A 72,089-nucleotide genomic window follows, 5' to 3' on the forward strand; every position below is an offset into this window, starting at 1 on the left:
TACAGAAAAAAATGTCGGCTATATAAAATATTCCCCTACTTCTCTGCTTTTCAAGTACGAAGTCAGATTTCAAATCGGGGCTTCCAATCTGTAACGAGAGTTATTTTCGTAAGACATCGCAGGTCTTTCTGGCTTCGGTAAAACATGTCAGAAGCTAGCAGATTAATTCAATTCAAAACAATTATCATTTTGACCACTAAACCAAAGAGTTTGACAAAAATATATTGGATGAAAACTTCCTCTACTTCTCTGCTTGTCAAATGCGGAGAAGGTTTATTCACTATGGAACTTACGTTACAGCAGTTTTACTAAATGCACTACCATGTGTTTTTTAAACTTTCACAAACAAATGTCGTTTTGACACTTTTCGAAACAGTTTACAGAAAAAAATGTCGGCTATATAAAATATTCCCCTACTTCTCTGCTTTTCAAGTACGAAGTCAGATTTCAAATCGGGGCTTCCAATCTGTAACTAGAGCTATTTCAGTAAGCCATCGCAGGTCTTTCTGGCTTCGGTAAAACATGTCAGAAGCTAGCAGATTCATTCAATTCAAAACAATTATCATTTTGACCACTAAACCAAAGAGTTTGACAAAAATATATTGGATGAAAACTTCCTCTACTTCTCTGCTTGTCAAATGCGGAGAAGGTTTATTCAGTATGGAAATTACGTTACAGCAGTTTTACTAAATGCACTACCATGTGTTTTTTAAACATTCCCAAACAAATGCCGTTTTGACCCTTTTCGCAACAGTTTACAGAAAAAAATGTTGGCTATATAAAATATTCCCCTACTTCTCTGCTTTTCAAGTACGAAGTCAGATTTCAAATCGGGGCTACCAATCTGTAACGAGAGTTATTTTTGTAAGCCCTCGCAGGTCTTTCTGGCTTCGGTAAAACATGTCAGAAGCTAGCAGATTCATTCAATTCAAAACAATTATCATTATGACCACTAAACCAAAGAGTTTGACAAAAATATATTGGATGAAAACTTCCTCTACTTCTCTCCTTGTCAAATGCGGAGAAGGTTTATTCAGTATGGAACTTACGTTACAGCAGTTTTACTAAATGCACTACCATGTGTTTTTTAAACTTTCCCAAACAAATGCCGTTTTGACCCCTTTCCCAACATTTTACAGAAGAAAATGTTGGCTATATAAAATCTTCCCCTACTTGTCTGCTTTTCAAGTACAAAGTCGGATTTCAAATCGGGACTACCAATCTGTAACTAGAGCTATTTTCGTAAGCCATCGCAGGTCTTTCTGGCTTCGGTAAAACATGTCAGAAGCTAGCAGATTCATTCAATTCAAAACAATTATCATTATGACCACTAGACCAAAGAGTTTGACAAAAATATATTGGAGTAAAACTTCCTCTACTTCTCTGCTTGTCATATGCGGAGAAGGTTTATTCAGTGTGGAACTTACGTTACAGCAGTTTTACTAAAGGCACTACCATGTTTTTTTTAAACATTCCCAAACAAAAGCCGTTTTGACCCCTTTCGCAACATTTTACAGAAAAAAATGTTGGCTATATAAAATCTTCCCCTACTTGTCTGCTTTTCAAGTACAAAGTCGGATTTCAAATCGGAACTACCAATCTGTAACTAGAGCTATTTTCGTAAGCCATCGCAGGTCTTTCTGGCTTCGGTAAAACATGTCAGAAGCTAGCAGATTCATTCAATTCAAAACAATTATCATTTTGACCACTAAACCAAAGAGTTTGACAAAAATATATTGGATGAAAACTTCCTCTACTTCTCTGCTTGTCAAATGCGGAGAAGGTTTATTCAGTATGGAACTTACGTTACAGCAGTTTTACTAAATGCACTACCATGTGTTTTTTAAACTTTCCCAAACAAATGTCGTTTTGACCCTTTTCGCAAGAGTTTACAGAAAAAAATGTCGGCTATATAAAATATTCCCCTACTTCTCTGCTTTTCAAGTACGAAGTCAGATTTCAAATCGGGGCTTCCAATCTGTAACTAGAGCTATTTTCGTAAGCCATCGCAGGTCTTTCTGGCTTCGGTAAAACATGTCAGAAGCTAGCAGATTAATTCAATTCAAAACAATTATCATTTTGACCACTAAACCAAAGAGTTTGACAAAAAATATATTGGATGAAAACTTCCTCTACTTCTCTGCTTGTCAAATTCGGAGAAGGTTTATTCAGTATGGAACTTACGTTACAGCAGTTTTACTAAATGCACTACCATGTGTTTTTTAAACTTTCCCAAACAAATGTCGTTTTGACCCTTTTCGCAACAGTTTACAGAAAAAAATGTCGGCTATATAAAATATTCCCCTACTTCTCTGCTTTTCAAGTACGAAGTCAGATTTCAAATCGGGGCTTCCAATCTGTAACGAGAGTTATTTTCGTAAGACATCGCAGGTCTTTCTGGCTTCGGTAAAACATGTCAGAAGCTAGCAGATTAATTCAATTCAAAACAATTATCATTTTGACCACTAAACCAAAGAGTTTGACAAAAATATATTGGATGAAAACTTCCTCTACTTCTCTGCTTGTCAAATGCGGAGAAGGTTTATTCACTATGGAACTTACGTTACAGCAGTTTTACTAAATGCACTACCATGTGTTTTTTAAACTTTCACAAACAAATGTCGTTTTGACACTTTTCGAAACAGTTTACAGAAAAAAATGTCGGCTATATAAAATATTCCCCTACTTCTCTGCTTTTCAAGTACGAAGTCAGATTTCAAATCGGGGCTTCCAATCTGTAACTAGAGCTATTTCAGTAAGCCATCGCAGGTCTTTCTGGCTTCGGTAAAACATGTCAGAAGCTAGCAGATTCATTCAATTCAAAACAATTATCATTTTGACCACTAAACCAAAGAGTTTGACAAAAATATATTGGATGAAAACTTCCTCTACTTCTCTGCTTGTCAAATGCGGAGAAGGTTTATTCAGTATGGAAATTACGTTACAGCAGTTTTACTAAATGCACTACCATGTGTTTTTTAAACATTCCCAAACAAATGCCGTTTTGACCCTTTTCGCAACAGTTTACAGAAAAAAATGTTGGCTATATAAAATATTCCCCTACTTCTCTGCTTTTCAAGTACGAAGTCAGATTTCAAATCGGGGCTTCCAATCTGTAACTAGAGCTATTTTCGTAAGCCATCGCAGGTCTTTCTGGCTTCGGTAAAACATGTCAGAAGTTAGCAGATTCATTCAATTCAAAACAACTATCATTTTGACCACTAAACCAAAGAGTTTGACAAAAATATATTGGATGAAAACTTCCTCTACTTCTCTGCTTGTCAAATGCGGAGAAGGTTTATTCAGTATGGAACTTACGTTACAGCAGTTTTACTAAATGCACTACCATGTGTTTTTTAAACTTTCCCAAACAAATGTCGTTTTGACCCTTTTCGCAAGAGTTTACAGAAAAAAATGTCGGCTATATAAAATATTCCCCTACTTCTCTGCTTTTCAAGTACGAAGTCAGATTTCAAATCGGGGCTTCCAATCTGTAACTAGAGCTATTTTCGTAAGCCATCGCAGGTCTTTCTGGCTTCGGTAAAACATGTCAGAAGCTAGCAGATTCATTCAATTCAAAACAATTATCATTTTGACCACTAAACCAAAGAGTTTGACAAAAAATATATTGGATGAAAACTTCCTCTACTTCTCTGCTTGTCAAATTCGGAGAAGGTTTATTCAGTATGGAACTTACGTTACAGCAGTTTTACTAAATGCACTACCATGTGTTTTTTAAACTTTCCCAAAGAAATGTCGTTTTGACCCTTTTCGCAACAGTTAACAGAAAAAAATGTCGGCTATATAAAATATTCCCCTACTTCTCTGCTTTTCAAGTACGAAGTCAGATTTCAAATCGGGGCTTCCAATCTGTAACGAGAGTTATTTTCGTAAGCCATCGCAGGTCTTTCTGGCTTCGGTAAAACATGTCAGAAGCTAGCAGATTAATTCAATTCAAAACAATTATCATTTTGACCACTAAACCAAAGAGTTTGACAAAAATATATTGGATGAAAACTTCCTCTACTTCTCTGCTTGTCAAATGCGGAGAAGGTTTATTCACTATGGAACTTACGTTACAGCAGTTTTACTAAATGCACTACCATGTGTTTTTTAAACTTTCACAAACAAATGTCGTTTTGACAGTTTTCGAAACAGTTTACAGAAAAAAATGTCGGCTATATAAAATATTCCCCTACTTCTCTGCTTTTCAAGTACGAAGTCAGATTTCAAATCGGGGCTTCCAATCTGTAACTAGAGCTATTTCAGTAAGCCATCGCAGGTCTTTCTGGCTTCGGTAAAACATGTCAGAAGCTAGCAGATTCATTCAATTCAAAACAATTATCATTTTGACCACTAAACCAAAGAGTTTGACAAAAATATATTGGATGAAAACTTCCTCTACTTCTCTGCTTGTCAAATGCGGAGAAGGTTTATTCAGTATGGAAATTACGTTACAGCAGTTTTACTAAATGCACTACCATGTGTTTTTTAAACATTCCCAAACAAATGCCGTTTTGACCCTTTTCGCAACAGTTTACAGAAAAAAATGTTGGCTATATAAAATATTCCCCTACTTCTCTGCTTTTCAAGTACGAAGTCAGATTTCAAATCGGGGCTACCAATCTGTAACGAGAGTTATTTTTGTAAGCCCTCGCAGGTCTTTCTGGCTTCGGTAAAACATGTCAGAAGCTAGCAGATTCATTCAATTCAAAACAATTATCATTATGACCACTAAACCAAAGAGTTTGACAAAAATATATTGGAGTAAAACTTCCTCTACTTCTCTGCTTGTCAAATGCGGAGAAGGTTTATTCAGTGTGGAACTTGAGTTACAGCAGTTTTACTAAATGCACTACCATGTTTTTTTTAAACATTCCCAAACAAAAGCCGTTTTGACCCCTTTCCCAACATTTTACAGAAAAAAATGTTGGCTATATAAAATCTTCCCCTACTTGTCTGCTTTTCAAGTACGAAGTCGGATTTCAAATCGGGACTACCAATCTGTAACTAGAGCTATTTTCATAACCCATCACATGTCTTTCTGGCTTTGGAAAAACATGTCAGAAGTTAGCAGATTCTTTCAATTCAAAACAACTATCATTTTGACCACTAAACCAAAGAGTTTGACAAAAATATATTGGATGAAAACTTCCTCTACTTCTCTGCTTGTCAAATGCGGAGAAGGTTTATTCAGTATGGAACTTACGTTACAGCAGTTTTACTAAATGCACTACCATGTGTTTTTTAAACTTTCCCAAACAAATGTCGTTTTGACCCTTTTCGCAAGAGTTTACAGAAAAAAATGTTGGCTATATAAAATATTCCCCTACTTCTCTATTTTTCAAGTACGAAGTCAGATTTCAAATCGGGGCTTCCAATCTGTAACTAGAGCTATTTTCGTAAGCCATCGCAGGTCTTTCTGGCTTCGGTAAAACATGTCAGAAGCTAGCAGATTCATTCAATTCAAAACAATTATCATTTTGACCACTAAACCAAAGAGTTTGACAAAAAATATATTGGATGAAAACTTCCTCTACTTCTCTGCTTGTCAAATTCGGAGAAGGTTTATTCAGTATGGAACTTACGTTACAGCAGTTTTACTAAATGCACTACCATGTGTTTTTTAAACTTTCCCAAACAAATGTCGTTTTGACCCTTTTCGCAACAGTTTACAGAAAAAAATGTCGGCTATATAAAATATTCCCCTACTTCTCTGCTTTTCAAGTACGAAGTCAGATTTCAAATCGGGGCTTCCAATCTGTAACGAGAGTTATTTTCGTAAGACATCGCAGGTCTTTCTGGCTTCGGTAAAACATGTCAGAAGCTAGCAGATTAATTCAATTCAAAACAATTATCATTTTGACCACTAAACCAAAGAGTTTGACAAAAATATATTGGATGAAAACTTCCTCTACTTCTCTGCTTGTCAAATGCGGAGAAGGTTTATTCACTATGGAACTTACGTTACAGCAGTTTTACTAAATGCACTACCATGTGTTTTTTAAACTTTCACAAACAAATGTCGTTTTGACACTTTTCGAAACAGTTTACAGAAAAAAATGTCGGCTATATAAAATATTCCCCTACTTCTCTGCTTTTCAAGTACGAAGTCAGATTTCAAATCGGGGCTTCCAATCTGTAACTAGAGCTATTTCAGTAAGCCATCGCAGGTCTTTCTGGCTTCGGTAAAACATGTCAGAAGCTAGCAGATTCATTCAATTCAAAACAATTATCATTTTGACCACTAAACCAAAGAGTTTGACAAAAATATATTGGATGAAAACTTCCTCTACTTCTCTGCTTGTCAAATGCGGAGAAGGTTTATTCAGTATGGAAATTACGTTACAGCAGTTTTACTAAATGCACTACCATGTGTTTTTTAAACATTCCCAAACAAATGCCGTTTTGACCCTTTTCGCAACAGTTTACAGAAAAAAATGTTGGCTATATAAAATATTCCCCTACTTCTCTGCTTTTCAAGTACGAAGTCAGATTTCAAATCGGGGCTACCAATCTGTAACGAGAGTTATTTTTGTAAGCCCTCGCAGGTCTTTCTGGCTTCGGTAAAACATGTCAGAAGCTAGCAGATTCATTCAATTCAAAACAATTATCATTATGACCACTAAACCAAAGAGTTTGACAAAAATATATTGGATGAAAACTTCCTCTACTTCTCTCCTTGTCAAATGCGGAGAAGGTTTATTCAGTATGGAACTTACGTTACAGCAGTTTTACTAAATGCACTACCATGTGTTTTTTAAACTTTCCCAAACAAATGCCGTTTTGACCCCTTTCCCAACATTTTACAGAAGAAAATGTTGGCTATATAAAATCTTCCCCTACTTGTCTGCTTTTCAAGTACAAAGTCGGATTTCAAATCGGGACTACCAATCTGTAACTAGAGCTATTTTCGTAAGCCATCGCAGGTCTTTCTGGCTTCGGTAAAACATGTCAGAAGCTAGCAGATTCATTCAATTCAAAACAATTATCATTATGACCACTAGACCAAAGAGTTTGACAAAAATATATTGGAGTAAAACTTCCTCTACTTCTCTGCTTGTCATATGCGGAGAAGGTTTATTCAGTGTGGAACTTACGTTACAGCAGTTTTACTAAAGGCACTACCATGTTTTTTTTAAACATTCCCAAACAAAAGCCGTTTTGACCCCTTTCGCAACATTTTACAGAAAAAAATGTTGGCTATATAAAATCTTCCCCTACTTGTCTGCTTTTCAAGTACAAAGTCGGATTTCAAATCGGAACTACCAATCTGTAACTAGAGCTATTTTCGTAAGCCATCGCAGGTCTTTCTGGCTTCGGTAAAACATGTCAGAAGCTAGCAGATTCATTCAATTCAAAACAATTATCATTTTGACCACTAAACCAAAGAGTTTGACAAAAATATATTGGATGAAAACTTCCTCTACTTCTCTGCTTGTCAAATGCGGAGAAGGTTTATTCAGTATGGAACTTACGTTACAGCAGTTTTACTAAATGCACTACCATGTGTTTTTTAAACTTTCCCAAACAAATGTCGTTTTGACCCTTTTCGCAAGAGTTTACAGAAAAAAATGTCGGCTATATAAAATATTCCCCTACTTCTCTGCTTTTCAAGTACGAAGTCAGATTTCAAATCGGGGCTTCCAATCTGTAACTAGAGCTATTTTCGTAAGCCATCGCAGGTCTTTCTGGCTTCGGTAAAACATGTCAGAAGCTAGCAGATTAATTCAATTCAAAACAATTATCATTTTGACCACTAAACCAAAGAGTTTGACAAAAAATATATTGGATGAAAACTTCCTCTACTTCTCTGCTTGTCAAATTCGGAGAAGGTTTATTCAGTATGGAACTTACGTTACAGCAGTTTTACTAAATGCACTACCATGTGTTTTTTAAACTTTCCCAAACAAATGTCGTTTTGACCCTTTTCGCAACAGTTTACAGAAAAAAATGTCGGCTATATAAAATATTCCCCTACTTCTCTGCTTTTCAAGTACGAAGTCAGATTTCAAATCGGGGCTTCCAATCTGTAACGAGAGTTATTTTCGTAAGACATCGCAGGTCTTTCTGGCTTCGGTAAAACATGTCAGAAGCTAGCAGATTAATTCAATTCAAAACAATTATCATTTTGACCACTAAACCAAAGAGTTTGACAAAAATATATTGGATGAAAACTTCCTCTACTTCTCTGCTTGTCAAATGCGGAGAAGGTTTATTCACTATGGAACTTACGTTACAGCAGTTTTACTAAATGCACTACCATGTGTTTTTTAAACTTTCACAAACAAATGTCGTTTTGACACTTTTCGAAACAGTTTACAGAAAAAAATGTCGGCTATATAAAATATTCCCCTACTTCTCTGCTTTTCAAGTACGAAGTCAGATTTCAAATCGGGGCTTCCAATCTGTAACTAGAGCTATTTCAGTAAGCCATCGCAGGTCTTTCTGGCTTCGGTAAAACATGTCAGAAGCTAGCAGATTCATTCAATTCAAAACAATTATCATTTTGACCACTAAACCAAAGAGTTTGACAAAAATATATTGGATGAAAACTTCCTCTACTTCTCTGCTTGTCAAATGCGGAGAAGGTTTATTCAGTATGGAAATTACGTTACAGCAGTTTTACTAAATGCACTACCATGTGTTTTTTAAACATTCCCAAACAAATGCCGTTTTGACCCTTTTCGCAACAGTTTACAGAAAAAAATGTTGGCTATATAAAATATTCCCCTACTTCTCTGCTTTTCAAGTACGAAGTCAGATTTCAAATCGGGGCTACCAATCTGTAACGAGAGTTATTTTTGTAAGCCCTCGCAGGTCTTTCTGGCTTCGGTAAAACATGTCAGAAGCTAGCAGATTCATTCAATTCAAAACAATTATCATTATGACCACTAAACCAAAGAGTTTGACAAAAATATATTGGAGTAAAACTTCCTCTACTTCTCTGCTTGTCAAATGCGGAGAAGGTTTATTCAGTGTGGAACTTGAGTTACAGCAGTTTTACTAAATGCACTACCATGTTTTTTTTAAACATTCCCAAACAAAAGCCGTTTTGACCCCTTTCCCAACATTTTACAGAAAAAAATGTTGGCTATATAAAATCTTCCCCTACTTGTCTGCTTTTCAAGTACGAAGTCGGATTTCAAATCGGGACTACCAATCTGTAACTAGAGCTATTTTCATAACCCATCGCATGTCTTTCTGGCTTCGGAAAAACATGTCAGAAGTTAGCAGATTCATTCAATTCAAAACAACTATCATTTTGACCACTAAACCAAAGAGTTTGACAAAAATATATTGGATGAAAACTTCCTCTACTTCTCTCCTTGTCAAATGCGGAGAAGGTTTATTCAGTATGGAACTTACGTTACAGCAGTTTTACTAAATGCACTACCATGTGTTTTTTAAACTTTCCCAAACAAATGCCGTTTTGACCCCTTTCCCAACATTTTACAGAAGAAAATGTTGGCTATATAAAATCTTCCCCTACTTGTCTGCTTTTCAAGTACAAAGTCGGATTTCAAATCGGGACTACCAATCTGTAACTAGAGCTATTTTCGTAAGCCATCGCAGGTCTTTCTGGCTTCGGTAAAACATGTCAGAAGCTAGCAGATTCATTCAATTCAAAACAATTATCATTATGACCACTAGACCAAAGAGTTTGACAAAAATATATTGGAGTAAAACTTCCTCTACTTCTCTGCTTGTCATATGCGGAGAAGGTTTATTCAGTGTGGAACTTACGTTACAGCAGTTTTACTAAAGGCACTACCATGTTTTTTTTAAACATTCCCAAACAAAAGCCGTTTTGACCCCTTTCGCAACATTTTACAGAAAAAAATGTTGGCTATATAAAATCTTCCCCTACTTGTCTGCTTTTCAAGTACAAAGTCGGATTTCAAATCGGGACTACCAATCTGTAACTAGAGCTATTTTCGTAAGCCATCGCAGGTCTTTCTGGCTTCGGTAAAACATGTCAGAAGCTAGCAGATTCATTCAATTCAAAACAATTATCATTATGACCACTAGACCAAAGAGTTTGACAAAAATATATTGGAGTAAAACTTCCTCTACTTCTCTGCTTGTCATATGCGGAGAAGGTTTATTCAGTGTGGAACTTACGTTACAGCAGTTTTACTAAAGGCACTACCATGTTTTTTTTAAACATTCCCAAACAAAAGCCGTTTTGACCCCTTTCGCAACATTTTACAGAAAAAAATGTTGGCTATATAAAAACTTCCCCTACTTCTCTGCTTTTCAAGTATGAAGTCGGATTTCAAATCGGGACTACCAATCTGTAACTAGAGCTATTTTCATAACCCATCACATGTCTTTCTGGCTTCGGTAAAACATGTCAGAAGTTAGCAGATTCTTTCAATTCAAAACAACTATCATTTTGACCACTAAACCAAAGAGTTTGACAAAAATATATTGGATGAAAACTTCCTCTACTTCTCTGCTTGTCAAATGCGGAGAAGGTTTATTCAGTATGGAACTTACGTTACAGCAGTTTTACTAAATGCACTACCATGTGTTTTTTAAACTTTCCCAAACAAATGTCGTTTTGACCCTTTTCGCAAGAGTTTACAGAAAAAAATGTCGGCTATATAAAATATTCCCCTACTTCTCTGCTTTTCAAGTACGAAGTCAGATTTCAAATCGGGGCTTCCAATCTGTAACTAGAGCTATTTTCGTAAGCCATCGCAGGTCTTTCTGGCTTCGGTAAAACATGTCAGAAGCTAGCAGATTCATTCAATTCAAAACAATTATCATTTTGACCACTAAACCAAAGAGTTTGACAAAAATATATTGGATGAAAACTTCCTCTACTTCTCTGCTTGTCAAATTCGGAGAAGGTTTATTCAGTATGGAACTTACGTTACAGCAGTTTTACTAAATGCACTACCATGTGTTTTTTAAACTTTCCCAAACAAATGTCGTTTTGACCCTTTTCGCAACAGTTTACAGAAAAAAATGTCGGCTATATAAAATATTCCCCTACTTCTCTGCTTTTCAAGTACGAAGTCAGATTTCAAATCGGGGCTTCCAATCTGTAACTAGAGCTATTTCCGTAAGCCATCGCAGGTCTTTCTGGCTTCGGTAAAACATGTCAGAAGCTAGCAGATTCATTCAATTCAAAACAATTATCATTTTGACCACTAAACCAAAGAGTTTGACAAAAATATATTGGATGAAAACTTCCTCTACTTCTCTGCTTGTCAAATGCGGAGAAGGTTTATTCAGTATGGAACTTACGTTACAGCAGTTTTACTAAATGCACTACCATGTGTTTTTTAAACATTCCCAAACAAATGCCGTTTTGACCCTTTTCGCAACAGTTTACAGAAAAAAATGTTGGCTATATAAAATATTCCCCTACTTCTCTGCTTTTCAAGTACGAAGTCAGATTTCAAATCGGGGCTACCAATCTGTAACGAGAGTTATTTTTGTAAGCCCTCGCAGGTCTTTCTGGCTTCGGTAAAACATGTCAGAAGCTAGCAGATTCATTCAATTCAAAACAATTATCATTATGACCACTAAACCAAAGAGTTTGACAAAAATATATTGGAGTAAAACTTCCTCTACTTCTCTGCTTGTCAAATGCGGAGAAGGTTTATTCAGTGTGGAACTTGAGTTACAGCAGTTTTACTAAATTCACTACCATGTTTTTTTTTAAACATTCCCAAACAAATGCCGTTTTGACCCCTTTCCCAACATTTTACAGAAGAAAATGTTGGCTATATAAAATCTTCCCCTACTTGTCTGCTTTTCAAGTACAAAGTCGGATTTCAAATCGGGACTACCAATCTGTAACTAGAGCTATTTTCGTAAGCCATCGCAGGTCTTTCTGGCTTCGGTAAAACATGTCAGAAGCTAGCAGATTCATTCAATTCAAAACAATTATCATTATGACCACTGGACCAAAGAGTTTGACAAAAATATATTGGAGTAAAACTTCCTCTACTTCTCTGCTTGTCATATGCGGAGAAGGTTTATTCAGTGTGGAACTTACGTTACAGCAGTTTTACTAAAGGCACTACCATGTTTTTTTTAAACATTCCCAAACAAATGCCGTTTTGACCCCTTTCGCAACATTTTACAGAAAAAAATGTTGGCTATATAAAATCTTCCCCTACTTCTCTGCTTTTCAAGTATGAAGTCGGATTTCAAATCGGGACTACCAATCTGTAACTAGAGCTATTTTCATAACCCATCACATGTCTTTCTGGCCTTGGAAAAACATGTCAGAAGTTAGCAGATTCTTTCAATTCAAAACAACTATCATTTTGACCACTAAACCAAAGAGTTTGACAAAAATATATTGGATGAAAACTTCCTCTACTTCTCTGCTTGTCAAATGCGGAGAAGGTTTATTCAGTATGAAACTTACGTTACAGCAGTTTTACTAAATGCACTACCATGTGTTTTTTAAACTTTCCCAAACAAATGTCGTTTTGACCCTTTTCGCAAGAGTTTACAGAAAAAAATGTCGGCTATATAAAATATTCCCCTACTTCTCTGCTTTTCAAGTACGAAGTCAGATTTCAAATCGGGGCTTCCAATCTGTAACTAGAGCTATTTTCGTAAGCCATTGCAGGTCTTTCTGGCTTCGGTAAAACATGTCAGAAGCTAGGAGATTCATTCAATTCAAAACAATTATCATTTTGACCACTAAACCAAAGAGTTTGACAAAAATATATTGGATGAAAACTTCCTCTACTTCTCTGCTTGTCAAATGCGGAGAAGGTTTATTCAGTATGGAACTTACGTTACAGCAGTTTTACTAAATGCACTACCATGTGTTTTTTAAACTTTCCCAAACAAATGTCGTTTTGACCCTTTTCGCAACAGTTTACAGAAAAAAATGTCGGCTATATAAAATATTCCCCTACTTCTCTGCGTTTCAAGTACGAAGTCAGATTTCAAATCGGGGCTTCCAATCTGTAACTAGAGCTATTTTCGTAAGCCATTGCAGGTCTTTCTGGCTTCGGTAAAACATGTCAGAAGCTAGGAGATTCAGTCAATTCAAAACAATTATCATTTTGACCACTAAACCAAAGAGTTTGACAAAAATATATTGGATGAAAACTTCCTCTACTTCTCTGCTTGTCAAATGCGGAGAAGGTTTATTCAGTATGGAACTTACGTTACAGCAGTTTTACTAAATGCACTACCATGTGTTTTTTAAACTTTCCCAAACAAATGTCGTTTTGACCCTTTTCGCAACAGTTTACAGAAAAAAATGTCGGCTATATAAAATATTCCCCTACTTCTCTGCTTTTCAAGTACGAAGTCAGATTTCAAATCGGGGCTTCCAATCTGTAACGAGAGTTATTTTCGTAAGCCATCGCAGGTCTTTCTGGCTTCGGTAAAACATGTCAGAAGCTAGCAGATTAATTCAATTCAAAACAATTATCATTTTGACCACTAAACCAAAGAGTTTGACAAAAATATATTGGATGAAAACTTCCTCTACTTCTCTGCTTGTCAAATGCGGAGAAGGTTTATTCAGTGTTGATCTTACGTTACAGCAGTTTTACTAAATGCACTACCATGTTTTTTTTTAAACATTCCCAAACAAAAGCCGTTTTGACCCCTTTCGCAACATTTTACAGAAATTTTTTTTGGCTATATAAAATCTTCCCCTACTTCTCTGTTTTTCAAGTACGAAGTCGGATTTCAAATCGGGACTACCAATCTGTAACTAGAGTTATTTTTGTAAGCCATCGCAGGTCTTTCTGACTTCGGTAAACATGTCACAAGCTAGCAGATTCATTCAATTCAAAACAATTATAATTTTGACCAATAAACCAAAGAGTTTGACAAAAATATATTGGATGAAAACTTCCTCTAGTTCTCTGCTTGTCAAATGCGGAGAAGGTTTTTTCAGTATGGAGCTTACGTTACAGCAGTTTTATTAAATGCACTACCATGTGTTTTTTAAACTAGATGATCGGAACACTGTGGACAATTTTCAACAAGTTGCAACCATGAAATACAGTTACAAACAGTGTTCCATAAACAAGTCTAAATCATGTTTAATGAATTCTGTAAGAAAAACTCTTGTGAAGTACTGTTTAAACTAGATGATAGGAATACCGTGGACAAATTTCAGCAAGTTGCAACCATGAAATACAGTTACAAACAGTTTTCCATAAACAAGGTCTAACTCATGTTCGATGCACTCTGTAAGTAAATTGTTTTACAGTACTGTTTAAACTAGATGATAGGAAGACTGTGGATAATTTTCAGCAAGTTGCAACCATGAAATACAGCTTTAAACAGTTTTCCATAAACAAGCCTAAATCATGTTTTATGCACTCTGCAGGCAAAACCTTTTTGCAGTATTGTTCAAACTAGTTGATAGGAACCCCTCTGGACAATTTTCAGCAAGTTGCAACCATGAAATACAGTTATAAACCGTTTTCCATAAACAAGGTCTAAATCATGTTTGATGCTCTCTGTAAGTAAAATGTTTGCTGTAATGTTTAAACTAGATGATATGGAACTCCTCTGGACAATTTTCAGCAAGTTGCAAAAATGAAAAACAGTTATAAACAGTTTTCCATAAACAAGGTCTAAATCATGTTTGATACACTCTGTAAGTAACAATTTTGGCAGTACTGTTTAACCTAGAAGATATGAACACCTTGGATAATTTTCAACAAGTTGCAACCATGAAATACAGTTATAAACCGTTTTCCATAAACAAGGTCTAAATCATGGTTGATGCTCTCTGTAAGTAAAATGTTTGCTGTAATGTTTAAACTAGATGATATGGAACTCCTCGGGAAAATTTTCTTCAAGTTGCAACCATGAAATACAGTTATAAACCGTTTTCATAAACAGGGTCTAAATCATGTTTGATGCACTCTGTAAGCACAACGTTTTTTGCAGTATTGTTTAAACTAGATGCTATGGAACTCCTCTGGACAATTTTCAGCAAGTTGCAACCATGAAATACAGTTACAAAAAGGTTTCCATGAACAAAGTCTAAATCATGTTCGATGCACTCTGTAAGTATTATTTTTGCAGTACTGTTTAAACTAGATGATATGACCATTGTGGACAATTTTCAGCAAGTTGCAACAATGAAAAACAGTTATAAACAGTTTTCCATAAACAAGGTCTAAATCATGTTTGATACACTCTGTAAGTAAATTGTTTGCAGTAATGCTTAAACTAGATGATAGGAACACTGTGGACAATTTTCAGCAAGTTGCAACCATGAAATACGGTTACAAACAGTTTTCCATAAACAAGGTCTACATCATGTTCGATGCACTCTGTAAGTAAATTGTTTGCAGTACTGTTTAAACTAGATGATAGGAACACTGTGGACATTTTTCAGCAAGTTGCAACAATGAAATACAGTTACAAACAGTTTTCCATAAACAAGGTCTAAATCATGTTTGATGCACTCTGTAAGCAAAACCTTTTTGCAGTATTGTTCAAACTAGATGATAGGAACCCCTCTGGATAATTTTCATCAAGTTGCAACCATGAAATACAGTTATAAACCGTTTTCCATAAACAAGGTCTAAATCATGTTTGATGCTCTCTGTAAGTAAAATGTTTGCTGTAATGTTTAAACTAGATGATATGGAACTCCTCGGGAAAATTTTCTTCAAGTTGCAACCATGAAATACAGTTATAAACCGTTTTCATAAACAGGGTCTAAATCATGTTTGATGCACTCTGTAGGCACAACGTTTTTTTGCAGTATTGTTTAACCTGTCTGATATCACAAATGTAGGCGATATGACGAAATAAAATCCCATTCAGACACACACACACACACACACACACACACACACACACACACACACACACACACACACACACACACACACACACACACACACACACACACACACACACACACACACACACACACACACACACACACACACACACAGACAAATGCATGAAAGCAATTGATTTATTATCGATAACATCTCACATTCTCTTGTACTTTTGATTTACGCCGTAAAAGAAGGGTTGTAATTCCACCATGGAAAACACAGGGCCATCAGACACCAGTCCAGGTCCACTCCTCACCAGCATTATTTCCTTTGATCATTTGAACAGGGCGAGGGAGCACAAAGCACACACAAGCTGCATTCAGTAACAATATTCTTATTTGTCTTATGCATAAAAGGCAGTTGCTCCCTGACAACACAAGGAACTTTGATTGTATTAAAAGGGCAGGGGAGACTAGCCCATAGAAGCGGCATTTAGTCAATTCAGCATTAAATGCTTACTACAAGGCAGTGTTTCTGATGAAATAATGCCAGAGCACACCCTAGTGGACAAAATGCTTACAGCACCTGGTATTCCCAGGCAGTCTCCCATCCAAGTACTAACCAGGCCCGACCCTGCTTAGCTTCCGAGTTCAGACGAGATCGGGCGTATTTTTTTTATTTTTTATCTTTTATTATGAAAAAACACATAATATTTACAACATTCAATCAATAATAAAAAAGGATGAACAATTCATCCTTTTACAAAATAAAAAAATAAAAAATAAATAAAATAAAACCTATTAAAAAACACAATAATCCACTAAATCCACTTAATAATGAAATACAAGTTTCCCATTTGACAGAATTTCAATAAGAGTACTCCCCCACACAAACAATATTTCAAAATTTCCTCCACCGTATCTATATATTATCTCTATATCTCTCTCTAATATGCTCCTAAAAAAACCTTCCACACTCACAATTTTCCCTTCATAATGACCTAAATTCCTTCTTAATCTTATCGCATATCTAGCATGACTTATTACAAAATTCACCAAATTAATATTTAAAACTTTACTTTTCCCATTTAAACCAAAAAGAAACAACCTCCTCCACTCCACCTCAGTAAAAATCTCTTCTCCCCAATGTTTTACTAAAAGTCCTTTTAAAAACTCGTGAAAATCTTTCAACCTACTACATTCAATAAAAAAGTGCATCAAATTTTCCACCCCCGTACCACAAATATCACATTCTCTTTTAATATCCCTATTTATTTGATGCAAAACCACATTTGTAAAAATCCTATTATGTTTCAATTTAAAATCATTGTCTTCACATTCTATAAAATTATATTTTACATTTACATTCTTCCATATTGATTTTACATCCATGTTTGGAAACACCCTAGACCACACTTTCTCCGCAGCAGGACTTTTTATCTCTTTTAAAATACATTTTCTATAAACCATTTTAACTTTTAGACCTGATAAATCATGTTTCTCCCCATTACTTTCATAATGTAAAACTGGTAAAGCCCTAGATCTTTTGACCACCTCTTTGTTTATTAAAATCACCCACTCCCCGGGAATACATCCTAATATTTTCTTGTACATATTCTCCACAGTAGTTTTACTTATTTCTTCATCTACTTCAACCACATTGTCATATATAGCCTGAAATGGAAGAAACCCAGGAATTACCTCGTATGCTATGTCACCTATCTGCCTCATCCCAGCCCTCATAAAATATTTACAAAACAACATCATATTATTGCACTTTATCTTTGGATTTAAAAATATCGTCTGATTTAAAATATTTTCTAAACTGGTACATTCATAATAAATATTTGGTAAAAACCGCCCCCAAGCCTCAAACACTTCTCTGTAAAACAAAGGTATATTACCTAACATTTCCTTCTTCATACTCATCAATAAACCATTGTCCTCTATCCTCCCAACCTCCTGCAAATACTCTTTAAAAAACCTTTTCCACCCATAATCCAATTCACCAAAGAAATATTTACGTACCAATTTTACTCTAATTGCTATTTTCCTTACACTTAAATCTACCAACTTCAAACCCCCCTCCTCATAACCTGCAATCAAAGTTTTAAAAGCTATTTTCACCCCTTCCCTTCCCATAAAAAATCAACTACAATTTTATTCATTTCAGATAAAACCCATTCTGGCATATCCAAAACATTCATTACATAAATAAAAATTGACATCAACAATGAATTTATGACAATTACTTTCCCTTTTAATTTCAAAGACCTCCCCCTCCACATACTTACCACCTTTCTAACTTTATTTATTACACCACTCCATGTCAAATCCCTAGCTTCCATTTCTTTCACCCCTAAAAACACTCCTAATACCTTAAAATAATCTTTAACCACTTTAAAAGGAAAATTCCCCTCATTAATCTTCCCAGTATACATTACTACTGACTTCTCCATGTTAACCTTTGCACCCGATGCTTGTCCATATACTTTAAAACACTCCATCACCCTTTTTACACTACCCTCATCTCTAACTGTTATAGTGGTATCATCTGCGTATTGATGTATCAAACTAAAACCTCCTTGCGGAGTCTCTACACAATTTATAAGATTATCTCTTTTAACCTGTTGGGGATGGGGGCGCTGTTTAGACTATTTATGCTAATGTGGCTAATTTTTTAAACGGCTTCCCACAAAATCCTTGATCGTACAATATGCATATTATTATTATTATTGGATAGAAAACAGTCTATAGTTTCTATAGGAGTTGAAATTTTGTCTCTAAGTGGAACAGAGCCCATTCTACAGCAATTTCCCTGACATGGAGTCAGATTTGAGAAACGTTGGCCACTTTTCTGAAGTCATTTAAACGGGCACTGTCGTTGCTATGACTATACGGACACTTCTTACGTCTTCCCCTGGATGCCTTTACGTGATGACGATTCCAACGGGCTCGATTGCTCGTTCACAGGCCCTACAAATGAAAAAAACCTTTAGCTAGCAAGTCTTTTCTTGCTGCGTAACGCGCGTGGAAGACACCGACCCTCTCCTGTTCCAAGCGTTAGTTTAGCCTGTTATATTTCTCCGGTCATCTTTTCACTCGTTATAGGAGTTACAAACATCACAAAGTAGTTAATTTAAAGCGTTTTATAGCAATTTATATCCGTTTAGTGCGATTTTGGGACATTTATTTTTGCAACGATGTGAAAAGTTGGGCACGCTTTTCAGTTCATCCCGAACGTAGTTGACATTTCCACATGGCAAGAGGACAGCTTTCCACCAAAAGACGATTTCTCCCAAGAAAGGATCCTTTGCCCAAGATACTGATGGAAGAACAGCTCAAGGTAGGACATTTTTATTATGATAAATCGTGTTTCTGTCGAAACATTTTAGTGGCTTAGGACGCCATGTTTTTTGACGTAGCTTCGCTTGGCGCAAACTGTATTGAAAAGTAAGGATAAATTAAAAAATGTAATAACGCAATTGTATTAAGAATTAAATTGTCTATCAATCCCTGTCCACCCTATATTTTTTAGTCACGTTTATGAGTATTTATGTATAAGAGTAGATCACTGTCTAAGTGGCGCAAGGACGTTTTCTTTACCAGCTTGTCTACATTTCACATTGTCTAACCATGATTTTGGTGGCTAAATATAAACATTTTCGATCAAACTGTATATGCATGTTGTAATGTGATGTTACAGGAGTGTCATCGGAAGAATTCTGAGAAGGTTAGTGAAAAAATTAATATCTTTTGGCGATGTTGACTTTTATCGCTCACTTTGGCTAGAATCAATGCTGGGCTGCTAATTGCTATGTGCTAAGCTAATATAACGATTTATTGTGTTTTCGCTGTAAGACACTTAGAAAATCTGAAATATTGTCTGTATTCACAGGATCTGTGTCTTTCGATTCGTGTATGCTGTGTATTTTTACGAAATGTTTGATGATTAGTAGTTAGGTAAACACGTTGCTCATTGTAATTATTCTAGTCCATTTGTGATGGTGGGTGCAATTGTAAACTATGCCATATACCTGAAATATGCACTTTTTTCTAACAAAACCTATCCCATACCATAAATATGTTATCAGACTGTCATCTAATGAGTTTTTTTGTTGGTTAGGGGCTATAAATATCTTAGTTTAGCCGAATTGGTGATGGCTACTGGTGTTGGTGGACAAATAAAAGATGGTGGATTATGCTAATGTGTTTTTAGGTAATAGATGTACATCTTTACATATTGTGTCTTCCCTGTAAAACATTTTAAAAATCGGAAATGTTGACTGGATTCATAAGATCTGTGTCTTTCATTAGCTGTATTGGACTTTAATGTGTGAAAGTTAAATATTTTAAAAAAATATTTTTTTTGAATTTCGCGGCACTGGTTTTTCAGTGGGGGGGGGGGGGGTGTGCCGCTAGCGCCACGCTGATCCTAGACAGGTTAACTTCTTGATGATAGGGTGCAGAATTTTCACTTAGGGAAAAATAGCGTGCGCAATTTCAACTTCGTGCTACTCATCCCCAGAATATAAGATATGCATATAATTAGTAGATTTGGATAGAAAACACTCTGAAGTTTCTAAAACTGTTTGAATCATATCTGTAAGTATAACAGAACTTATATAGCAGTCAAAACCCTGAGGACTTACTTTTTTATTGTTAAGTTCCTCTATGTTCAATGGATTGTTTTGGGCAAACCAGAATTCTAATCAGTAAATGCGCAGTTTCTACTGCTTCCACTGGATGTCGCCATTGTATGGAAAATGGTTAAGGTTTTTTCTTAGTGAGGTGAACAAGATATTGACCCGGAAGTGGAGGGACGTCGTTTGTTTATGTTTGAGATTTGGGCAAGACGTGAAATGTTCCGTGAGTTTGTTGATATCCTGTATTGAAAACAGATTGACCTGTCTTCAATTTGATCGATTATTAACGTTTACAAATACCTTAAGCTGTATTACAAAAGCACTTTGAAATGTTTTGGCAAAGTTTAGAGGTATATTTTTTTTAGATATTGTGTCGTGATTTTGTTCAAATTGAACGCTGTTTTTCCTGGTACAACGGCGCCAAATAAATGGACAATTTGGATATATATGGATGGAATTAATCGAACAAAAGGACCATTTGTGATGTTTATGGGACATATTGGAGTGCCAACAAAAGAATCTCGTCAAAGGTAATGCATGTTTTATATTTTATATTAGCGTTTTGAGTAGCGCTAGCATGGTTGAAATAGGCTACACTCTCTTGTTTACATTGGGCTATCATCAGATAATAGCATCTTATGCTTTCGCCGAAAAGCCTTTTTGAAATCTGACATGTTGGCTGGATTCACAACGAGTGTAGCTTTAATTTGATATCTTATATGTGTGATTTAATCAAGTTTAATTTTATATAATTTTTTTGAATTTGGCGCTCTACATTTTGACATGGCTGTTGGGACGCAAGCGTCCCATCTATCCCAGAGAGGTTAAGAAATGCTGCTAAAGGTTCTACCGATAAAACGAATAATAAAGCTGATAAGGGACACCCCTGTCTCACAGATCTCTCAAGAATAAAAGAATCGGTTAAAACCCCATTACATTTCACCCTACTTTTTGCCTTCTTATATAATAATTTTATCCATCCTATTATTCTATTACCAAAACCATATTTATCCATTACCCTAAACATAAAATCCTGTTCCACCCTATCAAAAGCTTTATTTAAATCTATGCTTAAAACAATTCCCCCCATCTTATCATGATTCATTTTATTTATCACATCTCTAATTGTATTAATTGTGTCAGCAATATCTCTACCAGGCACACTATAATTCTGTGTAGGTGCTATAATATCATTTAAAACTTGCTTCATTCTATTTGCCAGTATCTTAGCTAAAATCTTATAATCCAAATTTAATAAACAAATTGGCCTATACTTCTCCAGTTTTAATTTGCTCCCCTTATTTTTATATAAAATCGTTATCATCCCTGTCACCATAGATTCAGAAACACTTTCATTATCCTCCATATATTGATAAACTTCCAATAAAATAGGTGCTAAAAAACTGGCATATATTTTATAAAACTCTGCAATTATTCCATCTACTCCAGGACTCTTATTTACTTGTAAACCCTTAATCGCATCTTTAACTTCAGTCAATGTTATCTTCCCATCACACATTTGTTTATCTTCTACATTAATTTTCACATCCACACTATCCAATATCTCCTTTACACACCCCTCATCCACCTCCCCTTTCTTAAATAAATCCTTATAAAAATTCTGCACTGTTTCTAAAACCTCTACATAATCATTGACAACTTCACACTTTATATTTTCTATCTCTCTAATATATGTTCTTCTCTGTTTATTCTTCTCTAAACCAAGAAAATATGAAGTACATTTCTCCCCCTCCAAAACATACTTTGCCTTACTTCTTATAATTGCACCCTTACACTTATCTATTTCATATTTAGTCAATTGTGCTTTTAATTCCAAAAACTTTCCTATATTATAATTAGGTTCACTGTCACACTTCCTCATTTCTTTATCCAATTTTGCTCTCAACTCATTTTCTTCTCTTTTCATCCTACCTCTCTTTTTCCTTGCATATCCTATACTAAAAACCTTTATTTTTTCCTTAACCTTATCCCACCATGAACACTTATCATTCTCTTTCTGCTTATCCTCCATTTCACATGCTATCAAAGATTTAAGTTGTTTCCCATATTCCTCATCTCCCAAATACCCTGCATTCATACACCATATTCCACCCCCTGTTCTTTCCTTATCTAATCCCACTGAAAATGTTAAACCTGCATGATCACTAAAAGTTGTAAAAACATACTTAATATCTTTCATAAAATTCCTTCAACCTTCTTTTACTAAAACCAGATCTATTCTCGTTTGTTTCAAATCCCCTAAAACCACCTGCCTTCTAGAAAAATCTATTTTTTCTGGATTTCCCTCTCTCCATATATCAATTATTCCTTTTTCTAACATCATCTTCTTTAAAACCCCCCTAGATACATCACTTCTAAAAATAGCTCCTCTTGTCATATCCAGTCTATCCATTTTAACATTAAAATCCTCAACTACAATACAGTTTCCCTCACACCATTTCCCTATTTCTAAAAATTAATTTTTGCGCTCTATTTCAGTATTAGGCGCATAAATATTTATAATTCTAAAAACCATACTCATATATTCAAAATTTACAATTAAAATCCTCCCATTATTATCATTATATATCTGTTTCACATTATCCACCACATCCTTCCTCAATAAAATAGCAACCCCACTTGAATTCCCTCTGCCATTGTTTACATAAATAAAATCCCTCCATGTTTTTTTTTACTTCTAAAACACATACATTATCCCAGTGCGTCTCTTGAATACATAAAATATCTGAATTCTTCATTTTTACTATTCTATTAAATTTTCCCATTGTCCTCAAACCATTTGCATTTATTGACATTATATTAACCATTCTAATAAATAAAAAAAATAATAAAATATAATTTCATTATTCTCTACCTGTTATCCAGTTTCTTTCCTCTTCCACCCTTTCTCTCCCCCTCTTCCCCCCGCTTTCCTCTTCCTGTCTCCTTCCCTCGTTCTTCCAATCTTTTCTCCATCATCCGTATCCGATATCTCTTCCAAGTCCATGTTTTCCAGCCAACTCCCCTTCTTGACATCCACATCCGTTGTGCTCCCCGTGCTCATCGCCGTCTCTGGTATTGTCATCAACTCCATAACCCCCTCCATTTCTTCACCCCCCGAGCTACTTGTTAGTGCTGTGCTTTCCCCCATAACATGTGACGCCCCCTTGCTTCCCCCCAGTCCACTCCCCCCCTCCTCCTGAAAACTCCCTCTTCTTATTTCTGAGTCCATACTGCTCCCAATTTCATTTATCTTCTGGTCCTTCTTCCTTCTTCCTTCCTCCGTCTCTCCACCTTCCACCACGTCCTCTCCTCCATCTTCTTCTCCTTCTTGCGACAATACCACTGCTTCCTCGAATATTGTTTGACTCCCCTCTTCAGCCCTAACCTCTCCACAGTTGCACTCCGCCAATCTCTTTCTGCATCCACCACAAAAATTCCTTTTCTTCTCTCCATCACATATTCTCTCATAGTGTCCTTGATTGCCACACTTAAAACACTTAAATTCCGGGCAGTCTTTAACTATGTGCCCGGGTTGAATACACATACGACACACTCTGACCTGTTTGTCATGAATGACTCTGAAATATTCTGCTCCCTCCAACGTCTCAATTCTTGTAGAATAAGGTAATGATGTCACTTTTTCTGTGAACTTGACCTTGCAGAAACGTGTCCCGTCAACCACCTCCGTTCCTGGCCAAACTCTCCTCCTTATCTCCGAGACAGCCGCCACTCCCCAGCTACTCAGCTTGCCCAGTATCACATCATCTTCTACATATACTGGGAGATTCATGAACGACACCACCACTTCCTTCACATTAATATCTCTCGCCAGTATCTTGGTGTCTTTTATCCGTATTCCATCCATTAGCCGTTCTTTTCCTTTTTCATTCCTCATCGTAACTTCATACTTCTTTTCTCCTTTCATTCGGCATCCCAACACCTCTCCACACACCTCCTTAATTGCTCGTCATAGTTCCATTGTCGTCACTTTGTCTTCTCCTTCCAACTCAATTGCCACCGTGTATTCTTTTCCATATTTCATTCCTTCTTTATCTTCATTTTTCTTCCGATGCTCCTTTTCATTGTCTTTGTCCATTCCGTTTGTCTTTTCCATGTTGTCCGTCGTAGTAAAAAATGAATCCCAAAAAAAAACTCTCCCCCAAGCAGAAAAACTGCAAGGGGGAAGACTAACCAAACTTTAAACTATTCAACTGAAGAAAATAATAAATTATATTGCAAAAACCAATTAATTAACAGAAATAGCTCTCCAGCAAACACTCTCCAGCAAACACTCACTCACAGCTCAGACACTCGCACGTGTCGTCACTTCTCCAATCAGGAAATGCGCATTCAGGCTGGTATGGCCGTAAGCAAATGGCTAACTCTTTGTACACCATATAAAGTCAAAGTGAGTCTGATAAACAGACATTTTCACCAATTAGATAAGCAGCCTGAACTTTGGGTCACTAAGTAAGTGGAAGAAATTACATATCCTGTCGCCATCACTATTTAGCACAGATAGTTGGATGAAATACAAACCAACCTTGCTAACATTTCAAAGCGAGGGCACATATTTCAGCCTTGTGGGAAAAAACGGACAAATACAATGACTTCTGACAAATACATCATTAGCAACAGTTTCCCATGCAGCGATCATACTAGCCAGAATAAATACACAAAATCTCTGAATGTTGAAAACCTATTGCATTGTTCTGTGCCAAGGAGGAGCGCATGTATGGACAATTTCATATTGTAAGCGCATGGGCGTATGACACAACATGACCATGGGGGTTAGAGCGGCTTCTCAACTATCTCTTGATTGAAGTACCAGCGTGGCATAAATACCATGCTGCATTTCGCAACATGATGTTTCCACAAAATGTCAACAATGTTTGGCTACAAACAAATGTTTCTACCTTTCAATTGGTCCACAAAGTGTCTTTCACAACTGACTTCAAAGATCTCCATAAGCACGGGCAATTGACTCAAGTCATCCTCAAGCTTGCCGCCAAGCAACGGTTTGTCATTAAACAAGACATCAGGGGAGAGCGTGGACGCAGTCCCCCACTACCATAAATTATGCAATCGAGATTTCCACATTTGGGAAATTCACAGGGGTCAGCATAGCTGGCGTGCAATGGCTAAGCCTCACCCTGGGTGAACCACCTTTCTTGATCACGGTATCTCCCTTACCAGGTAAGTATGAGTTATACTCATCGGTGGAGGGCAAGTGTCTCCAGTACCAACATTTTCGGCTAATGGTAACCACTTTGTGTTCCGATAATATCACATCACATCGACCTGCGTTAAATGCCGTTTAGGAATGCACTTGCAGACAGAGTGGTGAAAAAGTAGTTCATTTTGTTTACTAGATTATATCAGTGAACCACTAGATTCCCATCATGCAACACTGTAGAAAAATCACCAATGACTTTTTAATATCTTAAACCTGTTGAGGATGGGGGCGCTGTTGTGACTATTTATGCTAATCGTGTAATTTTTGAAACGGCTTCCCACAAATTCCTTGATCGTACAATATGCATATTATTATTATTATTGGATAGAAAACAGTCTATAGTTTCTATAGGAGTTGAAATTTTGTCTCTAAGTGGAACAGAGCCCATTCTACAGCAATTTCCCTGACATGGAGTCAGATTTCAGAAATTTTGGCCCCTGATCTGGAGTCAGTTAAAAGGGCACAGTTATTGCTATGAGTATACGGACACTGCTTACGTCTTCCCCTGGATGCCTTTACGTGATGACGATTTGAATGGGGTCGATTGCGCGTTCACAGGCACTACAAATGAAAAAACCCTGAGGCTAGTCACTCTTTTGGAGCTGCGTCATGCGCCTAGAGGACACCGACCCGCGCCTGTTCCAAGCATTAGTGGAGGGAGAAATATTACTCGGGTCATGTTTCTACTCGTTATGGGAGTTAAAAAAATCATAAGGTAGTTAATTTAAAGCGTTTTATAGCAATTTATATCCGTTTAGTGCGATTTTGGGACATTTATTTCTGAAACGCTCTGAATTGCTGGGCACGCTTCCAGTTCATCCCGAACGCAGTTGGCATTTCCACATGGCAAGAGGACAGCTTTCCACCAAAAGACGATTGGACCCAAGAAAGGATCCTTTGCCCAAGATACTGATGGAAGAACAGCTCAAAGTAGGACATTTTTATTATGATAAATCGTGTTTCTGTCGAAAAATGTTAGTGGCTTAGGACGCCATGTTTTTTGACGTAGCTTCGCTTGGCGCAAACTGTATTGAAAAGTAAGGATAATTTAAAAAATGTAATTCCGCGATTGTATTAAGAATTAAATTGTCTATCAATCCCTGTCCACCCTATATTTTTTAGTCACGTTTATGAGTATTTATGTATAAGAGTAGATCACTGTCTAAGTGGCGCACGGACATTTTCTCACCAGCTTTGCTACATATCACATTGTCTAACCATGATTTTGGTGGCTAAATATAAACATTTTCGATCAAACTCTATATGGATTGTGTAATATGATGTTACAGGAGTGTCATCTGAAGAATTCTGAGAAGGTTAGTGAAAAAATTAATATATTTTGGCGATGTTGACTTTTATCGCTCACTTTGGCTAGAATCAATGCTGGGCTGCTATGTGCTATGTGCTATGCTAATATAACGATTTATTGTGTTTTCGCTGTAAGACACTTAGAAAATCTGAAATATTGTCTGTATTCACAGGATCTGTGTCTTTCGATTAGTGTATGCTGTGTATTTTTACGAAATGTTTGATGATTAGTAAGTAGGTAAACACGTTGCTCAATGTAGTTCTTCTAGTCCATTTGTGACGGTGGGTGCAATTGTAACCTATGCCATCTACCTGAAATATGCACTTTTTTCTAACAAAACCTATCCCATACCATAAATATGTTATCAGACTGTCATCTGATGAGTTTTTTTCTTGGTTAGGGGCTATAAATATCTTAGTTTAGCCGAATTGGTGATAGCTACTGGTGTTGGTGGACAAATAAAAGATGGTGGATTATGCTAATGTGTTTTTAGGTAATAGATGTACATCTTTACATATTGTGTCTTCCCTGTAAAACATTTTAAAAATCGGACATGTTGGCTGGATTCACAAGATCTGTGTCTTTCATTAGCTGTATTGGACTTTAATGTGTGAAAGTTAAATATTTAAAAAAAAATTTTTTTTGAATTTCGCGGCTCTGCCTTTTCAGTGGGGGGGGGGGGGGGGGGGGGAGTGCCGCTAGCGGCACTCTCATCCTAGACAGGTTAACCTGTCTGATATCACAAATGTATGCGATATGACGAAATAAAATCACATTCAGACACACACACACACACACACACACACACACACACACACACACACACACACACACACACACACACACACACACACACACACACACACACACACACACACACACACACACACACACACACACACACACACACACACACACACACACACACACACACACAGACAGACAGACAGACAGACAAATGCATGAAAGCAATTGATTTATTTTCGATAACATCTCACATTCTCTTGTACTTTTGATTTACGCCGTAAAAGAAGGATTGTAATTCCACCATGGAAAACACAGGGCCATCAGACACCAGTCCAGTTCCACACCTCACCAGCATTATTTCCTTTGATCATTTGAACAGGGCGAGGGAGCACAAAGCACACACAAGCTGCATTCAGTAACAATATTCTTATTTGTCTTATGCATAAAAGGCAGTTGCTCCCTATCAACACAAGGAACTTTGATTGTATTAAAGGGGCAGGGGAGACTAGCCCATAGAAGCGGCATTTAGTCAATTCAGCATCAAATGCTTACTACAAGGCAGTATTGCTGATGAAATAATGCAAGAGGACACCCTATTGGACAAAATGCTTACAGCACCTGGTATTCCCAGGCAGTCTCCCATCCAAATACTAACCAGGCCCGACCTTGCTTAGCTTCCGAGATCAGACGAGATCAGGCGTATTTTTTTTATTTATTATTTTTATCTTTTTATGAAAAAACACATAATATTTACAACATTCAATCAATAATAAAAAAGGATGAACAATTCATCCTTTTACAAAATCAAAAAAGAAAAAATAAATTAGATAAATTAGATAAAACCTTAGATAAAAAACACAATCATCCACTAAATCCACTTAATAATGAAATACAAGTTTCCCATTTGACAGAATTTCAATAAGAGTACTCCCCCACACAAACAATTTTTCAAAATTTCCTCCACCGTATCAATATATATTATCTCTATACCTCTCTCTAAAATACTTCTAAATAAAACCTCCACACTTACAATTTTCCCTTCATAATGTCCCAATTTCCGTCTTAGTCTTACAGCGTATCTGGCATGACTAAGAACAAAATTCATCAAATTAAAATTAAAAACTTTGCTTTTCCCAGTTAACCCAAAAAGAAACAACCTCCTCCACTCAACCCCATCAACAATCTCTTCTCCCCAATGTTGTACTAAAATCCCCTTTAAAAACTTATGAAACTCTTCTAATCTACTACATTCAACAAAAAAGTGCGTAAAATTTTCCACCCCCGTATCACAAATATCACATTCTCTTTTAATATCTCTATTTATTTGATGTAAAACCACGTTCGTAAAAATCCTATTATGTTTCATTTTAAAATCATTGTCTTCACATTCTATAGAATTATATTTTACATTTACATTCTTCCATAATGATTTCACATCTATATTTGCAAACACCCTAGACCACACTTTTTCCAAAGCAGGAGTTTTTATCTCTCTTAAAATACATTTTTCATAAACCTTTTTAACTTTCAAACCTGACAAAAAATACTTCTTCCCATTACTTTCATAATATAAAACCGGTAAACCCCTAGCTCTTGTAGCCACCTCTTTATTTATTAAAACACCCCACTCCCCAGGAAGACATCCTAATATTCTCTTATACATGTTCTCCACAGTAGTTCTACTTATTTCATCATTTTCTTCAACCACATTATCAAATATTGCCTGACATGGAAGGAACTCCGGAATGACCTCATATAAGATGTCCCCAATCTGTCTCATCCCAGCCCTCATGAAATATTTACAAAACAACATCTTATTATTATACTTTATCTTGGGATTTAAAAAAATTGGCTGATTTAAAATATTGTCTAAAATGGTACACTCATAATAAATCTTTCGTAAAAACTCCCCCCAAGCCTCAAACACTTCTCTATAAAACAAAGGTATATTACCTAACATTTCCTTTTTCATACACATCAATAAACCATTGTCCCCCATCCTCCCAACCTCCTGCAAATACTCCTTAAAAAATCTTTTCCATCCATAATCTAATTCCCCATATAAATATTTACGTACCATTTTGACTCTAATTACTGTCTTCCTCACATTTAAATCCACCAACTTCAAACCTCCCTCCTCATAACCTGCAATCAAAGTTTTAAAAGCTATTTTCACCCCCTTCCCGTCCCATAAAAAATCAACTACAATTTTATTCATTTCAGATAAAACCCATTCTGGCATATCCAAAACATTCATTACATAAATAAAAATTGACATCAACAATGAATTTATGACAATTACTTTCCCTTTTAATTTCAAAGACCTCCCCCTCCACATACTTACCACCTTCCTAACTTTGTTTATAACTCCACTCCATGTCATATCCCTAGCTTCCTGTTCCTTCACCCCTAAAAACACACCTAACACCTTAATACGATCAAAGTTCCTTGTGTTGTCAGGGAGCAACTGCCTTTTATTTATAAGACAAATACGAATATTGTTACTGAATGCAGCTTGTGTGTGCTCTGTGCTCCCTCGCCCTGTTCAAATGATCAAAGGAAATAATGCTGGTGAGGAGTGGAACTGGACTGGTGTCTGATGGCCCTGTGTTTTCCATGTTGGAATTACAACCCTTCTTTTATGGAGTAAATCAAAAGCACAAGAGAATGTGAGATGTTATCGATAATAAATCAATTGGTGTCATGCATTTGTCTGTGTGTGTGTGTGTGTGTGTGTGTGTGTGTGTGTCTGAATGTGATTGTATTTTGTCATATCGCAAACATTTGTGATATCAGATAGGTTAAGATATTAAAAAGTAATTGGTGATTTTTCGACAGTGTTGCATGATGGGAATCTAGTGGTTCACTGATATAATCTAGTATACAAAATAAACTACTTTTTCACCACTCTGTGTGCAAGTGCATTCCTAAACGGCATTTAAACAGGTCGATGTGATATGATATTATCAGAACACAAAGTGGTTACCGGTAGCGGAAAATGTTGGCACTGGAGAGACTTTTCCTCCACTAAGCAGAAGAGATACCGTGATCAAGAAGCTGATTCACCCGGTGTGGGGCTCAGCCATTGCACTCTGGCTGTGCTGACCCGTTGTGAATTTTCCAAATGTGGGAATCTCAATTGCATAATTTAAGGTAGTGCTCGTTTGCGCTTTACCCCGTATGTCTTTGTTAATGATAAAGCGTTGCTTGGCGGCAGGCTTAAGGATGACTTGAGTCAACTGACTGTGCTTATGGAGATCTTTAAAATCAGTTGTGAAAGAGACTTTGTGGACCAATCGAAAGGTGGAAACATTTGTTTGTAGCAAAACATTGTTGGCATTTTGTCGAAACATTATGTTGCGAAATGCAGCATTGTATTTATGCCACGCTGGTACTTCAATCAAGAGATAGTTGGGAAGTCACTCTAACACCCCCCCCCCCCCCCCCCCCCGGTCATGATGTGTCATACGCGCCCCATGCGCTTCTAATATGAAATTGTCCATACATGCGTTCCTCCTTAGCACAGAACAATGCAATAGGTTTTCAACATCCAGAGCTTTTGTGTATTTATTGTGGCTAGTAGGATAGCTGCATGGGAAACTGTTGCTGATGATGCAACATGATGCAACATTGCTTCAGCGTGTAAATCAGCTAGAAAGATGTGTCGGCATCGAGTAATTGTCTCTGGCCCTCTCCCAGTTAGGGGGAGTGACGAGCTCTACAGCAGAGTCTCAGCACTCAATCGCTGGTTGAAAACTGTTTTCTGCCCCTCCCAAAAGATAGAATTTGTAGATAATTGGCCCTCTTTCTGGGACTCACCCACAAACAGGACCAAGCCTGACCTGCTGAAGAGTGACGGACTCCATCCTAGCTGGAGGGGTGCTCTCATCTTATCTACCAACATAGATAGGGCTCTAACTCCTCTAGCCCCACAATGAAATAGGGTGCAGGCCATGCAGCAGGCTGTTAGCCAACCTGCCAGCTTAGTGGAGTCTGCCAATAGCACAGTCAGTGTAGTCAGCTCAGCCATACCCATTGAGACTGTGTCTGTGCCTCGACCTAGGTTGGGCAAAACTAAACATGGCGGTGTTTGCCTTAGCAATCTTATTAGGATAAAGACCTCCTCCATTCCTGCCATTATTGAAAGAGATCGTGATACCTCACATCTCAAATAGGGTTACTTAATGTTAGATCCCTCACTTCAAAGGCAGTCATAGTCAATTAACTAATCACTGATCATAATCTTGATGTGATTGGCCTGACTGAAACATGGCTTAAGCCTGATGAATTTACTGTGTTAAATGAGGCCTCACCTCCTGGTTACACTAGTGACCATATCCCCCGTGCATCCCGCAAAGGCGGAGGTGTTGCTAACATTTACGATAGCAAATTTCAATTTACAAAAAAAAAAATGACGTTTTCGTCTTTTGAGCTTCTAGTCATGAAATCTATGCAGCCTACTCAATCACTTTTTATAGCTACAGTTTACCGGCCTCCTGGGCCATATACAGCGTTCCTCTCTGAGTTCCCCAAATTCCTATCAGACCTTGTAGTCATAGCAGATCATATTCTAATTTTTGGTGATTTTAATATTCATATGGAGAAGTCCACAGACCCACTCCAAAAGTCTTTCGGAGGGAGACATCATCGACTCAGTGGGTTTTGTCCAACATGTCTCTGGACCTACTCACTGCCACAGTCATACTCTGGACCTAGTTTTGTCCCATGGAATAAATGTTGTAGATCTTAATGTTTTTCCACATAATCCTGGACTATCGGACCACCATTTTATTACTTTTGCAATCGCAACAAATAATCTGCTCAGACCCCAACCAAGGAGCATCAAAAGTCGTGCTATAAATTCTAAGACAACACAAAAATTCCTTGATGCCCTTCCAGACTCCTTCTGCCTACCCAAGGACATCAGAGGACAAAAATCAGTTAACCACTTAACTGAGGAACTCAATTTAACCTTGCGCAATACCCTAGATGCAGTTGCACCCCTAAAAACGAAAAACATTTGTCATAAGAAACTAGCTCCCTGGTATACAGAAAATACCCGAGCTTTGAAGCAAGCTTCCAGGAAATTGGAACGGAAATGGCGCCACACCAAACTGGAAGTCTTCCGACTAGCTTGGAAAGACAATACCGTGCAGTACCAAAGAGCCCTCACTGCTGCTCGATCATCCTACTTTTCCAACTTAGTCGAGGAAAATAAGAACAATGTTGCAAAGCTAACTAAAAAGCAGCATTCCCCAAGAAAGGATGGCTTTCACTTCAGCAGTAATAAATTCATGAACTTCTTTGAGGAAAAGATCATGACCATTAGAAAGCAAATTACGGACTCCTCTTTGAATCTGCGTATTCCTCCAGGGCTTAGCTGTCCTGGATCTGCACAGCTCTGCCAGGGCCTGGGATCAGGAGAGACACTTAACCTGTTGGGGATGGGGGCGCTGTTTAGACTATTTATGCTAATGTGGCTAATTTTTTAAACGGCTTCCCACAAAATCCTTGATCGTACAATATGCATATTATTATTATTATTGGATAGAAAACAGTCTATAGTTTCTATAGGAGTTGAAATTTTGTCTCTAAGTGGAACAGAGCCCATTCTACAGCAATTTCCCTGACATGGAGTCAGATTTGAGAAATGTTGGCCACTTTTCTGAAGTCAGTTAAAAGGGCACTGTCGTTGCTATGACTATACGGACACTTCTTACGTCTTCCCCTGGATGCCTTTACGTGATGACGATTCCAACGGGCTCGATTGCGCGTTCACAGGCCCTACAAATGAAAAAACTCTGAAGCTAGTCATTCTTTGGGAGCTGCGTAACGCGCGTGGAAGACACCGACCCTCTCCTGTTCCAAGCGTTAGTTTAGCCTGTTATATTTCTCCGGTCATCTTTTCACTCGTTATAGGAGTTACAAACATCATAAAGTAGTTAATTTAAAGCGTTTTATAGCAATTTATATCCGTTTAGTGCGATTTTGGGACATTTATTTTTGCAACGATGTGAAAAGTTGGGCACGCTTTTCAGTTCATCCCGAACGTAGTTGACATTTCCACATGGCAAGAGGACAGCTTTCCACCAAAAGACGATTTCTCCCAAGAAAGGATCCTTTGCCCAAGATACTGATGGAAGAACAGCTCAAGGTAGGACATTTTTATTATGATAAATCGTGTTTCTGTCGAAACATTTTAGTGGCTTAGGACGCCATGTTTTTTGACGTAGCTTCGCTTGGCGCAAACTGTATTGAAAAGTAAGGATAAATTAAAAAATGTAATAACGCAATTGTATTAAGAATTAAATTGTCTATCAATCCCTGTCCACCCTATATTTTTTAGTCACGTTTATGAGTATTTATGTATAAGAGTAGATCACTGTCTAAGTGGCGCAAGGACATTTTCTGACCAGCTGAGCTACATTTCACATTGTCTAACCATGATTTTGGTGGCTAAATATAAACATTTTCGATCAAACTGTATATGCATGTTGTAATGTGATGTTACAGGAGTGTCATCGGAAGAATTCTGAGAAGGTTAGTGAAAAAATTAATATCTTTTGGCGATGTTGACTTTTATCGCTCACTTTGGCTAGAATCACTGCTGGGCTGCTAATTGCTATGTGCTAAGCTAATATAACGATTTATTGTGTTTTCGCTGTAAGACACTTAGAAAATCTGAAATATTGTCTGTATTCACAGGATCTGTGTCTTTCGATTCGTGTATGCTGTGTATTTTTACGAAATGTTTGATGATTAGTAGTTAGGTAAACACGTTGCTCATTGTAATTATTCTAGTCCATTTGTGATGGTGGGTGCAATTGTAAACTATGCCATATACCTGAAATATGCACTTTTTTCTAACAAAACCTATCCCATACCATAAATATGTTATCAGACTGTCATCTAATGAGTTTTTTTGTTGGTTAGGGGCTATAAATATCTTAGTTTAGCCGAATTGGTGATGGCTACTGGTGTTGGTGGACAAATAAAAGATGGTGGATTATGCTAATGTGTTTTTAGGTAATAGATGTACATCTTTACATATTGTGTCTTCCCTGTAAAACATTTTAAAAATCGGAAATGTTGACTGGATTCATAAGATCTGTGTCTTTCATTAGCTGTATTGGACTTTAATGTGTGAAAGTTAAATATTTTAAAAATATATTTTTTTTGAATTTCGCGGCACTGGTTTTTCAGTGGGGGGGGGGGGGGGTGTGCCGCTAGCGCCACGCTGATCCTAGACAGGTTAAGTGTTTTAGTATTATATCTCTTGACACAATGATGAAAATGATCATGGCCTCTAAACCTTCAAGCTGCATACTGGATCCTATTCCTACTAAACTACTGAAAGAGCTGCTTCCTGTGCTTGGCCCTCCTATGTTGAACATAATAAACAGCTCTCTATCCACTGGATGTGTACCAAACTCACTAAAAGTGGCAGTGATTTTTCTCTTGAAAAAGCCAAACCTTGACCCGGAAAATATAAAAAACTATCGGCCTATATCGAATCTTCCATTCCTCTCAAAAAAAATTGAAAAAGCTGTTGCGCAGCAACTCACTGCCTTTCTGAAGACAAACAATGTAAACGAAATGCTTCAGTCTGGTTTTAGACCCCATCATAGCACTGAGACTGCACTTGTGAAGGTGGTAAATTACCTTTTAATGGCGTCAGACCGAGGCTCTGCATCTGTCCTCGTGCTACTAGACCTAGCTAGGCCTTTGACACCATCGATCACCACATTCTTTTGGAGAGACTGGAAACTCAAATTGGTCTACACGGACAAGTTCTGGCCTGGTTTAGATCTTACCTGTCGGAAAGATATCAGTTTGTCTCTGTGAATGGTCTGTCCTCTGACAAATCAACTGTACATTTCGGTGTTCCTCAAGGTTCCATTTTAGGACCACTATTGTTTTCACTATATATTTTACCTCTTGGGGATGTTATTCGAAAACATAATGTTAACTTTCACTGCTATGCGGATGACACACAGCTGTACATTTCAATGAAACATGGTGAAGCCCCAAAATTGCCCTCGCTAGAAGCCTGTGTTTCAGACATAAGGAAGTGGATGGCTGAAAACGTTCTACTTTTAAACTCGGACAAAACAGAGATGCTTGTTCTAGGTCCCAAGAAACAAAGAGATCTTCTGTTAAATCTGACAATTCATCTTGATGGTTGTAAAGTCGTCTCAAATAAAACTGTGAAGGACCTCGGCGTTACTCTTGACCCTGATCTCTCTTTTGACGAACATATCAAGACTGTTTCAAGGACAGCTTTTTTCCATCTACATAACATTGCAAAAATCAGAAATTTTCTGTCCAAAAACGATGCAGAAAAATTAATCCATGCATTTGTTATTTCTAGGTTAGACAACTGCAATGCTCTACTTTCCGGCTATCCGGATAAAGCACTAAATGAACTTCAGTTAGTGCTAAATACGGCTGCTAGAATCCTGACTAGAACCAAGAAATTTGATCATATTACTCCAGTGCTAGCTTCCCTACACTGGCTTCCTGTTAAGGCAAGGGCTGATTTCAAGGTTTTACTGTTAACCTATAAAGCGTTACATGGGCTTGCTCCTACCTATCTTTCCGAGTTGGTCCTGCCGTACATGCCAATACGTACGCTACGGTCACAAGACGCAGGCCTCCTAATTGTCCCTAGAATTTCTAAGCAAACAGCGGGAGGCAGGGCTTTCTCCTATAGATCTCCATTTTTATGGAACAGTCTGCCTACCCATGTGAGAGACGCAGACTCGGTCTCAACCTTTAAGTCTTTACTGAAGACTTATCTCTTCAGTAGGTCATATGATTGAGTGTAGTCTGGCCCAGGAGTGTGAAGGTGAACGGAAAGGCTCTGGAGCAACGAACCACCCTTGCTGTCTCTGCCAGGCCGGTTCCCCTCTCTCCACTGGGATTCTCTGCCTCTAACCCTATTACAGGGGCTGAGTCACTGGCTTACTGGTGCTCTTTCATGCCGTCCCTAGGAGGGGTGCGTCACTTGAGTGGGTTGAGTTACTGACGTGATCTTCCTGTCTGGGTTGGCGCCCCCCCTTGGTTTGTGCTGTGGTGGAGACCTTTGTGGGCTATACTCGGCCTTGTCTCAGGATTGTAAGTTGGTGGTTGAAGATATCCCTCTAGTGGTGCGGGGGCTGTGCTTTGGCAAAGTGGGTGGGGTTATATCCTTCCTGTTTGGCCCTGTCCGGGGGTTTCTTCGGATGGGGCCACAGTGTCTCCTGATCGCTCCTGTCTCAGCCTCCAGTATTTATGCTGCAGTAGTTTGTGTTGGGGGGCTAGGGTCAGTTGGTTATGCCTGGAGTACTTCTCCTGTCTTATCCAGTGTCCTGTGTGAATTTAAGTATGCTCTCTCTAATTCTCTCGTTCTCTCTTTCTCTGTCTCTGAGAACCTGAGCCCTAGGACCATACGTCAGGACTACCGGGCATGATGACTCCTTGCTGTCCCCAGTCCGCCTGGCCTTGCTGCTATTCCAGTTTCAACTGTTCTGCCTGCGGTTACGGAACCCCTACCTGTCCCAGACCTGCTGTTTTCAACTCTTAATGATCGGCTATGAAAAGCCAACTGAGATTCATTCCTGATTATTATTTGACCATGCTTGTCATTTATGAACATTTTGAAAATCTTGGCTCTCTCTAATTTTCTCCTTCTCTCTGAGGACCTGAGCCCTAGGACCATACGTCGGGACTACCGGCCGTGGTGACACCTTGCTGTCCCCAGTTCGCCTGGCCTTGCTGCTATTCCAGTTTCAACTGTTATGCCTGCGGTTATGGAACCCCTACCTGTCCCAGACCTGCTGTTTTCAACTCTTAATGATCGGCTATGAAAAGCCAACTGAGATTTATTCCTGATTATTATTTGACCATGCTTGTCATTTATGAACATTTTGAAAATCTTGGCTCTCTCTAATTTTCTCCTTCTCTCTTTCTTTCTCTCTGAGGACCTGAGCCCTAGGACCATACGTCGGGACTACCGGCCGTGGTGACTCCTTGCTGTCCCCAGTCCGCCTGGCCTTGCTGCTATTCCAGTTTCAACTATTCTGCCTGCGGTTATGGAACCGCCACCTGTCCCAGACCTGTTGTTTTTCAACTCTTAATGATCGGCTATGAAAAGCCAACTGAAAATTATTCATGATTATTATTTGACCATGCTTGTCACTTATGAACATTTTTGAACATCTTGGCATAGTTCTGTTATAATCTCCACCCGGCACAGCCAGAAGAGGACTGGCCACCCCTCATAGCCTGGTTCCTCTCTAGGTTTCTTCCTAGGTTTTGGCCTTTCTAGGGAGTTTTTCCTAGCCACCGTGCTTCTACACCTGCATTACTAGCTGTTTGGGGTTTTAGGCTGGGTTTCTGTACAGCACTTCGAGATATTATCTGATGTACGAAGGGCTATATAAAATAAACTTGATTGATTGATTGATTGATTGATTGATGTATTTGTCAGAAGTCATTGTATTTGTCCGTTTTTTCCCACAAGGCTGAAATATGTGCCCTCAATTTGAAATGTTAGCAAGGTTTGTTTGTATTTCATCCAACTATCTGTGCTAAAAAGTGATGGCTACAGTATATGTAATTTCTTCCACTTTATGAGTGAGCCAAAGTTCAAGCTGCTTATCTAATTGGTGAGAATGCAATGTCTGTTTATCAGACTCACCTTGACTTTAATGGGAAAGTACCTTTAGTTATGTCCATAGATGGGTGTTTTAATGGGAAAGTACCTTTTAGTTATGTCCATAGATGGGTGTTTTAATGGGAAAGTACCTTTTAGTTATGTCCATAGATGGGTGTTTTAATGGGAAAGTACCTTTAGTTATGTCCATAGATGGGTGTTTTAATGGGAAAGTACCTTTTAGTTATGTCTATAGATAGGTGTTTTAATGGGAAAGTACCCTTTAGTTATGTCCATAGATGGGTGTTTTAATGGGAAAGTACCTTTAGTTATGTCCATAGATGGGTGTTTTAATGGGAAAGTATCTTTAGTTGTGTCCATAGATGGGTGTTTTAATGGGAAAGTACCTTTAGTTATGTCCATAGATGGGTGTTTTAATAGGAAAGTATCTTTAGTTGTGTCCATAGATGGGTGTTTTAATTAAAAACCTTTGCTTGGCGGTAGGCTTGAGGATGACTTGAGTCAACTGACTGTGCTTATGGAGATCTTTGAAGTCAGTTGTGAAGGAGACTTTGTAGACCAATCGAAAGGTGTGTCGTGTCTTTGCTATCGTTAAATTGAAGACTTATAGTTTTTATCATATATTCCTGTAATTAGGGCTTACGCTATCACTTGAGTAATAACGTAACCAATTAACTATGAATTCGAGGGCACCAGGGAAAGTTATTAGATTACAAAGTTATAATTTCCCAATATAACCTTTCAAATATTTTCATATCTGATCAATAGTCTTCTAATTAATGATTTATTTACTCTACCTCGTCAGTCTCATTCCAAACGTCGTAAATCGTTGATTATCTGCACGAACCCAGTCTTCACTATGAGTCATCCATACATCAATTGTCTTAAATCATTTATTTATTACTAACTAATTAATTCACAGAAATGCATAAACAAACAAACAAACTTAAAATAGTTACATGAAATGATGGGAGCAATATACCCTAGTGGGCTGAACCGGCATGGCGGCTGTTAGACAAAGGGAAAGTTGCGTTCGACTAATAATTCACTACAGAGTCCCTAACTATAACAATTGACATGCTAATCCTTACACATGAACGCTCACTCATTCGGGAACAATTGCAATCAACATATATATAGTTACGTTCAGTGTGTGTGTCGTCTTGATCGTTGGAGAGAAGTTCGTTGTTGTTGGAGTTATTGTGGAGAGTTCAGAGTGACATTCGATATAGAATGGATGTTTCAGCGGTTGTCATTCTATATATTCTATATATTTTATATGGTGTACCAAGAGATGTGCCTTCGCTTACGGCCATACCAGTCTGAATACGCCCGATCTTCTCTGATCTCGGAAGCTAAGCAGGGTTGGGCCTGGTTAGTACTTGGATGGAAGACCGCCTGGGAATACCAGGTGCTGTAAGCCTTTTGTCCACTAGGGGGTGTGGCATTATTTCATCAGCAACACTGCCTTGTAGTAAGCATTTGATGCTGAATTGACTAAATGCAGCTTCTATGGGCTAGTCTCCCCTGCCCTTTTAATACGATCAAAGTTCCTTGTGTTGTCAGGGAGCAACTGCCTTTTATTTATAAGACAAATAAGAATATTGTTACTGAATGCAGCTTGTGTGTGCTTTGTGCTCCCTCGCCCTGTTCAGTTGATCAAAGGAAATAATGCTGGTGAGGAGTGGAACTGGACTGGTGTCTGATGGCCCTGTGTTTTCCATGTTTGAATTACAACCCTTCTTTTATGGAGTAAATCAAAAGCACAAGAGAATGTGAGATGTTATCGATAATAAATCCATTGGTTTCATGCATTTGTCTGTGTGTGTGTGTGTGTGTGTGTGTGTCTGAATGTGATTGTATTTCATCATATCACAAACATTTGTGATATCAGATAGGTTAAGATATAAAAAAGTAACTGGTGATTTTTTCGACAGTGTTGCATGATGGGAATCTAGTGGTTCACTGATATAATCTAGTAAACAAAATAAACTACTTTTCACCACTCTGTGTGCAAGTGCATTCCTAAATGGCATTTAACGCAGGTCGATGTGGTATGATATTATCAGAACACAAAGTGGTTACCTTCAGCGGAAAATGTTGGCACTGGAGAGACTTGCCCTCCACTAAGCAGAAGTGATACCGTGATCAAGAAAGTGATTCACCCAGCGTGGGGCTCAGCCATTGCACTCTGGCTGTGCTGACCCCTTGTGAATTTTCCAAATGTGGGAATCTCGATTGCATAATTTATGGTAGTGGTCATTTGCGCTTTACCCTGATGTCTTTGTTAATGATAAACCGTTGCTTGGCGGTAGGCTTAAGGATGACTTGAGTCAACTGACTGTGCTTATGGAGATCTTTGAAGCCAGTTGTGAAAGAGACTTTGTGGACCAATCGAAAGGTGGAAACATTTGTTTGTAGCAAAACATTGTTGGCATTTTGTCGAAACATTATGTTGCGAAATGCAGCATTGTATTTATGCCACGCTGGTACTTCAATCAAGAGATAGTTGAGAAGCCACTCTAACCCCCCCCCCCCCCCCGGTCATGATGTGTCATACGCGCCCCATGCGCTTCCAATATGAAATTGTCCATACATGCGTTCCTCCTTAGCACAGAACAATGCAATAGGTTTTCAACATCCAGAGCTTTTGTGTATTTATTGTGGCTAGTAGGATAGCTGCATGGGAAACTGTTGCTGATGATGTATTTGTCAGAAGTCGTTGTATTTGTCTTTTTTTTCCCACAAGGCTGAAATATGTGCCTTCGCTTAGAAATGTTTGCAAGGTTTGTTTGTATTTCATCCAACTATCTGTGCTAAAAAGTGATGGCTACAGTATATGTAATTTCTTCCACTTTTTGAGTGAGCCAAAGTTCAAGCTGCTTATCTAATTGGTGAGAATGCAATGTCTGTTTATCAGACTCACTTTGACTTTATATGGTGTGCCAAGAGATATACCTTCGCTTATGGCCATACCAGCCTGAATACGCCCATCCTGATTGGAGAAGTGACGACAGGTGCGAGTGTTTGAGCTGTGAGTAAGTGTTTGCTGGAGATTGTTTGCTCGAGAGCTATTTTTGTTAATTATTTGGATTTCGAAAAATATATATATATTTTTTTGTTCTTGCATTTGAATACTTTTAAGTTTGGTTAGTCTTCCCCCCCTTGCAGTTTTGCTGCTTGGGGGAGAGTTTTTTTTCCGATTCATTTTTTGAATTGCTATGACGGACAACATGGAAACGACAAACGGAATGGACAAGGACAACGAAAATGCGCAACGGAAGAAAAATTAAGATAAAGAATGAATGAAATATGGCAAAGAATACACGGTGGCAATTGAGTTGGAAGGAGAAGACAAGGTGACGACAATGGAACTACTACGAGCAATTAAGGAGGTGTGTGGAGAGGTGGTGGGATGCCGAATGAAAGGTGAGAAGAAGTATGAAATTACGATGAGAAACGAAAAAGGAAAAGAACGTCTAATGGATGGTTTACGGATAAAGGACACCAGGATTCTGGCGAGAGATATGAATGTGAAAGAGTTGGTGGTGTCTTTCATGAATCTCCCAGTATACGTAGAAGATGATGTGATACTGGGCAAGCTGAGTAGCTGGGGAGTAACGGCCGTCTCGGAGATAAGGAGTAGAGTTTGGCCAGGAACGGAGGTGGTTGACGGGACACGATTTTGTAAGGTCAAGTTCACAGAAAAAGTAACATCATTGCCATATTCCACGAGAATTGAGACGCTGGAGGGAGCAGAATACTTCAGGGTAATTCATGACAAACAGGTCAGAGTGTGTCGTTTGTGTATTCAACCCGGGCACATAGTTAAAGACTGCCCGGAATATAAGTGTTTCAAGTGTGGCAATCAAGGCCACCATGCGAGGGGATGTGCCGGAGAGAAGGAAAGGAATTTCTGTGGTGGATGCAGAAAGAGAGTGGTGGAGTGCAACTGTGAAGAGGTTATGGCTGAAGAGGGGAGTCAAGCACTATTCGAGGAAGCAGTTGTGTTGTCGCAAGAAGATGGAGGAGAGGATGTGGTGGAGAGTGGAGAGACGGAGGAAAGAAGGGAGAAGAAGGACCAGAAGATCAATGAAATTGGGAGCAGTATGGATTCAGAAATAAGAAGAGGGAGTTTTCAGGAGGAGGGGGGGAGTGGAATGGGGGGAAGCACGGGGGACTCACAGGTTTTGGGGGAAAGCACAGCACTAACAAGTACCTTGGGGGGTGAAGAAATGAAGAGTGTTTCGAGTTTGATGAAAATAACAGAAACGACAACGACGGCTACACATGAGACGGAGATGAACACGGGGAGCACAACGATGACAATACCAGAGACGGAGATGAACACGGGGAGCACAACGAACGTGGGTGTCAAGAAGTTGAGTTGGCTGGATAACATTGACTTGGAGGAGATATCGGACACGGATGATGGGGAAAAGATTGAAAGAACGAGGGAAGGATACAGAAAGAGGAAAGCGGGGGGAAGAGGGGGAGAGAAAGGGTGGAAGAGGAAGGAAACTGGATAACAGGTAGAGGATAATGAAATTATATTTTATTATTTTATTATTTATTAGAATGGTAAATATAATGTCAATAAATGCAAATGGTTTGAGAACAATGGGAAAATTTAATAGAATAGTACAAATGAAGAATTCAGATATTTTATGCATTCAAGAGACGCACTGGGATAATGTATGCGTTTCAGAAGTAAAAAAAATATGGAGGGATTTTATTTATGTAAACAATGGCAGGGGAAATTCAAGTGGGGTTGCAATTTTATTACGGAAGGATGTAGTAGAAAATGTGATGAAGATATATAATGATAATAATGGGAGGATTTTAATTTTGGATTTTGAATATATGAATAGGGTTTTTAGGATTGTAAATATTTATGCGCCGAATAATGAGATAGAGCGAAATAATTAATTTTTAGGATTAGGGAAATGGTGCAAGGGTAACTGTATTTTAGTAGGGGATTTTAATGTTAAAATGAATAGACTAGATATGAAAAGAGGAGATATTTTTTAGAAATGACGTTTCTAGGGGGGTCTTAAGGAAGATTATGTTTGAAAACAGTTTGATTGATATATGGAGGGATGAGAATCCGAACAAGAGAGGCATATCTAGAAGGCAGGTGGTTTTAGGGGAGTTGAAACAGACGCGAACAGATTTGGTTTTAGTAAATGAAGGGTTAAGGGATTTTATAAAACATATTAAGTATGTTTTTACAACTTTTAGTGATCATGCTGCGTTGGTATTTTCTTGCGGAGTAAGGACACCTACTAAATCTGGTGGGCTGTGGTGTTTAAATAATAGCTTGCTAGAGGAGGAAAATTATATTGAGATGATATCAGAATGTATTGGGAAAGCCAAAAGACAGCAGTTAATGGAGGAGAATATGGGGTTGTGGTGGGAGGAGCTGAAAATCAAATGTAAGGAATTGACTATAAAATATGCAGTTAAGAGGAATTCTTTTTTGAAAAAGAAGGAGAGGGAACTACGTAAGAAGGTTCAACATGAACTTGAGTGTATAGAAAAGGATGAAGATCATGGGGTGGAGGATTATTTACTGGCTAAGGATGCACTTGATGAATATGAGAAGAAGAAATGTTATGCGGCGATTGTAAGGAGTAGAGTGCAATATGCGATAGAGGGGGAAAGGTGTACTTCATTTTTCTTGAATTTAGAAAAAAGAAGGCAAGAGAAGATTTATATTACGGAGTTAATTAATGATAAAGGGGAAAAGGTTAATGATTTGGTGGGGATTCTGGATACGGTCGAGAGAAATTATGAATGTTTATTTAAAAAAGAAGAGGTTAATGATTCATGTATGGATAAGGTGCTTGATCATGTTGATACTAAGTTAACAGAAGGGGAAAAAAACATGTGTGATGAAGATATGAGTCTAACTGATATTAAGGAGGCCATATTAGCTGCTAATAGCAATAGGAGTCCGGGGTCTGATGGCCTAACTGCGGAATTCTATAAAGCTTTTGCAGATTTGTTGGCTCCAATTTTAAGAAAACTGTATGAATATATTGAAAAGACTCAAGTGGTGCCAGATTCGCTGGCCACAGGAGTTTTAACCATATTGTATAAAATAAAGGGAGTCGTGTAAATTTGGATAATTATCGACCGTTGACACTTTTGAATTGTGATTATAAGATCTTAGCCAAGGTCTTAGCTAATAGAGTTAAAAATGTTATGGGAGGAGTAATAGCAGAGACACAAGGATATAGTGTACCAGGGAGGGACATTTCTGATACAGTGGGAACAATAAGGGATGTGATAAAGCATATGGGGGAGGAAGGGGGGTTTGTGATGAGTTTGGATCTAAATAAGGCTTTTGATAGAGTTGGTCATTCCTTTTTATTGCGTACACTTGGGAAATTTGGTTTTGGTGAAAGAATGATAGGTTGGATTAGATTACTGAATGGATCTGCAAGGAGCAGAGTAAAATGTAATGTGATCTTAACATATTATTTTCCTCTGGAGAGGTCTGTTAGGCAGGGATGTCCGTTATCAGCTGCTCTTTATAGTTTATCGGTGGAGCCGCTTGCAGCAATGATTAAAGCAAACAAATTAATTCGAGGTATACGGATACCGGATGGGGGGGAGAGTGTTATACAGCAATATGCGGATGATACTACATGTACTGTGATAGATGTTGAAAGTGTGAAGAATGTAATGGAGTGTTTTGAGGTATATGGCAAGGCATCAGGGGCAAAACTTAATGTTGAAAAATCTGAAATAATGTATGTGGGGATAGATGAAAAGGTGGACTGTGGATTCCCTTTCAAAAAGGCTGAAGGTAATAAAAAGACTTTAGGGGTGGTTTTGGGGGTGGATAAAGAAGGGACGAGAGATGAGACATGGACTGGGGTTTTGAATTAAATAAAATATACTTTATCCTATTGGAAGGCAAGAAAGCTGTTTTTGAGGGGGAAAGTGGTGGTGATTAATTCATTGGTGGCATCCAAATGTATCTATGTTTTAGGTTCGTTGGATATGCCACAATGGGTGTTAAAAGAATTCAATGGTTTGGTTACAGAATTCCTATGGGAGGTAAAGGGGACTAGGATTGCAAGGGCAACTCTTATCTCGGATTTAACCTGTCTAGGATCAGCGTGGCGCTAGCGGCACACCCCCCCCCACACTGAAAAACCAGTGCCGCGAAATTCAAAAAAAATATTTTTTTTAAATATTTAACTTTCACACATTAAAGTCCAATACAGCTAATGAAAGACACAGATCTTGTGAATCCAGTCAACATTTCCGATTTTTAAAATGTTTTACAGGGAAGACACAATATGTAAAGATGTACATCTATTACCTAAAAACACATTAGCATAATCCACCATCTTTTATTTGTCCACCAACACCAGTAGCCATCACCAATTCGGCTAAACTAAGATATTTATAGCCCCTAACCAACAAAAAAACTCATTAGATGACAGTCTGATAACATATTTATGGTATGGGATAGGTTTTGTTAGAAAAAAGTGCATATTTCAGGTAGATGGCATAGTTTACAATTGCACCCACCATCACAAATGGACTAGAATAATTACAATGAGCAACGTGTTTACCTAACTACTAATCATCAAACATTTCGTAAAAATACACAGCATACACGAATCGAAAGACACAGATCCTGTGAATACAGACAATATTTCAGATTTTCTAAGTGTCTTACAGCGAAAACACAATAAATCGTTATATTAGCTTAGCACATAGCAATTAGCAGCCCAGCATTGATTCTAGCCAAAGTGAGCGATAAAAGTCAACATCGCCAAAAGATATTAACCTGTCTAGGATCAGCGTGGCGCTAGCGGCACACCCCCCCCCCCCCCCACTGAAAAACCAGTGCCGCGAAATTCAAAAAAAATATTTTTTTAAAATATTTAACTTTCACACATTAAAGTCCAATACAGCTAATGAAAGACACAGATCTTATGAATCCAGTCAACATTTCCGATTTTTAAAATGTTTTACAGGGAAGACACAATATGTAAAGATGTACATCTATTACCTAAAAACACATTAGCATATTCCACCATCTTTTATTTGTCCACCAACACCAGTAGCCATCACCAATTCGGCTAAACTAAGATATTTATAGCCCCTAACCAACAAAAAAACTCATTAGATGACAGTCTGATAACATATTTATGGTATGGGATAGGTTTTGTTAGAAAAAAGTGCATATTTCAGGTATATGGCATAGTTTACAATTGCACCCACCATCACAAATGGACTAGAATAATTACAATGAGCAACGTGTTTACCTAACTACTAATCATCAAACATTTCGTAAAAATACACAGCATACACAAATCGAAAGACACAGATCCTGTGAATACAGACAATATTTCAGATTTTCTAAGTGTCTTACAGCGAAAACACAATAAATCGTTATATTAGCTTAGCACATAGCAATTAGCAGCCCAGCATTGATTCTAGCCAAAGTGAGCGATAAAAGTCAACATCGCCAAAAGATATTAATTTTTTCACTAACCTTCTCAGAATTCTTCCGATGACACTCCTGTAACATCACATTACAACATGCATATACAGTTTGATCGAAAATGTTTATATTTAGCCACCAAAATCATGGTTAGACAATGTGAAATGTAACTCAGCTGGTCAGAATTTGTCCTTGCGCCACTTAGACAGTGATCTACTCTTATACATAAATACTCATAAACGTGACTAAAAAATATAGGGTGGACAGGGATTGATAGACAATTTAATTCTTAATACAATTGCGTTATTACATTTTTTAATTTATCCTTACTTTTCAATACAGTTTGCGCCAAGCGAAGCTACGTCAAAAAACATGGCGTCCTAAGCCACTAAAATGTTTCGACAGAAACACGATTTATCATAATAAAAATGTCCTACCTTGAGCTGTTCTTCCATCAGTATCTTGGGCAAAGGATCCTTTCTTGGGAGAAATCGTCTTTTGGTGGAAAGCTGTCCTCTTGCCATGTGGAAATGTCAACTACGTTCGGGATGAACTGAAAAGCGTTCCCAACTTTTCACATCGTTGCAAAAATAAATGTCCCAAAATCGCACTAAACGGATATAAATTGCTATAAAACGCTTTAAATTAACTACTTTGTGATGTTTGTAACTCCTATAACGAGTGAAAAGATGACCGGAGAAATATAACAGGCTAAACTAATGCTTGGAACAGGAGAGGGTCGGTGTCTTCCACGCGCGTTACGCAGCAAGAAAAGACTTGCTAGCTAAAGGTTTTTTTCATTTGTAGTGCCTGTGAACGAGCAATCGAGCCCGTTGGAATCGTCATCACGTAAAGGCATCCAGGGGAAGACGTAAGAAGTGTCCGTATAGTCATAGCAACGACAGTGCCCGTTTAAATGACTTCAGAAAAGTGGCCAACGTTTCTCAAATCTGACTCCATGTCAGGGAAATTGCTGTAGAATGGGCTCTGTTCCACTTAGAGACAAAATTTCAACTCCTATAGAAACTATAGACTGTTTTCTATCCAATAATAATAATAATATGCATATTGTACGATCAAGGATTTTGTGGGAAGCCGTTTAAAAAATTAGCCACATTAGCATAAATAGTCTAAACAGCGCCCCCATCCCCAACAGGTTAAAGGATGGGGGGTTGAAATTGGTGGATTTGGATGTGAAGAGAAAAGCAATGAGAATAAAAACTGTGCAAAAATACTTATATGGGGAGGTAGATTATGGATGGAAAAGGTTCTTTAAATATTTTTTGTACAGAAGTGGGGGTTGTGAAGAAAGTGGATTATTGATGTCATGGAAGAAGGATATGTTGGAGGGTTTGCCTGAGTTCTATAAGGAGGTGTTCTTGGCATGGGGGGAATTTCTTCCTCAGGTTGAGTACACATGTACAAATAAGGACAACATATTTAATCAACCTGTGTTTTTGAATCCAAAAATAGAGAGTGGTGGGAAGGTGTTGTACAACAAATTGTTTATGAAGGCGGGGTTAATATTGGTAAAAGATTTTCTTTATGAGGTTATACCTGGGTTTTTAAGGGGGCAGGCAATTCTAGATACTGTGTGGGAGTTTGATGATACAGTGGAGAGAAATGTAATATTAAAGATATACGAAATAATTAAATTATGCATTCCGGGTGAGTGGATAAAAGTGATAAATGGGGAGGGGGAATATGAGGACTTGTATGTGATGCCAAGTCTCTATGTGGGTAAAGGATTGGGGAAACAATTATTATCAAAAGTAACACAGAAAAGAATGTACAAGTGTATGTTGAAGTCTGTGTGTGTAAAGCCTGCGGCTGAGAGGATGTGGAGAAAAATGTTTATTGATTTGGATGTTTCTTTGATGTGGGAGAATTTGGTTTTGTTTGGGAATAAACGAAATTGTGAGAACATGGATTTTATGTTACGGCATAATCGTATATACACAAATATTATTTTACATCAGATAAACCGCGATGTACGGCGGGAATGTGATGTGTGTATGATGAAGCCAGAGTCTTTGATGCATTTATTTGTTGAATGTCCATGTCTGACAGATTTTTTCAATAAAGTAAAACTTTTGTTGTGGAGGCACTGGAGAAAAGAGTTTATAGAAAGTTTTGAATGGGATAGATTAATATTATTTGGAGTAGTGGGGAAATGTTTGGGTGTGAATGTGTACCTGTTGAATCTTGTTTTGAGTTTTGTGAGGTATGCAATTTACTGTAGAAGGACTATGAAACATTTTGAAGGGAAAAAGTTGAATGTTTGGGTAATCTTTAAAGCAGGTTTAAGAAAGCAGGTGGAATTAATGTATAATGCAAAACTAGAGAAATTTGAAAGTATGTTTATAAAGGGTAGTACTTTAGTGTCTATGGAGGAGGGAGGAGCGGGATTTAGGGTTAACCTGTCTAGGATCAGCGTGGCGCTAGCGGCACACCCCCCCCCCCCCCACTGAAAAACCAGTGCCGCGAAATTCAAAAAAAATATATTTTTAAAATATTTAACTTTCACACATTAAAGTCCAATACAGCTAATGAAAGACACAGATCTTGTGAATCCAGTCAACATTTCCGATTTTTAAAATGTTTTACAGGGAAGACACAATATGTAAAGATGTACATCTATTACCTAAAAACACATTAGCATAATCCACCATCTTTTATTTGTCCACCAACACCAGTAGCCATCACCAATTCGGCTAAACTAAGATATTTATAGCCCCTAACCAACAAAAAAACTCATTAGATGACAGTCTGATAACATATTTATGGTATGGGATAGGTTTTGTTAGAAAAAAGTGCATATTTCAGGTAGATGGCATAGTTTACAATTGCACCCACCATCACAAATGGACTAGAATAATTACAATGAGCAACGTGTTTACCTAACTACTAATCATCAAACATTTCGTAAAAATACACAGCATACACGAATCGAAAGACACAGATCCTGTGAATACAGACAATATTTCAGATTTTCTAAGTGTCTTACAGCGAAAACACAATAAATCGTTATATTAGCATAGCACATAGCACATAGCAGCCCAGCATTGATTCTAGCCAAAGTGGGCGATAACGTCAACATCGCCAAAAATATATTAATTTTTTCACTAACCTTCTCAGAATTCTTCAGATGACACTCCTGTAACATCATATTACACAATCCATATAGAGTTTGATCGAAAATGTTTATATTTAGCCACCAAAATCATGGTTAGACAATGTGAAATGTAGCTCAGCTGGTCAGAAAATGTCCTTGCGCCACTTAGACAGTGATCTACTCTTATACATAAATACTCATAAACGTGACTAAAAAATATAGGGTGGACAGGGATTGATAGACAATTTAATTCTTAATACAATTGCGTTATTACATTTTTTAATTTATCCTTACTTTTCAATACAGTTTGCGCCAAGCGAAGCTACGTCAAAAAACATGGCGTCCTAAGCCACTAAAATGTTTCGACAGAAACACGATTTATCATAATAAAAATGTCCTACCTTGAGCTGTTCTTCCATCAGTATCTTGGGCAAAGGATCCTTTCTTGGGAGAAATCGTCTTTTGGTGGAAAGCTGTCCTCTTGCCATGTGGAAATGTCAACTGCGTTCGGGATGAACTGAAAAGCGTGCCCAACTTTTCACATCGTTGCAAAAATAAATGTCCCAAAATCGCACTAAACGGATATAAATTGCTATAAAACGCCTTAAATTAACTACCTTATGATGTTTTTAACTCCTAAAACGAGTGAAAAGATGACCGGAGAAATATAACAGGCTAAACTAACGCTTGGAACAGGAGAGGGTCGGTGTCTTCGCACGCGTGTTACGCAGCAAGAAAAGACTTGCTAGCTAAAGGTTTTTTTCATTTGTAGGGCCTGTGAACGAGCAATCGACCCCGTTGGAATCGTCATCACGTAAAGGCATCCAGGGGAAGACGTAAGAAGTGTCCGTATAGTCATAGCAACGACAGTGCCCTTTTAAATGACTTCAGAAGAGTGGCCAACATTTCTCAAATCTGACTCCATGTCAGGGAAATTGCTGTAGAATGGGCTCTGTTCCACTTAGAGACAAAATTTCAACTCCTATAGAAACTATAGACTGTTTTCTATCCAATAATAATAATAATATGCATATTGTACGATCAAGGATTTTGTGGGAAGCCGTTTAAAAAATTACCCAATTAGCATAAATAGTCTAAACAGCGCCCCCATCCCCAACTTAACTTCTGAAATGGTGTATGTATAATGTTTATTAGATTATGTATTTTAAGTTGATTAGTGAATAAGGATGGTGTAATTATGTTTTATTTGTTGTAATGTTTTGTTGATTTTGGTTTTTTTTGTAATATGAGTTGTTGGTGTTTTGGAAAATTGGTTTTGTTTCTGATGTACAGGGAGTGAAATTGGTTGAAGGATTGTTGGTGGTTATGTGATTTGGTTGTAAATTACTTTGACATTTTTTATAATAAAAAAATAAATTAAAAAAAATACGCCCGATCTCGTCTGATCTCGGAAGCTAAGCAGGGTCGGGCCTGGTTAGTACTTGGATGGGAGACCACCTGGGAATAGCAGGTGCTGTAAGCCTTTTGTCCACTAGGGGGTGTGGCATTATTTCATCAGCAATACTGCCTTGTAGTAAGCATTTGATGCTGAATTGACTAAATGCAGCTTCTATGGGCTAGTCTCCCCTGCCCTTTTAATACGATCAAAGTTCCTTGTGTTGTCAGGGAGCAACTGCCTTTTATTTATAAGACAAATAAGAATATTGTTACTGAATGCAGCTTGTGTGTGCTCTGTGCTCCCTCGCCCTGTTCAAATGATCAAAGGAAATAATGCTGGTGAGGAGTGGAACTGGACTGGTGTCTGATGGCCCTGTCTTTTCCATGTTGGAATTACAACCCTTCTTTTATGGAGTAAATCAAAAGCACAAGAGAATCTGAGATGTTATCGATAATAAATCAATTGGTTCCATGCATTTGTCTGTGTGTGTGTGTGTGTGTCTGAATGTGATTGTATTTCGTCATATCGCAAACATTTGTGATATCAGATAGGTTAAGATATTAAAAAGTAATTGGTGATTTTTTCGACAGTGTTGCATGATGGGAATCTAGTGGTTCACTGATATAATCTAGTAAACAAAATAAACTACTTTTTCACTACTCTGTGTGCAAGTGCATTCCTAAACGGCATTTAACGCAGGTCGATGTGATATGATATTATCAGAACACAAAGTGGTTACCGGTAGCGGAAAATGTTGGCACTGGAGAGACTTTTCCTCCACTAAGCAGAAGAGATACCGTGATCAAGAAGCTGATTCACCCGGTGTGGGGCTCAGCCATTGCACTCTGGCTGTGCTGACCCGTTGTGAATTTTCCAAATGTGGGAATCTCAATTGCATAATTTATGGTAGTGCTCGTTTGCGCTTTACCCCGTATGTCTTTGTTAATGATAAACCGTTGCTTGGCGGTAGGCTTAAGGATGACTTGAGTCAACTGACTGTGCTTATGGAGATCTTTGAAGTCAGTTGTGAAGAGACTTTGTGGACCAATCGAAAGGTGGAAACATTTGTTTGTAGCAAAATATTGTTGGCATTTTGTCAAAACATTATGTTGCGAAATGCAGCATAGTATTTATGCCACGCTGGTACTTCAATCAGGAGATAGTTGAGAAGCCACTCTAACCCCCCCCCCCCCCCCCCCCCCCCCCGGTCATGATGTGTCATGCGCTTCCAATATGAAATTGTCCATACATGCGTTCCTCCTTAGCACAGAACAATGCAATAGGTTTTCAACATCCAGAGCTTTTGTGTATTTATTGTGGCTAGTAGGATAGCTGCATGGGAAACTGTTGCTTATGATGTATTTGTCAGAAGTCATTGTATTTGTCCGTTTTTTCCCACAAGGCTGAAATATGTGCCCTCGCTTTGAAATGTTAGCAAGGTTTGTTTGTATTTCATCCAACTATCTGTGCTAAAAAGTGATGGCTACAGTATATGTAATTTCTTCCACTTTTTGAGTGACCCAAAGTTCAAGCTGCTTATCTAATTGGTAAAAAATGCAATGTCAATTTATCAGACTCACTTTGACTTTATATGGTGTGCCAAGAGATGTACCTTTGCTTACGGCCATACCAGCCTGAATACGCCCGAGCTCGTCTGATCTTGGAAGCTAACTTCTTGAGCCTATGGGGGCGCCATTTCAACTTTGTTAAAATGAGTTCCCAAATTAAACTGCCTCGTACTCAATTCTTGCTCGTACAATATCCATATTATTATTACTACTATTGGATAGAAAACACTCTCTAGTTTCTAAAACCGTTTGAATTATTTCTCTGAGTGAAAGAAAACTCATTCTGCAGCACATTTCCTGTCAGGGAGTGAGATTTCAGAAATCGAGGTCCCTGTTCTGAGGCCAGTTTATAAGTCCCCATGTAAGCCATCGGGCTACATGCACTGCATACGTCTTCCTCTAGATGTCAGTAAGCGGGGAGAATTTGAATGGAGTTGATTGCGCAATCTGGGCCCTATATATAGACCGTGGAACGGAAGTACCGTCCTTTTCAACGGTGCGCTTGACGCATGAAGACATCACAATGGCGTCCTGCAAACGCTTTCGTTTTAGTAGTTCTATATCTCCGGTCATGTTCAACGCGCTTTCACGAGTTGGACACCTCTCCAGTTGGCGGCTAACATTAGCGGCTATTTCGACCGGACAAGAGGACATCTTTCAACCCAATGACGATTGTTCTGGAGAAAGGACACCTTGCCCAAGATTCTGATGGAAGCTCAGCTAATAGTAAGCAGTGTTTATGCTGTTAATTCATACTTATGTTGACAAATGTCAGATAATAATTCCGCCATGAATTATGGTGCGGTCTCGCTTTAGCGCACGCTGTATGCTTGAAGTAACGTTCATTTTAAAAATGTAACCCAGCGATTGCATTAAGAACTAATTTGTCTTTCAATTGCTGTCCAACCTGTATTTTTTTGTCAAGTTTTGGAATACTTACTGATTAGAATAGGTGCCTCTTCAAAGATTTCTCCTGCCATTTTCTGGGCAGCTTTGCTACTTTTCTCATTGTATAACCACGATTTGTGCCGCTAAATATGCACATTTTCGAACAAACTCTATATGCATTGTGTAATATGATGTTATAGGACTGTCATCTGAAGAATTCTGAGAAGGTTAGTGAAAAAATTATTATCTTTTGGTGGTTTATACGTAATCGCTATTTTTGGCTTGAATCAATGCGGTTGTGATGTTTGCTATTGTGGTATGCTAATATAACGCTATATTGTGTTTTCGCTGTAAAACACTTAGAAAATCTGAAATATTGTCTGGATTCACAAGATCTGTGTCTTTCAATTGCTGTACGCTGTGTATTTTTAAGAAATGTTTTATGATGAGTAATTATGTAATACACGTTGCTCTCTGTAGTTATTCTAGTCGAGTTGTGATGGTGGCTGCAATGGTAAACTATGATTTATACCCGAAATATGCACATTTTTCTAACAAAACATATGCTATACAATAAATTTGTTATCAGACTGTCATCTGATGAATTTGTTTCTTGGTTAGTGGCTATTTATATCTTTATTTGGTCGAATTTGTGATAGCTACTAATGGAGTAAAAAACTGGTGGAGTAAAAAAAGTGGTGTCTTTTGCTAACGTGGTTAGCTAATAGATTTACATATTGTGTCTTCCCTGCAAAACATTTTAAAAATCAGAAATGATGGCTGGATTCACAAGATGTGTATCTTTCATCTGGTGTCTTGGACTTGTGATTTAATGATATTTAGATGCTACTATTTACTTGTGATGCTATGCTAGGCTATGCTAGTAGCTTTTCTACTGATGGGGGTGCTCCCGGATCTGGGTTTGGGAGGTGTTAGAGGCTAAGCAGGTTTGGGCCTGGTTAGTACTTGAATGGGAGACCGCCTGGGAATACCAGGTGATGTAAGCGTTTTGTCCACTAGGGTGTGCTCTTGCATTATTTCATCATCAACACTGCCTTGTCATAAGCATTTTATGCTACAGTATTTGTAATTTCTTCCACTTTGTGACCCAAAGTTCAAGCTGCTTATCTAATTGGTGAAAATGCAATGTCTGTTTATCAGACTCACTTTGACTTTATATGGTGTACCAGGAGTTGTTCCTTTGCTTACGGCCATACCAGCCTGAATACGCCCGAGCTCGTCTGATCTTGGAAGCTAGGCAGGGTTGTGCCTGGTTAGTACTCGGATAAGAGACCGCCTGGGATTACCTGGTGCTGTAAGCATTTTGTCCACTAGTGTGTGCTCTTGCATTATTTCATCATCAACACTGCCTTGTCGTAAGCATTTGATGCTACAGTATTTGTAATTTCTTCCACTTTGTGACCCAAAGTTCAAGCTGCTTATCTAATTGGTGAAAATGCAATGTCTGTTTATCAGACTCACTTTGACTTTATATGGTGTACCAGGAGGTATTCATTTGCTTACGGCCATACCAGCCTTATTAATATGTCAGAGCTCGTCTGATCTTGGAAGCTAAGTGGGGTTGGCCCTGGTTAGTACTTGGATGGGAGACCGCCTGGGAATACCAGGTGCAGTCAGCATTTTGTCCACTAGGGTGTGCTCTTGCATTATTTCATCAGCAACACTGCCTTGTCGAAAGCATTTGATGCTACAGTATGTGTAATCTCTTCCACTTTTTGAGTGACTCAAAGTTCAAGCTGCTTATCTAATTGGTGAAAATGCAATGTCTGTTTATCAAACTCACTTTGACTTTATATGGTGTACCAGGAGTTGTTCCTTTGCTTACGGCCATACCAGCCTGAATACGCCCGATCTCCTCTGATCTTGGAAGCTAAGCAGAGTCGGGCCTGGTTAGTACTTGGATGGGAGATCACCTGGGAATACCAGGTGCTGTAAGGTAACTCCCCCCTCAATTGTACAAAATAACATGGCAAGTTATTGGCAGAAAGTGGATCATTTACACAATGGACAAATACACTACTTCTGGTGGTGTTTCATCCAAAGTTGATGGGAAATGCGATATTGCAAATGAGCCGTGTAACACTCCAAAAATCCTATAGTGGGCGAGTGCGCTCTAGCCTAATTGTTCACAGGCCTATTGTAGCGCAAGTCAAGACCCAGAGGAAAATTTTGAAATTTTGAATGTTTTGGCAAAAACGTATCACCCCCTTAAAAAAGTGCTTTCAGGACCGTTTTTCGAAATTCTTTTTCGTTTTTCATGTCAATTACACATGTGTAAGAACTGTAGGAAAATACTTTTGTCAAATTTTATTAACATAATTTTTTGGGACATTTTTATTTGTACTGAAGGAATATGTTTTGTGCATTTGGAATGTGATTTCATAAGTCAAAAGTCAAACATGTTAACATTTTTGAAAAAACGTAGCACCCCCTTTAAAAAAGTGCTTTTTGGTATTCATAGTCGAAAATAACATTTTTTTTTTTAAGGCCAAAATGAAGCATTTTAAACCGTATTGAAAATCGTGCGTGGTAACCCAAAACATGAAACAGAATATTTTTTTACTTTTTTGAAAAACTCCATAAATCACTCAGGCCAGCCCCCATTTATTTTGGGGCGTAGTATAGTTCTCTCATAGCAGGCATGGACGTCTGGATGCCACCTAAAAGCATTTAAAACTGTTTTGAAAAATGACGCCAGGTAACCCAAAACATGAAACAATATTTTTTGACTTTTTTTGGAAACCTCCATAAATCACTCAGGCCAGCACACATTGATTACTGGACGTAGTATAGTGCTCCCAGAGCGGGTATGGAAGTCTGGATCCACCTAAAAGCATTTAAGGCTCTGTGTGTCTTTAAGCACCATACTTTTTCATTCCATCCTTGCTGTGTGTGTCTGTGTCTGTGTGTGTGAGCTTTTCTTTGACATCTGTTGAGAGAAATTACTGATTTACAGTTCATGAGGGTTGTCTAATCACATAAATGACGTTTTGAAAAGTTCTGACCTTTTAACCCTTCAAAACAGCATCTATGACACCATCTTAAGGCCCTTCCGGTTGTCACAGGAAGCTATAAGTAAACACATATCTTGAATGGAGTATGCTGTTACAGAATCCTGAGTTTTAAGTCTATACGTTAAGAACTGACTGATTTACACAGGGTTGAAGGCACTATATATCACAAACTGCTGGTTGGGTATGGCAAAAAACCTTTAGGGTGATTGTATCACTTCCGGTTGCTCCAGGAAGCTTAGAATCAACACAGGTAGACCTCATAGTGGCTTGATGGATTGTCATTGAAGACAGGTTCATAAGACATTCATAACCCACATAGGCTTCAGGTTGAATTTAGAGGTGCAGGCAATGTGTTCCTATGGGAAAGATGTCATTGTAAACCATTTGATGTAAACACCTTCTTTTAACTGTTAAGGGTTAATGTCACACAGTCACAGTTAGGCTTGCACAGATCGGGAGGACCTTAGGAGTGTTCCTGAGGTCAAGTTGTGCTTCTAACCTTAACGGTTCTCTCTGTCTCCCAAATGCAAATAAAATTGAAATTGAGGTCAACGGGTCATTTGGGTCCGTCTTCTTGTAACGGTTGCTGCGCTCAGATCAAGCGAGCTACGGTTAAGCGGGGCATCTCGTTGAACTCGGCACGGCCTGGAGATAATGGTAATGCCATTGCAGGCTTTGTGTGTCTTTAAGCACCGTACTTTTTCACTCCATCCTTGCTTTGTGTGTGTGTGTTTGTGTGAGAGAGCTTTTCTTTGACATCTTTTTAGAGAAATGACTGATTTACACTTCATGAGGGTTACCTAATCACACAAATTAAGTTGAAAAGTTCTGACCTTTTAACCCTTCGAAACAGCTTTTATGACACCATTTTAAAGCCCTTCGGGTTGGCACAGGAAGCTTAGAATCAACACAGGTAGACCTCATAGTGGCCTGATGGATTGACATCAAAGACAGGTTCATAAGACATTCATAACCCACATAGGCTTCAGGTTGAATTTAGAGGAGCACTCAATGTGGCAATGTATTCCTATGGGAAGAATATATACAGTCTACAGCTGGACTTTATTGTTTATTTCACCTTTGTTTATTATCTACTTCATTTGTTTTGGCAATGTAAACATATGATTCCCATGCCAATAAAGCCAAATTATTTTTCCCAAACTTCAAACACAAGACAGTGAAAGTTCAGTTTCAAATTAAGTGACAAACTAAATGCAAACAATGAAAAAAGCGCAACAAAGAATTACTCAAATAGTTATTTAATAAAACAGAACAAGCATTTACATTATAAACAATCACACCAAAATAGAAATTTGAACAGACTAAATTACACACATTTTACACTTCTAAAATTTGAACAAGCACACCAAACAAAATGAGAACAGTGTAAAATTAGTCTAACAATCTATAGGAATATTCGGAAGAGGAAGTCCTGTTGTTGGTCGGCTCGCCTTCCTTCGAGCTGCATCAGGGCTTCCCTCGCTTCTCCTGCAGCAATGGCATTTTTTAGTCGGGATTTGTTCGAGTTCAGTTTGCGCATACCTATCAATGTGACAATGGGGGAGAGGTGGGGCGACTTGTTCTTCATTTTGAGGGGTAAGAGTCGCATGGGGCTGATGGCGACCACCATGCGGCGCCTGGTGATCCTCTTCCTCTTTGGGGTGTTTTCCATCTCCACCTGAGGAGGGTGACAGAGCAAACACAAGAAATTAGATATATCTCAAAATGCACACTTGACTGTTACATAGTTTACAAGTACATTTTGATAATCGAATGTGTCCTGTCAGAATTTCTGATCTTACTGGAGGTTGTCTGGCCATCTGTTCCTCATCTTCATCCTTTTCCTCCTACTCCGAGTTGCCGGCGGACGTGCCAGACTCCTGGTACATCACCTTTGTCTCTTCAGAGGTGGTGCTCCCCTCGGAGAGGGAGGCGTCCTCTCTCACCTTCTGCGTTATTTTTCCTGAAGTGGAGAGCTGGTTCACTGCGGCGACTGCGTTATCTTCCCCCTTCAATGCAGCCTCAGAGTGCCCTGGTATAATTGGCTTGGGACGGATTTAAATTCATGGCATAATATTTGTCTGCCGTCTGGATGTTGTGGCACATGAAGTTGGCCACCCTTTCCCTGTCAATTTTCGGGAGCATGTTTTTTACCTGTAAGACACACAAATATATGATATTACTTCGGACAACAGTGGAATAGGATCTTACAATAATTAGATTCCTATCTAATCTGACCTACATGAGTGACAATGGAGGTCCGCAGGTCTGTGAAGGAAGGACATTCGGGCAGACCCATCTCCTTCCACACCTCCCTCAGGTAGGTAGGCAGGTTCTTCATCTGCGTGTTCGTGGAATTGAAAAAGTGCCGGGCCTTCTTTCCCCCTGAGAGACAGTGTTTGAATTTCAGGAAGTCTGAAAACCAACTCTACTCCTACTTCTTCAGCGACATCTGGACCATGCCATACTCTCTGTTCGTTTTGTGTTCCCCCACCTAATAGAAATTGAACACAAAAAATACACATTACGCTCTGGCGACTGCAGTTGTTTCCAAAGATAAACAACCAAGCAAACAAACAAATAAACACAGCCAGCTGTATTTTATAGACTTACATTGATCAGATACACCTCAGACTGGTCACAATTAGCCTCCTCCACCTCTTTCACCAACATGTTTTTATACAGGCCTGGTCTGTGGCCATATATAGAGGTAAAATAGGCACACCGGTACTGATTCCTCTGTGTTCTTCTTTCTTCAAATGTTTCTGTGGGAACATGAAAATAAAAAAAGGCAGCTTCATAATCCCACTCTAATGCACTCTATACACCTCTGACGTCGATAAGTGTTTAAAAACAGTGACATCACAGATTGAGAAAAACTTACTCAGCACTTCAGGGATTTTTGCCTTGGCAAGAGACTGGCACTCCAGCAGGCTCTTCTTGGACACCACCTTGCCTTCCTTGTTGTCCTTCACCTTTACCTGGTGAAGGGAAACTGGCCGTCTCATGGACCTGCTAATGCCCTTCAACCGGTTGATCCCCCTCCACTGGTTCACGGTCAGCCGGCAGCCAGGTGGAGGGGTCTCAGAATATTTTAGAAATGCACCAATAGTCAAGGTGTAGTAGTTGACTGTGGTGATTGCCTTGTTCTTCTGGAGGAATTGAACCCATCTGAAAAAAAAACACAAATACTGTATTGTTAATTAATGCTTGTGAGACTAGAGATAAAAAAATAACTCTGCTTACTTCCTTATTTTGTCATGGTCTGTCAGGAAAATGAGAGGACTGGTAGGCCTCATTCTTCGCCATGTAGTTAAGAAATTGTCACCCTCTTGACCTTTGAGGCACAATCTTCTCTTAGCTTATAGTTTGGATTGGGGCCTTCACAGGTCTTCTTGAATCCCTCGATAAACACGCCTACTGAAAAAAACATAACATTTTTATACTAGAATTACAATCTCATGAGGCTACATGAATCAGTCAGGTGGTTTATCCTATTCTTTTCAAACACAAACTCTTGCCAATATTTGAAGAAACAGTACTTACTCATAGCAGAGCCCGGGAAGATGAGTTTGCAGCTAGATCCTGACACTGTAGGCTCCTCTCTGGTCCCCTGAACCTGTCGCTTGGTCCTGCTGCAGCTCCTCTATTGTGTCTGTGTCTGCCTGAAAGTTGCGGGCCTTCTTTGCCGGACTCACACTGGCAATCCCCATCTGCCTTTTCAGCAGTTGGTTCTTCTTCCTCACTCTAGGTAGTGCAGAGATCAACTTCAGGTTGTCCTCTTTAAGTGATTTGTTGGTCTCACTTCTCATTGTCAGTGCATAATCCCGCTCTTGCACAGTTTTCTTCAGTCTCAGGCAGTGGCAGGAATCCTCTTTGCAGTCCACTTCCTCCTCTGCTTCTGTTTGTGAAAATAACATTGCCTCCTCTTCCCTTAGTCTCCACAATATCAAAATCTGTCGCCAGTGGGATGGCAGGGATCAATGCCCTCAATGCCGCCAGCCGTCTCTTAAGGTCGTCTAAAACCTGTCTCCTCTGTTGAGCTCTGAGTGGGTGTCCATATGCCGGTCTAGTCTGCTGAGATGTGGGGAGCAGCCTAAGACTGGACACTGCTCCTGCCTGACATTGACACGGCCCGACTGCCAATTACAAAGGAGTATCCTTTCTTCACTGTTGCTCACATGGTGTACATACATAAGGTGCTGAATGAAGCCAATCACAACCTTATAGCAAATTGGACATGAGCGCACAGGAGCCATCTATACTATTCTATGCTATTGAAAAGTGAGAAGAAAAAAAAAAACAGTAAATAAAAAACGTAACACAATCCCTTAAGCAATACATAAAGTACTTTCAGGCTGCTTAATTGATACTCATAAAACACTCCTCACCACTCTAGAATATCCTTCTTACAACAACCTGCACTCCTCTGATTGTCAGCCCCAGGTGAAATGCAGTCTATTAGAAAAAAGAAAAGAAAAAAAACTCTTCTCCTTTTAAACAACCCCCCAAACTCCTCCCATGCTGTCAGCACATGACCAGACTGTTTTTCCATTTAATAATGCTCAGTGAGCTACAGATGACTTTTCTGCTGTCACCGGTCAGACCGAATGAGCTACGGTCAAGCAGGGCATCTCGTTGAACTCGGCACGGCCTGGAGATAATAGGAATGCCATTGCAGGCTTTGTTTGTCTTTAAGCACCGTACTTTTTCACTCCATCCTTGCTTTTTGTGTGTGTTTGTGTGAGAGTGATTTTCTTTGACATCCGTTGGGAGAAATGACTGATTACAGTTCATGAGGGTTGTCTAATCACACAAGTGAAGTTGTGAAAAGATCTGACCTTTATTACCCTTCAAACCTTACCCTATGGCACCATTTTAAGGTACTTCCAGTTGACATAGGAAGCTGAAAGTGAACACACCCTCCTTGTGGTAGGCTCTTATATAATATTGAGTTAAGTCTTTATGTTAAGAACTGACTTATTTAAAGAGGGTTAAATGAGTGTGTTATTTCATAAAATCACAGAATTCTCGCAGAGCTTCGAGACACACTTTAAAAATGTTCATCTGAACAAAATGCAACTGGATCTGTGAATTATTTAAAAAAAATATTCCTTTGTGAACATCACCAAACGGTCAATGTACGATTTCTCTTAAATTACGATAGATAAATGGCTGGTTCTTTTTTGACACTGTATGCTTATGTACTTTGACGTGAAGCGGTCAAATTAGCAGCCTACTTTGCGTTTTTGACCTTTAATCCCAGAAAAATGGCCATAACTCGACACCATCTTGTTCGGGGCCAACTGCCCATTACTCCAAACCTACGCTCGCCAAGTTGTCTTCGGAATATTTTCCGTTTAGGAGAAAAGGCCACGCGCGTTTGCCATATCATTTATTTTCCCTCGTGGGAATTTGAGAATGCGGAAACATGTCCAAAATGTGTTATTATTTTAAAACGGAAACCGAACGTCCGAGACATTTTCTTCGATGACTTCCTGAAAGATCTCCCCCGCCTACGGCCCGACACCGTCCGCGATTTTTTAGAAACGTCGCCGGACGTCTAGTAGGGGACCATACATTTGCATCGGTACTTTTTTCACTAACCATACGACAAATGCTAAAATGTTCCCTTAAGGTATGTAAGCATTTTTTCCACTAAGGTGTGCTCTTGCATTATTTCATCAGAAACACTGCCTTGTCGTAAGCATTTGACGCTACAGTAAATGTAATTTCTTCCACTTTTTGATTGACTCAAAGTTCAAGCTGCTTATCTAATTGGTGAAATTGCAGTGTCTGTTTATCAAACTCACTTTGACTTTATATGGTGTACCAAGAGTTGCTCCTTCGCTTACGGCCATACCAGCCTGAATACGCCCATCCTGATTGGAGAATTGACGACAGGTGCGAGTGAGTGTCTGAGCTGTGAGTGAGGGTTTGCTGGAGAGTGTTTGCTCGAGAGCTATTTTTGTTAATTAATTGCATTTTGCAATATCATTTTTTGTTTTTTCAGTTGAATAGTTTTAAGTTTGGTTAGTCTTCCCTCCTTGCAGTTTTGCTGCTTGGGGGAGAGTTTTTTTCGGATTCATCTTTTGAATTACTATGACGGACAACATGGAAACGACAAACGGAAAAGGACAATGAAAATGCGAAACAGAAGAAAAATGAAGATAAAGAAGGAATGAAATATGGAAAAGAATACACGGTGGCAATTGAGTTGGAAGGAGAAGACAAAGTGACGACAATGGAACTACTACGAGCAATTAAGGAGGTGTGGAGAGGTGGTGGGATGCCGAATGAAAGGGGATAAGAAGTATGAAATTACGATGAGAAACGAAAAAGAAAAAAAACATCTAATGGATGGATTACGGATAAAGGACACCAGGATTCTGGCGAGAGATATGAATGTGAAAGAATTGGTGGTGTCTTTCATGAATCTCCCAGTATACGTAGAAGATAGTGTGATACTGGGCAAGCTGAGTAGCTGGGGAGTAACGGCCGTCTCGGAGATAAGGAGGAGAGTTTGGCCAGGAACGGAGGTGGTTGACGGGACACGATTTTGCAAGGTCAAGTTCACAGAAAAAGTTACATCATTGCCATATTCCACGAGAATTGAGACGCTGGAGGGAGCAGAATACTTCAGGGTAATTCATGACAAACAGGTCAGAGTGTGTCGTTTGTATATTCAACCCTGGCACATAGTTAAAGACTACCCTGAATTTAAGTGTTTCAAGTGTGGCAATCAAGGCCATTATGCGAGAGAATGTGTCGGAGAGAAGGAAAGGAATTTGTGGTGGATGCAGAAAGAGATTGGCGGAGTGCAACTGTGGAGAGGTTATGGATGAAGAGGGGAGTCAAGTACTATTCGAGGAAGCAGTTGTGTTGTCGCAAGAAGGAGAAGGAGGGGAGGATGTGGTGGAGGGTGGAGAGACGGAGGAAGGAAGGAGGGAGAAGGACCAGAAGATGAATGAAATTGGGAGCAGTATGGATTCGGAAATAAGAAGAGGTAGTTCAGGAGGAGGGGGGAGTGGACTGGGGGAAAGCACAGCACTAACTTTCTTCACAAGTACCTCGGGGGGGGGGGGGGGGGTGAAGAAATGGAGGGTTTTGAATTTGATGACAATAACAGAAACGGAGATGAACACGGGGAGCACAACGGATGTGGATGTCAAGAAGTTGAGTTGGCTGGATAACATGGACTTGGAGGAGATATCGGACACGGATGATGGGGAAAAGATTGAAAGAACGAGGGAAGGATACAGGAAGAGGAAAGCGGCGGGAGGGGGAGAGAAAGGGTGGTAGAGGAAAGAAACTGGATAACAGGTAGAGGATAATGAAATTATATTTTATTATTTATTAGAATGGTCAATATAATGTCAATAAATGCAAATGGTTTGATAACAATGGGAAAATTTAATAGAACAGTACAAATGAAGAATTCAGATATTTTATGTATTCAAGAGACGCACTGGGATAATGTATGTGTTTCAGAAGTAAAAAAAATATGGAGGGATTTTATTTATGTAAACAATGGCAGGGGGAATTCAAGTGGGGTTGCAATTTTATTAAGGAAGGATATAGTAGAAAATGTGACGATATATAATGATAATAATGGGAGGATTTCAATTTTGGATTTTTAATATATGAATAGGGTTTTTAGGATTATAAATATTTATGCGCCGAATAATGAGAGCGAAGGAATTTATTTTTTGAATTAGGGAAATGGTGCAAGGGTAACTGTATTTTAGTAGGGGATTTTGATGTTAAAATGAATAGACTAGATATGAAAAGGGGAGCTATTTTTAGAAGTGACGTATCTAGGGGGGTTTTAAGGAAGATTATGTTGGAAAACAATTTGATTGATATATGGAGGGATGAGAATCCGAACAAGAGAGGATTTTCTAGAAGTCAGGTGGTTTTAGGGGAGTTGAAACAGACACGGATAGATCTGGTTTTAGTAAATGAAGGGTTAAGGAATTTTATGAAGGATATTAAGTATATTTTTTACAACTTTTAGTGATCATGCTGGGTTAACATTTTCGGTGGGGTTAGATAAGGAAAGGAATATGGTGTATGAATGCAGGGTATCTAGGTGATGAGGAATATGAGGAAAACAACTTAAATCTTTGATAGAACATGAAATGGAGGATAAGCAAAAAGGGAATGATAAGTGCCAGTAGTGGGAAAATGTTAAGAAAAAAGTAAGTTTAGTATTAGATATGCAAGGAAGAAGAGTAGGATGACAAGAGAAGAAAACTATTTAATAGCAAAATTGAATGAAGAAATGTGATATTGAACCTATTTATAATATTGAAAGGTTTTTAGATTTAAAGGCACAATTGAGCAAATGTGAAATAGATAAGTTTAAGGGTGCATATATTAGAAGTAGGGCAAAGTATGTTTTGGAAGGGGAGAAATGTACGTCTTTTTTTCTTGGTTTAGAGAACTAAAACAGACGAAATCATATATTAGTGAGATTGAAAATGAAAAGGGTGAAGTGGTAAATGATAATGTTGAGATGTTAGAAACTGTACAGAATTTAAGGATTTATTTAAGAAAGGGGAGGTGGATGAGGGGTGTGTAAAGGAGATTTTAGTTAGAGTGGATGTGCAAATTGGTGTTGAGGATAAGAAAATATATGATAGGAAGATAAGTGGATGAAGTGAAAGATGCAATTAAGGGTTTACAAATAAATAAGTCCTGGAGTAGATGGACTAATTGCAGAGTTTCATTAAATGTATGGAAGTTTTTAGCACCGATTTTATTGGAAGTGTATCAATATATGGAAGATAATAATACTTTTTCAGACTCCATGGTGACAGGGCTGATATCGAATAAGGGGAGCAAAATGAAACTGGAAAATTATAGGAAAATTAGTTTATTAAACTCAGATAAGAATTTTGCTAAAATACTGGCAAATAGGATGAAGATAGTTTTAAATGACATCATAGCACGTACACAAAATTATAGTGTGCCTGGAAGAGATATAGCTGATACCATTATTACACTTAGAGATGTGATAAATAAAATGAATAGCGATAAGAGAGGGGGAATTGTTTTAAGTATAGATTTTAATAAAGCTTTTGACAGGGTGGAATATGATTTTATGTTTAGGGTACTGGAAAAATATGGGTTTGGAAATAGAATAGGATGGATAAAATTATTATATAGAAAGGCAAAAAGTAGGGTAAAATGTAATGGGGTTTTAACAGATTATTTTATTCTTGAGAGATCAGTGAGACAGGGGTGCCCTTTAAAACAAACAATAATGCTGATATCGGTAGAACCCTTAGCGGCATACCTGAAAAAAATATCATTTTATAAAATTGTGTAGAGACTCCGCAAGGAGGTTTTAGTTTAATTCATCAATACGCAGACGATACCACAATAAGTTAGAGATGAGGGAAGTGTTAAAAGGGTGATGGAGTGTTTTAAAGTATATGAGCAAGCCTCAGGAGCAAAAGTGAATATGGAGAAGTCAGTAATAATGTATGTTGGGAAGATTAATGAGGGGACTTTTCCTTTGAAAATGGTAAATGATTATTTTAAGGTGTTAGGTGTGTTTTTAGAGTTGAAGGAACAGGAAGCTAGGGATCTGACATGGAGTGGAGTTAAACAAAGTTAGGAAGGTGGTAAATATGTGGAGGGGGAGGTCTTTGAAATTAAAAGGGAAAGTAATTGTCATAAATTCATTGTTGATGTCAATTTTTATTTATGTAATGAATGTTTTGATATGCCAGAATGGGTTTTATCTGAAATGAATAAAATTGTAGTTGATTTATGGGAAGGGAAGGGAGGAAAATAGCTTTTAAAACTTTGATTGCAGGTTATGAGAAGGGTTTTAAGTTGGTGGATTTAAATGTGAGGAAAACAGCAATTAGAGTCAAAATGGTACGTAAATATTTATGGTGAATTAGATTATGGATGGAAAAGATTGTTTAAGGAGTATTTGCAGGAGGTTGGGAGGATGGGGGACAATGGTTTATTGATGTGTATGAAAAAGTTAGGTAAGATACCTTTGTTTTATAGAGAAGTGTTTGAGGCTTGGGGGGAGTTTTTACCAAATATTTATTATGAGTGTACCATTTTAGACAATATTTTAAAAATCAGCCAATTTTTTTAAATCCCAAGATACACTATGATAATAAGATGTTGTTTTGTAAATATTTCATGAGGGCTGGGATGAGACAGATTGGGGACATCTTATGAGGTCATTCCGGAGTTCCTTCCATGTCAGGCAATATTTGATAATGTGGTTGAAGAAAATGATGAAGTAGAACTACTGTGGAGAACATGTACAAGAGAATATTAGGATGTCTTCCTGGGGAGTTTTAATAAATAAAGAGGTGGCTACAAAGAGCTTGGTGTTTACCGGTTTTATATTATGAAAGTAATGGGAAGTAGTATGATTTGTCAGGTTTGAAAGTTAAAGGTTTATAAAAAATGTATTTTAAGAGAGATAAAATCTCCTGCTTCGGAAAGTGTGGTCTAGGGTGTTTGCAAATATAGATGTGAAATCAATATGGAAGAATGTAAATGTAAAATATAATTCTATAGAATGTGAAAACAATGATTTTAAAACCTGTTATGGCTGCACGCTGAATATTGAAAAAACTGGAAAATGTGTGCACATTTTCAAACGGCCTCCTAAGAAACTTTTTATTTTCCAATATGCATATATTTACTACTGTTGGATAGATAACAGTCTGTAGTTTCTAAAAAGGTTTGAATTGTTTCTCTAAGTCGAACAGAAATATTTTTACAGCCATTTTCCCAGCCGAATTGAGTTTCCCAAAATGCGATGTGTCTCTTTAAGACCTTCTCTATAAAAGGCCATTTGACTTGTGACCATAGGGACACGTCAGAGGCGTTCGTCAGACTGTAATGCGGAAGTGAGAATTGAAAGGAGTCGAATATCTCGTCCCTGGACTGAATAACACAACTTCTTGTGAGACCTGCGCAGTTAAAATAAAAATCCGGGCGCGAAGGATAATTTGATCTCGGCTTCTGGAACAAGGTAGATAACGTTGAATATGATGCCTGACTACGATATTATTTGATACATGTCACAAAATCATCCTAAAGTATGTTTTTTCAATATACTTTAATTATATTATTGCAATTTATTCTGGACTTTAGATGTGAAACGACGGAAGAATTTTTTGAAGAAAAGCTTTCTAGCGCAGCAATGCTATCGTGCTAGCTAACCAAAGAGGGAAATAATTCGTTCTGGAACCCAACTAAAGACTCTACTGGACATTGGACCCCGTTACAACATTCTGATGGAGTACCAAGAAAGATAAGACCCAATTTGGGATGCTTTTTCATATATATGTCGAACTGTTGAATGCTAACTCTGCTAACTGTGCTAGGCTAGCGCTTGACTAGAATCAATGCTGCCTTATGCTAGCTTATGATGTTAGCTAATATAACGATATATTGTGTTTTCGCTGTAAAACACTTCAAAAATCGGAAATGTTGTCTGTATTCACAAGATATCTGTCTTTCATTAGTTATCCACCATATGTTTTTCTGAAATGTTTTATGAGGTGTAATTAGTAGCCGACGTTGGTGTATGTATTTTCTCTGGCTACTCCCGGCTGGATTCAGACTCAAGCTATGTATTAGCATTTTTGGGTAGCATCAATGTAAAACTGATTTATAGCTAAAATATGCACTTTTTATGAACAAAACATAGATTTATTGTGTAACATGTTATATGACTGTCATCTGAGGTCGTTTTTTCTGGGCTCTTTAGGTTGGTTTTAGTTTATTTCGGTTGGTTGTGCATGCTACTTCAATCATAATTCATACTTCATAATCATAATTCATACGTGTCTGTCCACTTTTGTATTTGGTGGTGAGCTAACATAAATATATGTGGTGTTTTCTCTGTAAAACATTTAAAAAAATCGGACATGTTGGCTGGATTGACAAGATGTTTATCTTTCAAATGCTGTATTGGACTTGTTAATGTGTAAAAGTTAAATATTTTTAAAAAATAGATTTTGAATTTCGCGCCCTGCAGGGGTGTCATTTTCGGTCCGAGGTCGGGCTTGCACGCCAAACAGGTTAAATTGGAACAGGATTTTTACGAACGTGGTTTTACATCAAATAAATAGAGATATTAAAAGAGAATGTGATATTTGTGGTACGGGGTGGAAAATTTTATGCACTTTTTTGTTGAATGTAGTAGATTAGAAGAGTTTCATACGTTTTTAAAGGGGATTTTAGTACAACATTGGGGAGAAGATATTGTTGCTGGGGTTGAGTGGAGGAGGTTGTTCCTTTTTGGTTTAACTGGGAAAAGCAACGTTTCATTTTAATTTGATGAATTTTGTTCTTAGTCATGCCAGATACGCTGTAAGACCAAGAAGGAATTTGGGACATTATGAAGGGAAAATTGAGAGTGTGGAGGTTTTATTTAGAAGTATTTTAGAGAAAGATATAGAAGTAATATATAAATATGGTGGATGTAATTTTGAAATTGTTTGTGTGGGGGAGCACTTTTATTGAAATTGAGTCGAATGGAAAATTTGGTTTTTATTAATTGGTTTTAGTGGATGATTTTGTTTAATAGGTTATTTTATTTTTTTAAAAGGATGAATTGTTCATCCTTTTGAATTATTGATTGAATGTTGTAAATGTGTTTTTTCATAATAAAAGATTAAAAAATACGCCCGAGCTCGTCTGATCTTGGAAGCTAAGCAGGGTTGGGCCTGGTTAGTACTTGGAAAGTTCAAGCTGCTTATCTAATTGGTGAAAATGCAATGTCTGTTTATCAGACTCACTTTGATTTTATATGGTGTACCAAGAGTTGTTCCTTCGCTTATGGCCACACCAGCCTGAGTGAGCACTTCCTGTTTGGAAAGTGAGACAGGTGCAGGTGATTGAGCTGTGAGTGAGTGTTTGCTTATGAGATTGATTTTTTTTTCATCGTTTTTTTTTAAGTTGAATTTTTATTTGTGCATTTGAATACATTTAAGTTTGGTTCGTTTTTTTCCCCCCTTTGCAGTTTTGCTGCTTGGGGGAGAGGTTTTTGGTCTCATTTTTGTTTTACTATGACGGACAACATGGCAATGGCTAATGGAACGGACAAGGAAAATGCTCAACGGAAGAAACATGGAGATGAAGGAGGAATGAAATATGGAAAAGAATTTACGGTGGCAGTGGAGTTGATGGGAGAAGATAGTCACAACGATGGAATTGCTACGTGCGATTAAAGAGGTGTGGGGAGGTGGTGGGATGTAGAGTAAAAGGAGAAAGAAAGTACGAGGTCACGATGAGAAATGGAAAAGGAAAAGAGCGCTTAATGGATGGCTTCATGATTAAAGAAACAAGAATTAGGCAAGAGATATGGTTTCCAATGAACTTAGTCTCTTTCATGAATCTGCCTGTATACATGGAAGACAGTGCTATATTGGCCAAGCTATGTAGCTAGGGTGTATCAGCAGTCTCTGAAATCAGGAGGAGAGTTTGGCCAGGCACGGATATAGCAGATGGCACGAGATACTGCAAAGTAAAATTTACTGATACTGTGAAATCATTGCCGTACTCTAAAGTTTGACACGCTTGAAGGTGGAGAGTACTTTATAGTTATACATGATAAGCAGGTCAGAGTTTGTAGGCTTTGTATTCAGCCTGGGCATATTGTGAAGGACTGCCCTGAATTTAAATGTTATAAGTGTGGGAAGCAAGGGCATTATGCAAGAGAATGTGTAGGTGGAAAGGAAAGGGCATTTTGCGAAGGATGTCGCATGAGAGCTGACGAGTGCAACTGTGGAGAGGTTGTGAATGAGGGGGGGAGGCAGGATCTTTTTGTGGAGGCTGATGTTTCACCCCGAGCAGAAGAAGACGATGGAGGAGAGGACGTGGAGGAGGGTGGAGAGACGGAGAAAAGAAGAGGGGAGAAGACGGAACAGAAGACAGATGAAATAGGGGGCAGTATGGATTCAGAAATAAGAAGAGGGAGTTCAGGAGGATGGCGGGAGTGGCCTGGGTGGAGGCACTGGGGACAGTTTTTTGGGGGGGCCTCGGGCTATGTGGGTGCTTCGGAAGGAGGTGAAGTGGAGGGGAGTGGGATGCTGACAACTATACAGGAGACTCAAATGGATACAGGCAGCACAACAGGCACAGGAAAGGAGAATTCGAGTTGGTTGGAAGAGATGGATTTAGAGTCAATTTCAGATTCAGAAGACATGGAAAAGATTGATAGAACAAGGGTAAGCTACAGGAAGAGGAAAGCGGCGTTGGAGGTGAAAAAGGACGAAAACATGACAAAATAGAGGATAATGAGAAAATATTTTTACTTTTTATTATTTATTGGAATGGTTAATTTTATGCCAATGCGAATGGTTTAAGAACAATGAAAAATTTTCAAAGAATAGCTAAAATGAAGAATTCTGATATTTTATGCCTGCAAGAAACACATTGGGACAATGTATGTATTTTAGAAGTAAAAAAAAAAGAGAGATTTTATTTTTGGTAACAATGGCAGGGGGAATTCAAGTGGGGTTGCTATTTTATTGAGGAAGGATGTGGTGGATAATGTGAAACATATATAATGATAATAATGGGAGGATTTTAATTTTAGATTGAATATATGAGTATGGTTTTTAGAATTATAAATATTTATGCGCCAAATACTGAAATAGAGCGCAAAGATTTATTTTTAGAAATAGGAAAATGGTGTGAGGGAAACTGTATTGTAGTTGGGGATTTTAATGTTAAAATGGATAGCAAGAGGAGCTATTTTTAGAAGTGATGTAGAAGATGTTAGAAAGAGGAATGATTGATATATGGAGAGAGGAAAATCCAGAAAAAATATAATTTTCTAGAAGGCAGGTGGTTTTAGGGGATTTGAAACAAACGTGGATAGATCTGGTTTTAGTAAAAGGTTTAAGGAATTTTATGAAAGATATTAAGTATGTTTTTACAACTTTTAGTGATCATGCAGGTTTAAAAAAAAAAAAAAAAAATCTGAAATATTGCCTGGAATCACAAGATGCCCGTCTTTCATTTGCTGTACACCATGTATTTTTCAGAAATGTTTTATGATGAGTATTTAGGTATTTGACGTTGGTGTCTGTAATTACTCTGGCTGCGTCGGTGCCATTTGACGGTAGCTGTGATGGTAGCTGCAATGTAAAACTGATTTATAGCTCAAATATGCAAATTTTTCGAACAAGACATAGATTTATTGAAAAACATGTTATAAGACTGTCATCTGATGAAGTTGTTTCTTGGTTAGTTAGATTGGCTTTGTGCA

At 38.2% G+C, this 72,089-nt stretch overlaps 1 long non-coding RNA gene, 2 other non-coding genes and 5 pseudogenes across 3 annotated transcripts; 6 read left to right on the plus strand and 2 right to left on the minus strand.

Moving 5' to 3' along the window:
* Positions 1 to 25,436: 25,436 nt before the first annotated feature.
* On the minus strand, positions 25,437 to 25,601 carry LOC129861533 (U1 spliceosomal RNA). The gene has a single exon (XR_008760612.1). It is a non-coding gene; the product is annotated as a U1 spliceosomal RNA (small nuclear RNA).
* A 5,112-nt stretch (positions 25,602 to 30,713) lies between these two features.
* On the plus strand, positions 30,714 to 30,863 carry LOC129861543 (U1 spliceosomal RNA; annotated as a pseudogene).
* Positions 30,864 to 39,650: 8,787 nt separating this feature from the next.
* Positions 39,651 to 39,769, plus strand: LOC129861574 (5S ribosomal RNA). Its single transcript, XR_008760645.1, has one exon. It is a non-coding gene; the product is annotated as a 5S ribosomal RNA (ribosomal RNA).
* Positions 39,770 to 40,469: 700 nt separating this feature from the next.
* Positions 40,470 to 40,622, plus strand: LOC129861541 (U1 spliceosomal RNA; annotated as a pseudogene).
* An 11,485-nt stretch (positions 40,623 to 52,107) lies between these two features.
* On the plus strand, positions 52,108 to 52,257 carry LOC129861542 (U1 spliceosomal RNA; annotated as a pseudogene).
* A 2,732-nt stretch (positions 52,258 to 54,989) lies between these two features.
* Positions 54,990 to 55,108, plus strand: LOC129861581 (5S ribosomal RNA; annotated as a pseudogene).
* Positions 55,109 to 55,626: 518 nt separating this feature from the next.
* LOC129861579 (5S ribosomal RNA) lies at positions 55,627 to 55,745 on the plus strand (annotated as a pseudogene).
* Positions 55,746 to 58,100: 2,355 nt separating this feature from the next.
* LOC129860331 (uncharacterized) lies at positions 58,101 to 63,832 on the minus strand. The gene is made up of 7 exons (XR_008760350.1): positions 60,368 to 63,832; positions 60,068 to 60,238; positions 59,706 to 59,992; positions 59,435 to 59,586; positions 59,064 to 59,315; positions 58,624 to 58,975; positions 58,101 to 58,499 (listed from the first exon to the last, which is right to left on the minus strand). It is a non-coding gene; the product is annotated as an uncharacterized LOC129860331 (long non-coding RNA).
* Positions 63,833 to 72,089: the final 8,257 nt, after the last annotated feature.

The sequence above is a fragment of the Salvelinus fontinalis genome, chromosome 8 (genome assembly GCF_029448725.1).
Source record: "Salvelinus fontinalis isolate EN_2023a chromosome 8, ASM2944872v1, whole genome shotgun sequence".
Taxonomy (NCBI): Eukaryota; Metazoa; Chordata; class Actinopteri; order Salmoniformes; family Salmonidae; genus Salvelinus; species Salvelinus fontinalis.